This window comes from Suncus etruscus, chromosome 10 (assembly GCF_024139225.1).
Source record: "Suncus etruscus isolate mSunEtr1 chromosome 10, mSunEtr1.pri.cur, whole genome shotgun sequence".
NCBI lineage: Eukaryota > Metazoa > Chordata > Mammalia > Eulipotyphla > Soricidae > Suncus > Suncus etruscus.
Window position 1 is genome coordinate 26955855 of NC_064857.1, and position 72089 is coordinate 27027943.

Sequence of the window (72089 nt, forward strand, 5' to 3'; positions counted from 1 at the left end):
TGCTGCTTAGAGTGATTTTGAATGTATTAAATAATATAGAATGTAGCAACACAATTCACTGTTGTGTGTTTTCTATGATCGAAATAGATGGAAAATATTCATTCTAGCCTCAAAGTAAAGTGATTAAAATATACATGAAATAATTACTCAACTAATGCCACTTGCTGGTAGTCTTAAGTTTTTAGACTACATACAGTCTTGATGGCTACAAGATTGAGTTTTCACAACCATATTATGATGCCAGTGATAGGTGTTTAAAAAGAGTCAAGAATGGATGGCAGTGTTATGAGAGGTAGAATGAAAACATTACACGTTTTAGGTCTGGAAACCTTGACATAATAGAAAAAGAGGTCATCATTATTAGAAAAGGGCTCATAGAAACAAAATCAAGAAAGTCATATGAAAGAGATAGAAATATGACTAGAAATACTTTGCATGGATTTACCATAGAAGTATTTATAACTTTAAAATGAAATCCAGGTTTCATGTTTAAGGAGATAAATTTTAGGGTGTATCTTGTTAATAGGGGATTTTAAGTTAGTTTTATTCCTAATCCATTATTTTAGGGGTTCATTACAATGTCATGTAAAATGTTTAAACTAATATCATTACTTACTTGGATCATTGAATCCTCACCACTAGACCCCCAGGAAAAGGACCCATTTAACCAATATTTATTGACACTTACTAGGTGACACAAAGGCTTAACCTTGCTCATTCATTACCTTACACTATTAATAAACAAAAGATATCGGGTTCGATTCTCACACTTCCTGATATCCAAGACCAATTGTTGCTAATCTCTGCACTGTACTTCCTGTAAAATACTCATCTCTAGTCAAAATGATTAAAAATTTTCTTAAATTTTTTACATTCTAAGTCCAGATTTTTGAAGAATAAACAAAGAGCTCATGGGTCTTTTCTGAGAAGGGATGGACAGGGCTTAAAGTCAGATCTCTCAGAGACCCAGGCAGTAACCTGATTTTGACAGATTCATGTGATAAAGGAGGAAAATGGGTAAAGGAGACTGAGAAATGCTACAACCCATTCTTTAATATTAATTCTTTTAATATAGAACATTAATGACTTTAAAAATAATAATTCCTTCAACCTTTACTTTTATTGGTGATGTCATTGTGCTAGGGTATTGTGATAGTTGAATCTCTCTCTTAATCTTTCTCACTTTCTTGCTCTCTCTCTCTCTCTCTCTCTCTCACACACACACATACATACATACACACACACACCTACCTCATGTGGTGATTTCACGTTTTAGCTGTGTTTTTTTAACTGGGACCACACATTAGATTATAGTGCTTGCCACATGTTGCATACTTTAACAGTGGTATGGTGCTTGCACATTTGCTCTTGTAGGGTTACACTCTAGTTGTGGTGTCATTTTCAAGTGCATCATGGTTGCAGTGATCTCCAGTGTTGGCTTACCAGGGGTTTAATTTATTAGCCATAGTGGTCATAAATCTTTTATGGGGTGCTCACCTGGGGTCACTCTTCTTGATTTTTGGTGCTCACAACTGGACTCCTCCTCAAAGGTATTTTCAGAAATATCTATAGTGGCAAATTTCACAAAAATAAGATCTTGATTGTGATACAAATACTTGTCATTTGTGATTTTGCTGCTAGTGTTTCTCAATAATTTGGATGTTCATTAAAGCTAGAATACATTTGGAGAGGAGAGTCAGAAAACACACACTTATATTTTCCCAGTTTGGAAAATAAATAGGAACTGAGAACTATTAACATTGATTAGGCCAGAGCCAGCGCAAGGCTGTGGGGGTAACTAGATGGGGGATGCTGGTCTCACTCCTGCAGCATCAGTGTCTACCCAATGCAGCAACTCAGAACTACCACTTAAAAAGCACATTGCCAGAAATGTCAGGTTCATGAATGCACTACAAAGGCTATAAATGGAAAATGTGTTTTTCCTATTGACTTGTATAAATAGCTTAGAGATGTTTTCCAAGTGCAAATCCCTAACACTTAAAAAGTTTTACTTCACCCAGTGGGAAGAAAATACTCATTAAAGGAACCACAAACCTCAGCTTCTTGGCAGGAATTTTCAGCTCATTACATGGTAATTAATACTAATCTATATGCTAAAAAAGTTTTTTAAAGAACTTTTTCTTTGTTCCAATTTTATACTGCTGCTTTGTTAGACAGCCAATGAAACGAAAGCAGAAATCTTGATATTTAATGAGGTATGATTAAATAAAAATGTTTATGCCTAAGTTAAAAAGATCTAGGTAATTTAAGTTCTGTATGATGAAGATTTATCTTTTCTTCAATTCTATTTTCTTCGTTGCTGTTATCAGAATGACTGGAGTTCTTACATGTAGTATGATGTTCACACACTTAGCTGTGGATACATATACACTTTGTTTAAGTACCTGGGAATAACAAATGTTAGTGATCTTGGGATAAGATTCAAAATATGGATCATTGAACTCGATGATTGAACTCAAGGGTTGAACTCAAGATTTCATGCCTGCAAGGCAGATACTGCACTAATGAGTCCTCTAAATAATGTTATCATGGAAAAAAATTTAGTAACATGGATAAATAGAAAAACTCTATATCTCCAAACCAGTTAAGATGATGCAAAATGGTGACAGGAAATAGAAAACTCTTTAAACCTATTCTTAAAGATATAGGTTCATCTCAATTAAATAATTTATTCCTGTAATTAAACTATATTTTATTATACTTCATATTTTATCTGGTATCAGGCATGACAACTTCATATGAAAAGTTAAAATATAGTTCTGATTTTTAGTTTTAGTATTTAGACTAATTTAAATTATACAGAATAAATAGAAGTAGCCTATTTATTAAAAATGTAAAATATAAAATGTTTTTGCTTATACTTTTTTATTAGAAAATTACAATAACTTTCAGGTAAGGAAAATATATCTTTTATTTACTTAAGGTCTTACTAAATGATACTATTGATGACTATGTTTAGGAATAGGAGCATGCTTGTGTAGATACTAGAAGAGAAAGCAAATTCAGGAAGAGAGACTAGGGTATACAAAGGCAGAAAGAAAAAAATCATTTTATTTACTCTAGAGCACAATGGAAAGTAAGGTTAAAATGTAATTCAGATTCTACAAAGAAATTGGAAAAAATGGAGATACATAAAATATAGATATAGTAAATGACATAGTCAAATTTCTATTTTATAAGAACCTAAAAGCAATGTGGTATATAGGCAGGTCAGAACAGATGAGATAAAGGACACTGTGGGAAAAGCTGGAGAGATAGTACAGAAGACCAGATACTTGCTTTGCATGTAGCTGACTAAACCTTGATATCACCCTGGCAGTTCGTATGGTCCCTTGGATCTGCCATATTTAGTCTTGAGTTCACAGCAAGGAATATGCTCTGAGAACCACACATATACATACAGAGCACACACATACACACACGACACAGTGGAGGTCAAAATTAAGAGTTTTTGCATATAGTTGCAAAGAGGGAGAGGACAAGTGAATGTTTCCATTATTTCCTCATCTCTATATGTCTTTTATCTTTACTGATTATATCTTTTCACTACAGAAAAATAAACTGTGCTAATGAGTGTAGTTTTTAGCACTTCCATGAATCCTTCTAAAGAATTATTACATCTGATTTAGGCATGGGAATCTTTAAGGACCACTAATTAATTGTATAATTTGTAGTATGAACAGGGCACCTTTTACCCTGAATATTTGTCATGGGGAGTCAACTTAGACCTCATGAGATCGAACATTGACTGTTCAAGCCCAAGCGCCGGATCCCAACTTTAAACTGGCATAGTTCTCTGAACCAGCACTAGGAATTCAAACTCCCCCTGGGGGTGTCCCTAATGCAGCTCTGGCACCAACTTGCACCAGGGTAGATTCTTATGATACCCTGATAAGGAGAAATTAGCAACAACTTGATCTAAGGGCAGTTGCCTCACCTCACCACCTAATGGTGAGATGAAATCAGAAAACAATCCGTCCTAGCATCTGTGCAAAAACCAAGATCACTAATTATAGACCGACTACAACAATCGCATGAGCAGAACTTTTCTTGGGACCATAAAGAAAGACTCTATCCTAGACTTTGTTCTAGGATCTGTGGGAAAAAAACAAACAAACAAGATCTCTAATTACAGAGGACTAACTTTCAAAACCGTGATTGAGCAGAATGTTTCCTGGCATCATAAAGACCTTGGGATTTAACAATGAACATATCTGGAGCCTGTAGTATGCTTCATGACACCCTATATCTCTTAGGCCAAGGCAATTTTCTTTCTAATGTTCCCAATATTTATTTACTGTGCCTACACAAAAATAAAAAATAAAAAACTTGCCATATCAGACTCCATTTTTTCCTTTTTTGTTTCTTTTTCGTTTTTTCTTCTTTTTAATTTTATAGCTTCTATAAAATTCTGCCTCATATTTCTATGTCTTTCTAAAAATTGAGAAAAATAAAAAAGTGGATGGTACCCAGGGGTCAGAGCTTTGGGTGAAAACAAAAAATGTTCAGACCTAAATACCCAAACCAAAGTCAACGGCAATAGTGTCAAGAGATCCAAATGATAACAAGCTATACAAAAAAGGGAACTGTGACACCAGCAGTCAAAGGAACTAAGGATGGAGTTACAGGATGCATGCTCGAAACAATGGTGGAAATTGCTCTAATTCACTTTCACTATGTACCTTAAATATAACTGTAAAAGATTTGTAATTCACACTGATTTAGATAAAAATTAAAAAATGTAGTATGAAGCTAAAAGCTGAATGAAGAGAAATGGAATGGGAGGAACATACAAATTCAGATTTTTAAATACTTTGTTATGTGTCTGGGAACTTCTAGGTGTAAATGTTCATTATGAAGCTAAATTTAAGACCTGACTATTTATTAATAGTATGGCAGGCAGGGTGTTTGTCTTGCATGATACCAAACTGAATTTGATCGCCACTACCCCCAAATGATCCCTAAAGCCTCATCAAGAGCATAGATCCAGAAACAATAGCAGGTGTTTACCCCCACCAAAACAAACAAATAAACAAATAACAAAAAGTAGTAAATGGAAATATGAAATTAAAGAGAAAGGACCAATTCAGAACTAAGAACCTGGGAACTATATCAATAGATGATATTAATTAGAGTGTCATTTCCACTTAAAAGATGAAGAAACAAAGGCTCAAAAGCTCAAAAGGCTGAGATTAGTTATTTGGTAGAAGTCACTGAATGAATGGCAGATGACTGATTTGATTTTAGGACAGTTCGTACTCTTCCTACTAAATTTCAGTCTAGTCTACTATCCTGAGTATCCTGCAGACCACTGCAGGGCAGATCTGATTCTTGTTTATTCTCACATGACTTCTTTTATAATCATGCCAAAACACTTTAATTTCCCCAGGATCACTTCCTGTAGCCCAGAGGCTATTATATCTATACTTTGCATGGAGGTGTGCTTCCATTCACAGTGAGATTTCAATTCTCCAAGGTAGAGAATTATATTTTACAGTACAACTATACAAAGTTCTGAGCTATAGCATAATTTGTAACTCCTTTTTTTTTTTTTGATAATGCTATTGATATATTTTATTTTAGGGTAAATGTATTCTAAAAAGAAAAAAAATTCAGTTTGCAGAGATCTTATTTTGGTGCAATCCCTACATTTTAACATAGTTTTCTTTTTTCTTCTTCTATAATTAAGCAAATATAAAATCATTATAGAAAAACTGGTAAGGAAGAAAACAGGGCATTCAAAACCCTCCTTTTTTATTTGAAAGGACTGAGAAGAGCATGGTATAGTGATGAAAAGCTTATAGGAAACTTCAAAGGATACAAAAGTGGTAGCTTGGACAAACAATAACAAAAATTTTTAAAGGTGATAAAATTATATCACCAGGAGATACACTGGAAAGTTATTTCTAGGGAAATTTCAGGGTTGTTTTTTTTTTTTTTATGGTGGAAAGAGGGGCCAATTTTACTTATTGCTTGCTTGGCAGTGCCTCACATTAGTAATGAAGGCACTCATTCAGAAGTGTTTCCTAAGATGAAAAATATTCAATATTCTTGTTAATCAACACTTATCATTTCTTTGCAATGAGTTTTGAAGTTCTAAATGCATCTAGAGAAAATGGGGAAAGGGGAGTTTTGTTCTAATATATTACCTTCAGGTTAAATATGTTCTGTGTACTCTATCTCAATGGCAGAATAGACTGAATCTCTATGAGTGCATACTATATTGTGCTAGCTACAGAATTTATGAGCAAAATAAGAATATTTTAAAAAAATATTTCTGTTAGCATAAGGAAGAAATAGGAGTCATTTTCTAAAATTAGTGACTTGGTCTTAGTGAAATCATTATTGGTAGTGTCTAACATAAAAATAGTTATTTTTGCATTTTGAGCTACTTGAAGTGTATCTTCTCCTTAAGAGGTATTTATAAAGTGACTTGGGAAAAAATAAGGAGACCTGAGTTCAGTGAAAGGGTTCTAGAAATCTTCTGCAATTTGCTTATGCAAATAGTTTACAATTTATAACTAAATAACCCATAATATGTTCAAACTTCCCAGAAGTGGGAGTTTCTATTCCTGAAAATGATTCATTGGTATGTGTTGTACCATTACCGTTTGTTCTGTAATTTTAGGAGATAAATTAAGGTTTAAGTTTCCCAGAAGATTTTACTGTTATTAATTTATGAGGGGAAATCTTCTCTGTTAAACTTTCCATGCAGATTAAATGAAGGTGAGTCAAAGTTTTTCATTTCTTTGTGGACTACGTCTAGAGGAAATTCAGATTAAAGTTCACTTCCTGATCTTAAATTGAAAATGATATTCTATTTCAATGTGCAAATGAATATTTACATAATATTTTTGTCTATATTTTGTATTTTAGTGAAGTAGGCAGGTCAGACTTTTCTGTATAAAACTGTTTCAACAAATCATAAACTATTGGAGTTTTATTTATTCTAAGTCATCTTACCATACATATGAAGAAATTGAGGCACCAGAGATTGAGAATTTATTCTGGGTAATAGAAAAGTATCTAAAGGGCCCGGAGATATAGCACAGCGGCGTTTGTCTTGCAAGCAGCCAATCCAGGACCAAAGGTGGTTGGTTCAAATCCCGGTGTCCCATATGGTCCCCCGTGTCTGCCAGGAGCTATTTCTGAGCAGACAGCCAGGAGTAACCCCTGAGCACTGCCGGGTGTGGCCCAAAAAACAAAAAAAAAAAAAAGAAAAAAAGAAAGACAGAACGAAAGACACAAAGAAAGAAAGAAAGAAAGAACGACAGAAAGAAAGAAAGAAAGACAGCAAGAAAGAAAGAAAGAAAGAAAGAAAGAGAGAGAGAGAGAAAGAGAGAAAGAGAGAGAGAGAAAGAAAGAAAGAAAGAAAGAGAGAGAGAAAGAAAGAAAGAAAGAAAGAAAGAGAGAGAGAAAGAGAGAAAGAAGGAAAGAAAGAAAGAAAGAAAGAAAGAAAGAAAGAAAGAAAGAAAGAAAGAAAGAAAGAAAGAAAGAAAGAAAGAAAGAAAGAAAGAAAGAAAGAAAGAAAGAAAGAAAGAAAGAAAGAAAGAAGAAAGTATCAAAAAATTGTGTTATCAAACTGATTTAGAGGTCTGCCACTTAATTAAATATCCATGTTCTTTAGGATATTGAGAATTCTCCCTATCCTTTAGATTGACTTTGGCAATAACACTTGGGCTGCCTAGTCACATGGTGTGGATTTTTTTGTTTTGTTTTGTTTTGTTTCTGGACTCAAGAGGTGCTCAAGGATTATTTGTAGCTCTGTGCTCAAAGATTACTCCTACCTCCTTGAGTGAGGAAACTGGCAGTTGTGGAGCTGTTAACTGGTGAAAGGTTTCTACTCCTGTTGCTAATAGATTCTAGAAACTTCGAAGGCCTATATTTTCCCGGATAGTTCTATCCTTTGGCTTTTCTTGCTTGTTCCTTTGACCTGGCCCTCTATTTGACCTTACCCTGGTTCCAAACCCAACATCTCTTTCCACCTCTCTCTCCCTCTTTTGGCCCAGGGGTTTGCCATAAGGTGTCTGGCCTCTCTATCCTCTCTTCTTATTAAACTTGTTTTCAATTAAAAAAAATTAAATTGGTTTCGAAAGAAACATCTTTTCAGAGCCATGTCTTCTCAGCCTCTGGTAGGAGAAAGCCTTATTCTGACAATTTTTTCTAATATTTCTGGTTAACTTCACTTCAAGATTTAGTGAATTTTTTAAAGACCCCTTCTTTTTTCTATGTACTTTACCCATCAAACCCCTTAGTTTTTGAGACATTGAGCATTGGGATGATTCAGAGAGTAAAGACACTAGAACCAGACAGTTTTCCTTTAAATGCATTTCTTTATAGCAATATGAGATGAATGGTGCTTTCTCCACAAATACTACAACCTGTATATATAATGCATGAAGGAGATATCTTTGTAGCTATCATCAAGAATTTTGAGATAATAAAATTCTGAACCCACTACCATTGTTATTGCTAGCCCTTCACCAATTTCTCAGGGTAACCTCCTAATTCCCAGTTCATGTCTATCACAAACTACCTTTTAATTTAAATTATTTGTTTATGTGTTTACAGTAGTGTTTCCTTTATTCTTTTTTATGTATAAAGTTATTTCACATATACACTATTGAAGCATCCAGGGCCCATGAGCAATGTCCAAATGTCTTCACCAATCTACCTACCTCTTCTTTCTTCAGCCCTAAATTTTCTTCATTCATTAACATTCTCATTTATGTAATCAGGCTAAGAATTTGCCCATGTGTGATGCTTTCCATTCCCTTGACTTGCTCTATATACCACAGACTGAGAGGAAACATTCAGTAATTTTTCTCTCTCTGACTTTTCTCCTTGACAAAAATATCCTCCAATTCCCTTCAAGTTTCAGTGAAATGAATCATTTTATTTTTGTTGTTGTTTTGTTTTTTGTTCTTGAGCCACCGGTGGCACTCAGGGGTTACTCCTGGCTATGCACTCAGAAATTGCTCCTAGCTTGGGGATCATAGAGGATGCTTGGGGATCGAACCGCAGTCCGCTCTAGGCTAGCACGGGCAAGGCAGATGCCTTATCCCTCGCCACTGCTCCAGCCTCGAACGGCATGATTTTATCCTTCCTTGTGGCTATGCAATATTTAATTGTGTATATATACCACATCTTCTTTATCCACTTAACTATCATTAGACATTTGGGTTGTTTCCATACCATGTCTTGTATTGTATTAGATGATTTAATGAACATAGGTATACAAATGTATTTCTGAATTAACGCTTTTTGTGTTTTGGTGGTAGATGCCATTAAGTGGAATCTTAGAATCATATGGTAGCTCTATTTTTTTCTATTTTTTTTTATTTTTTTATTTTTTTTATTTTAGATTTTTTTCTATTTTTAAATCGTATTTACTTTAGGGGCCGAAGTGATATTGCAGTGGTAGGGCGTTTTGCCTTGAAGCGGCTGACCCAGGATAGGCCTGGTTCAATCCACAGTGTCCCATATGAAGAGATTTCTGAGTGCATAGCCAGGAGTAACCCTGAGTATCACCGAGTGTGCCCCCCCCCAAAAGGATAAAAACATTTTATTACTTTATTTATTACTTTATTACTTTTATTACTTTATTTAAAGACTATGTATCACATAGATGACACATAATACATTTTACATTTGTAAAGAAAGTTTTACACTGTAACTTTCAAAAACCTGAAATTTCTATTTTACTGAAGTGCCATTTTTGGAGTGTTAAAAAGAATGATATATTCCTATAATTTAGTACTAGCTATTTTGCCAAAAATAAATTTCTGTTAAGGTGTGCAATTATTCCCTTCTATTACTTTATGAGAAACCTTAGCTTCTTAAGAGACCTATAATTTTCCTTTTAATTTCTGATGCGGAGTCTGTCAATAGATCTTAATCTATTTATTACTGACTTAATACAGGTTTCAACTTGCTAGAAAACATTTGTACTTGACAACATTAGAAAAATATACAATATATATGCAATATATATGCAATATATATATTTACACATTCCTAATCTCAAAGCATTTCTAAACAGAACAGCCAAAGCTTCTTATCCAGAGACTAGCACAAACTTGATTAAATGGAACAAAACTGTATATCTAACCCATTATTGACTTTCCTTTAACAGCTGGCATGATGCAGCTTAGCATAGACTACACTTCTCAAGTATATATGTTGTCATAGGCACTAGACACTCCATCTTGTTTTCTATAGAAATTTCAAACTTTCAACTCTTGATTCTGACTTACCCCTAAGAAATGTTTTTAAATGATATTTCTAATAAACTGAGTTTAGTGTTAAGCTGATAGTCCATCACGTATAAGAAGTAAAGAAAAAACAGTTTTACAGTCACGGAGACCAGGGTTTCTCAATGTTTGTCCAATTTTCTTGTTCACCTTGTTGCTCTTTCAATACTCACTTCCGTCTGTGGTCCCCTAGCCTGTGCTATGGCACCCTAAGTTTGTATTTTCACCTGGAGACCTACTGGGTGCCATATGGTCCATGGTTAAGAATGCTAGAAATGGCACAACAGTGTTATCTGTAGTTTTACGAAGAACAGAGCAGTGTGCACCCTGGAACCTAGTCAAGCTACTGATGTCAGCACTGTGCTATATAACTAACTACTACCTTTTCTGCCAATCCACTCTTCTTTATTAATTTTAACAAATTCTTCTACCAACATTTTATAAATATCAAGACTCAGAAAGAGAGTGTGATAGCTTTTCGGGGAACAATTTTGCATCTCCACAGGTAGCTAGCAACTGAATAAGTTTCTTTTTTCTCACAATATCGCTTGTCTTTGAATTTTTGAACTTTGCAAGAGAATATCCAAAGCTGGGCCATGGATTCAGTAACAAACTCTTGTTGAGACTGTATTTAAAAGAATGGCAAAAACTAGGATAGTTTTTATATATAATTTGGCAGAAACCTGCCAGGCAAAACACACATCTACAAAACCAAATCAACACATACACAAGAGGTAAGTGCTCACTATTTTCTATGCTTATTTTGCCCCCACTAGCATGTGGTAAGTCTATTTACAGGACATGTTTATAAAAAAAAAATAAAATTCACTCAGCTTGTGTTTGACAACCTTGGAAAAACAATATTTTTTTATCAAACTCTCACTGACACCATCAATGTGTAGAAGAAAAATAAAAAGAACAAACTCTAAATTTACTCCCAGCTAATACAGAAGACACTTAATGCTTAGCCGTGCCTTCACTTTAACAGTAAAATAAAGACTTGCTGGGTTTTTGCCAGTGCAATTGGCTCCCTCTATAAATCTTCTAATGCCATTATAATACTTTATTTTTCAAGTTTCCTCCTGATCATCTTCTCACTGTGATTTAGAAAAAAAAATCCACAAGCTGCCAAATGATCCTATACAATTACTGGATTTATAGGGTGCTAAAACAGCTTGGGCAAGACCATCAAAGAAAAGGAGCTATTCATTTATTCTGTACTTGTGGGTCTAGAAAAGGAAATGGTCAAAATGGCAACTGTTTATTACCAAATCTAAAGAATTTGAGTAGTTATCCAGGACAATCTGCTGAGTAGGAGGAAATGCACAGGAATATATGCAAGTTTGAGGTGTGGCCCATTGTTTTGATCTCTACAGATGGACTTTCTAAGCCATTTGACCCATTCATTGCAGGACATCCTTAGTTCTGTAGATGAAGAGCTGTTCCTTTATATTCTGAAATTCTCTACTTGAGAGAAGTTCAGAATGAAATGCAGATGTTTAAAATTTTTTAAAATATCAGTGTCTGTGAATACTTATACCAGGCAGAAAGCCAGTGGAAATCACATTTAATTTTATAGTTGTTTTGTTGATGGAGAAATTATAGAGATAAGATATTAAAAATACTTAAAAAGCCCTTGAAAAACAAATTTGAAGCAAAAATTTCTTTTAAAAATAAGGTAAGAAAACTACCATTAGTAATAACTTTGGAGGTATCTAATTATTATTAACAAGAATTGAGGGGTTAGAGAGAGAATACAGGAGATAAGGTATTTGTTTTGCATGTGGCCAATACCTGCTTGATCCCTGGCACCAAATAACCAGAAATAGCCCTTGAGCGCTACTGGGGATATTCCCCAACAACAACAACAAAAAGAATCCAGCATGCTTCAAAGTTGTCTTATTTTATTACTTTTAACATTGAAATGGGAATATTATTATGACTTTCATAAACATAGAGAAGCTAGGTTGTCAGGCATCACTATCATAATGAAATGTACCATTAAAGCCAGCATTTAACCTAAATTATAATAAAAATGAATAAAAATAAGTCTAATGTTATATTATTATATCTGTGTTCAAGTTCTAGTCTGAGAAGATAGTCATTGTTCATTGGTCGTCTTTTGAAAACTGGTTCTTACCATATTTTTCTAATCACTACAGTCTTATAGCTTACCATAATGCTTTGATTATAGGAAATATAAAAAGATGTTTTCTGCAAGATTTGTAAGACTATGTCATTAGTCAATAACAATAATGGTTCTGAAGGAGGGTAGGATTATTCTAACTTATTTTGTCCATCTGTCTTAATGCTCAAGGCCAGTATGAAGAATGGACAGTATTGTAAACCCAGTCACTCTAATGGCAGAGGAAGATGATCCCATTTTATCATTCCAAGTAAGATAACATGAATAAATTTGTGGGATCATAGATTGGAGGGGATATTATGTAGTGATCTATTCCTTACTGTATCTTTTTCTAGGCATTTTATTCAAACGAATCCATGAAGAACTCTGCCTAAGTTTCTCATTCTAAGTCTGCATATTCAAAGTCTGGTTGAATTTTCAAGTTTTCCCAGTGGAATCATTCCAATGTTTCTAATAAGTAGGATGTTAAACTCCCACTTTTAATGTATTGCCCAAAGGAACTAACTTCATGTCTTAGAGGCACTTATTATACCTCGCTGTAACCTTTACATTTCTTCTTGAGCTTTGTAGCTTCTGGTGGAGGAAAGCTGGATCAAAATGCAAAAAAGTCCAGGTGCAGCCTGTGCTCATTCCCAGAACCACTAGTATCTGTAAAAGCCTGTGAGACTGCTTTTCATGTACGTTTTATTATTTAAAAAAGTCCTTTCTTGTGCCAATTCTCAAGCCTAAAATTGAAAGACCTAAACACAATTTTCAAGTAGATGTTCAAAAATTAGCTGAAACATGTCTTTTTGTTTCTTTGTTAAGTCAGTGCTGGCCAAAAAAAAAAAAATGACATTGATTCCAACTGGAAGTGTGTGTGGTATTTAAATCAAAAAGTTGAAAAGCAATTTGATCAAGCTGTGAATAATAAAAGCTCTGATTTATTAAGTACAATAATGTACTTTTTCTCACACTACTGTTTTAAGAATTAAGTGTTAATCATTTCATTTTTATAGACAAGTAAATTGAAGTTCAGGGAAATCAATATTGATACCTGACTAATAAGTGGCCAAAATTGCATTCAGTAGTAGAAACTATCTACGTTCTTCTCTTCATTTCAATATTTATTACTCACTGAAAAATGTCCTCTGAACTATCCCTTGAAGATTTTGTTTCTCAAAGGTCTCCTGATTCTCACTGAATCTTGAAAACAACTAGTGTTGTTTTCTACCTATCTACACAAATACACAGACAATTGTGGTATTTTTTGATGATAACATTCTTCAGCTCAATTTTTGTTGTTTTAATTATCTTTAGAACTATCTTAATTCATTGCTTAGTTCTTCCTTTGTAAAAATTTAGGCACTGTGGAAGTATTTATTGTTTTCCTCAATAATGTTTTGTGGTTAGATATGAATTCATAATTTAAGATACTATTTGATTAGTGGCTTTCTGTGGCTCCATCCATCATGTTTAGATAATTATTGGTATAATCATAAGACTTTAAAATAGATATAGAAATGCATATTCATATGCATTATATGCATCTATTTACATATATTCATATAGTTTTCACTTTCATTTCACTTTGGAAGCTTCTTGATGACTATTGATATTTTTTTAAATATGGAGCCATCTAGCTTTACTTTGGATACTTTGGAAAATATGGAAGTCTGCCCCCATCTCAGTTTTTCTCCTTCCAAAGATGGAAAAGCATTTCAGATTAAAGAAGTTCAGTCTGTGCCTCTCTGCCAAAGAAAACAAATCCAATATCTATCTAATGGGTTTGTTTTGCCAAATTCCAGAAGAAAGACTGTACTAAATGTGTCTTTCACATTAAGCTTTCAAACACCACTAAAATAAAAGTAATGATAAACTTTCCCATTTCTTTGGATCTCATAGCTCTCTCAGGTGATATGTGAAGACATGTCAGAAAACTCTTAAGTGGTCACCTCAGTTGTTGAGGCCTATGTGGTTGCAGAGTCCATTCGTTTCATTCCTCAACCTCACCATCTTTCACTCTCAGGAAATGCTTATTTAAAGGAACAAACTTTGTTGTGGTGCTCTGAAGCTAAAAGAAAGTGACTGACAAATTTAATGTTTTAAATTTACCATGCACGTTTCATCTATGTTGTATTATCAACGTTCTTTGCTTTTGGGGCAGTATTTGCAAGCTGTGGAATTATTATGAAAACATTAAAGCTAAAAGAATAATTTAGGTTTAAAAATCCATATCTCTATCATCAAGTACTACATCTTCAGTAATGTCTTTATTGATTTCTGCTGGAGAAATTGATGGTTATTATATTTGCTCCTATTATATGTTTTATCCTTCCTGTGTCATTAGTTTCTTACACTTCTCTAATTTTTTCCTCTACAGTGATCTATAAAAAAATCAGTTCAACAAGTATATTCTGATAAATGTATGTTGAATGAATTTTAGAGGCAGAAATTGTGGTAGTAGATTGCACATAGGAGTAGTTAATTCGATGTAAAACCAAATTATTTTCTAAAATGTTTCAAAAGTTACAGATTAGGAAAGTATTATTAATTGACAAGAGTATTAATCAATAGGAATAAAGGTAGGTACTAGATTACTGCTGTAATTTCTTTTGTTCATTTTTTGTTGTTGTTTTGTTTTTTGGACACTCAGTGATGCTCAGGGGTTACTCATCGTTATGCACTCAGAAATTGTTCCTGGCTTGGGGGACCATATGGGATGCCATGGGATCTAGCCACTTTTTGTCCTAGGCTAGTGCACTCAGGCAGACACCTTAAGACCTATGCCACTGCTCCAGCCCCTAGAATACTGTTGTAATTTTAAGCGCTTGCTTGGTAAGTGCAAGACTGTGAGTTTAAGCCAAAGTTTTTAGGTCATGCACTGAAGTGATCCTGTTAGCCTTAAGGTCTATATTACCCAATAAGCTTGATAAAGTTGATTAATAATGTGTTAATCTATATGAATAAATGGTGACAAACATATTTTTGTGAGCATTCATATAAATAAAAATTCTATACTTTATTGGCCAACCACATGTTAATTTTTTTTAATTTTAGTTTTGGGTCACACCTGGCAGTGCTCAGGGGTTACTCCTATCTCTCTGCTCAGAATTTGCTCCTGGCAGGCACAGGGGACCATATGAGATGCCAGGATTTGAACCACCGTCCTTCTGCATGCAAGGAAAATGTCTTACCTCCATTCTATCTCTCCGGTCCCACATGTTAATTTTATAAGTTTTTTTTATTTGACTCTTTATTATTTGATTGGGATATTTTTTTAACAATTCAAATTCAAATATACATTAAAAGTATCATACATAATGGCCCTGTAGGATTCAGCAAAATGATGCAACAATAATTTAATATAATATACATAGCCAATACATGTAATACACCATATAAATACAAGGAAAAATAAAGTTTGTATGATCAGAACAATATACACAGATAAAACATTTAACAATATCCAACATCAATTTTTTATTAAAATAAAAACAGCTCTCAATGAAATGGGGTTGAAGGAACTTTCTTAACATAGTTATTTGCCACAACTCCCAGCAAATATCATACTCAGTGGTGAAAAGCTAAATGCTTTCCCCTGATTAGGCACAAGACAAGGTTGCTCACTTAACACTGCTATTCAATATATGTTTCAAAGAATGGTAGAAATTAGGCAACAAAGATATTTAAGGTTTCCTTTCTGGAAAAAATATCAATCTTTCATTATTTTTAGATGACATGTTTCTATACCTCACACCCTAAGGACTATACTTAAAAAGCTCCTAGACTTTTACAAATAATGTAGCAGGCTACAAAATAAACACAAGAAATCCAAGGTTTCTATTTGCAAATGAATAAAAATATTTAAGAGATAAAGAAATCAATGAGATAAGAATAAAAATCCTATTTACAGTTGTGCCTCAAAAATTATTATCTGTGAATCAGATTAACAAAAGAAGTCACAGACTTCTAGAAAAAATGACTATTAAAAGAAACATAAAAGAGGCTTAAAAAATAAAAGTGATGAGGAAGTAGAAAAACACCTCTTGTTTATGGATTGGAAGGAATAACATAAAAAAATAGCAGTCTTGACCAAAATATTATGTAGTTCCAATATTATGCAAAATATTTAATTGCAGTTCCTATAAAACTACCCATGACATTTTTCTTTTTTCTTTTTAATTTTTATTTTGATCATAGTGGCTTACATATCTTTCACATTAGTATTTTAGGTACATATTACATTGAATCAGGGGAATACCCACCACCAAATTTGTCCTCCCCCCTTCCCCGTTCCCTTTCTGCAACCCATATCCCCTACCATCACCCCCCAGGCTGCTAGAGTAGGTGGTCCCCTCTTTGTCTAGCTTACTATCAGTGATCATACATCTGTTTGGTCCTGGTGCCCTCCGTTATTTCTCCCTCTATTTGAGAGGCTAACCTAGATAAAGGAGTTATGTGGTTTTGTTTGAGGGAAAGAAAGGCAATAGAATGGGGTAAAAATTAAGTAAAAATAAAAAATTTAAAAAATTTAAAAAAATATGCTGAAAATGGGTGGAGTCCTTCTAGTGGCTATCAGCCTCAGTTTGAGAGAGGACATGAAAAAGGTAATTGAAACACCATAACAATACAAAAATATATGTCAAATTAAATATCTAGTGAGCCCTACAGCAATAACGAGAAGCACCACACAATAGTTTTGGTTCTGAATTCAAATCATGCCCAACTGCAAAAAGAAAGAGAAAGATAAGATAAAATAATATAAAATAAAAAAGAGACATCAACTTCAATATCTATACCAAAATAAAGACGTCAAAAAACCAATCAATCAATCAATAAATATATATGTGGAAAAATGATTATTTTGTGATTTTTTCTTATTTTTTTTCTTCCCCCCCCCCCTGCGTAGGCACAGTAATTATTGGGGATATTATAGAGGGAATTCCCTTGGCCTAGGAGATACAGGGTTTCTCCATCCCTTAAGTATACTGTCATGGGATCAACTCTAGACTCCTTGCATGATCATTTACTCTCCCCTCAGTGCTTTTGTGGTGAATGGAAGACTTCTGCTTCGTCATGGATGGTAAAATCAGACCTCTGTATCTAGAGATCTTGGTAACTGTGCAGCTCAAGGAATAGAGCTTATGATGAAGGCTTTCTTTGTGGTTCTAGCAGTTCTGCTTCCTCAGTGTCGTTTTAATTCATCTTCTGTAGTTGGTGTTCTTGGTCATTATGTTGCTCCTAGGATGGAGCCTGGGACAGTCTTTCGTTATGTTTCTTGAAGACCCGTTTAGTTGCGGTTGTCTCAGTCAGACCTCTGGAATTGGAGATCTTGTTTGTTGAATAGATTGTAGACCAAAAGCTAGGTTAGAGCTTGTTGTTGTTGTTGTTGTTGTTGTTGTTGTTGGTCCCGGGATGCGTACTGTCTAGTCCTGGTTGTAACAACCAGTCATCTGTATATAGCAATCTTGGTTTTTGCACAGATCGAAAGGTGACAGGTCGTCTGATTTTGTCTTGTCGTTGGCCGGTGAGGAAGGATAACTTGCTCTTAGATCTAGTTGTTCCCATTTCCTCGTTGTCAGGTTATCAATTTAGAACTGGCGTACGTTGGCGTCAGAGCAGTATTATGAATGCCCTGGAGGGGACTTGGTTCCTGGAGCTTTTGTGGAGAACTCTGTTGTTTCTATGTCTGGGATCCAGTAGTCAAGGCTGGACGGTCGGTGCTTATTTCCCTGGAGACTAGGTTGGTTCCCCATGAAATACATTCAGGGTGGGAGATGTCCCTGTGTTGTAAAAAAGTATAAGTTCTTATCCCTAGTAGATAAGAGCTTGTTTTTACAGGTAAAATTTCCCCTATTTTTAATATTGCTTTGCAGGAAGAAGTGGTGCTACATTATATTGCTGGTGGATTTGGGGGTGAAGAGAGAAGAAAACAGACCCATGACAAAAACTAAAAATATATATGCTCAGACATATCTAAAGAAAAAAGAGTTTCTTAAAAGAAAAAAAGGATTAAATAAAAGACATAATTAAAGGAATAAAGTGGGGCCGGGAGGGATAGCATGGAGGCAAGGTGTCTGTCCTTCCTGCAGAAGGACGGTGGCTCACATCCCAGCATCCCACATGATTCCCCCATGCCCACCAGGGGCAACTTCCGAGCACAGAGCCAGGAGCACCCTCCGACTGCCGCCCGCTGTGATGATTGGGATATTTTTATTGCTTTCTGAGAACTTTATGTATACTGAATATTAGTTCCTTAACAGTTTGCAACAGTTTCTATCTTGAAGAATCAGGAACTCAAAACTTCAAAACTCAGATCTGTCATTTAAATAATGAGAGAAATATTATTTGTAGGTGAAAACTGAAAATCAAGCATGCTTTCTCTGTCTTATTGCTAGAAAGTTTAAATTACATGGCTAGTGTTTATGCATATAAAATTAGGTATCTCAGTAGGTTTTGCTACTTTTAATGCATATTTTAAGGCAATATTTATCAATTGTTTTAACATCAACTCACTTGGATGTGAATATGGCATATTCCAATCTCACTGCAGCAACATTTTTTCAAGTGGTCAGTGAAATATTAAGCATCCTCCAATAGTTTAGGGATATCTAAGAGAATATTGCATTTAAATGGTCTGAGATGACTCCCTAAGCCTTACTTTACCACTTGAAAGAAAATTCAAGCCTCAAGTTTGGTACAGAAAACTACATATCAAGTTTTACCTAATATGAAAAAAAAGGAGTAAAAATGTCATTTTCTTATCTGTGTTTTATATCTCTTTATATTTAATTTCATAGTTATTTTTAGCCTACAAAAAGTTAGATATAAAATTTTCTTTCATAGTATTTAATGTTTAATATATATATATAACTTAAAAATCTTTTCAATAGGAAGGAAATAATATATGTAGAGCTTAAAAAGACACAGTAATTTTTTTTTATACTAACCTAAGACTGGGCCCTTAAAATGCCTGCTGCCAATGGCCTTTCTTTTATTAAATAAATTTTTTGTTTGTTTTTTTGTTTTTGTTTTTGGGCCACACCCGGCAGTGCTCAGGGGTCACTCCTGGCTGTCTGCTCAGAAATAGCTCCTGGCAGGCACGGGGGACCATATGGGACACCGGAATTCGAACCAACCACCTTTGGTCCTGGATCGGCTGCTTGCAAGGCAAATGCCGCTGTGCTATCTCTCCAGGCCCTAAATAATTTCTTTATTTAAGCACATGGTTACTAAATTGCTCATGCTTGAGTTTCAGTCATAGAATATACACCACCTTTCACCAGTACATTTTTCCCATCACCAATGTCATTGGATTAAATTTCAAAATGTTCTAAATAGTTTAGTTTTCATACTGTTTCCAGTAATTTATTTAACTTGTAATTCTTGTTATTCTTGGTTATTTCTATATTTCAATGAACTTCCCATTTCCAATCATTAGATTACTACTAGACAGACAATATTAGAATTGTTTCATTCTGAATGGAATACTTACCCCATGTTTTATGACTGTCTTGTATTATAAATATAAGTGCCTTTTCTCTCAAATATTTTTCTTAAGCTTTAAATTGTGTCCTCTTGAGTAGTGCAGACCCAAGAGTAAGCTGTCAGATGTGCTGTTGCAAGTTTTCTTTCTTTCTTTCTTTCTTTCTTTCTTTCTTTCTTTCTTTCTTTCTTTCTTTCTTTCTTTCTTTCTTTCTTTCTTTCTTTCTTTCTTTCTTTCTTTCTTTCTTTCTTTCTTTCTTTCTTTCTTTCTTTCTTTCTTTCTTTCTTTCTTTCTTTCTTTCTTTCTTTCTTTCTTTCTTTCTTTCTTTTCTTTCTTTCTCTCTTTCTTTCTTTCTTTCTTTTCTTTCTTTTCTTTTTTGTTTGATCTGGCCCCTACTATGCATATTTTTATTGTTTATTTCTACAATTTCTTATGGCATTGCATAATAAATTTCATTTAGGAAGAACTTCACAAGCAGTGCTCTGTGGGCTTCTCCTAAGTGGGTTAGATGGTTCCAGTAGGCCAGAAGGGCTAGGGATCAAGGTTACTGCAGTGTGGCTCAGGTTCAACCCAGGCCACCCTCAGGCATCTCAGAATCTTGAGTACATATCTATTATGCTATGAGTGTGTGGATATAATTTCAGGGATACAACTTGTAATAGGGAATCACGTAATACTGATTATTAAGCTGGAGTCCATATTAACCCCTGTACTATTATTGCCCTAGTCCAGGTTTATAACTTTAAAGTTCCTATTGATTTTAATTTTATAAAATAAACAAGTAGATTTTAATATTTCTAACCCTTGTATATAGAACATACATGTTCTAAAATTCACAAACATTCTCTTTTCTTCCTTAGTTCCATTAAAAAAGTTAAAATTGTTTATATGTAAGGGGAATATATTTGATATACACTGTGAAGGGATTTCTATAATCAAGCTAAAAGATGTTACCTTTTTTTCATCTTCACTTATTTTTGTTTTAATAAATTTTACTCAGTAACAGTTAAATGAGATACATAGCTCAAGCTATTTAGAAGGCAATGCGCATCTGTAGTGCTCATTGAGGAGTAGTGCTTTCCAATGTGTAGTGCTCACATTTCTTGAGGTGTGTTATTCTTCCCAAATCTCCATATTTGCCAACCTGAAAATCTCTTCTAGCTCCTCATTTTTTGAGTTGTTATAAGGTGTTTTTTTTATATGGATATGATTAATACCATCATTGAGTATTCTCCCTGAAGGTGTGTAGAGAAGGAAAAGGATGTTTGCGAGTCTGAATCCTCGAGTCACATGTTTGATTTTCCTGGCACCTTTAGGTACTTCCAAAATTCATCATATTGTAGATCAATCAATGAACTTCCCAGTATCGCACCCAGGAAAGTCCAAGAATTGAAAGAACTTGCATGTAGACAATTCAGGTTCCTTTCCAAGCACTGCATGTAGCTCCCCCAAGTATTTCCAGGAGTGATACCTTATGGATCTTCTCTTTGCTGTCTTGTGGCCTGGAATTTTGATCCTCTCCACCATTGTTCTCCAAGGGCTATTCTTCCAAGATGTTACCTTTTTATGTTTTTGTTATAAGCACCTGATATCTAATTAGAAATTTCTAGTTTTCAGTACATTTCAGTCCTGAAAATTCAACCAGGGAAATTTTTAAAAGGCACAATTACACACGCATGTAAAAACACATATGCAGAATTGCACAGGGTTGACTTGGGAAAGATTAAGGCATTCTTTAATATGTCATTTTCCCAAAAGGAGTAATTATTCCAGTAAAATTTCCTTCTCTGTTTTCAAGTAACATTCCATGTGAAAGGTTGGTATATTTATATATACCAATTATAAAAATATGTAACCACTGATGTGCAATAAAAGACATTTCCAGGTTCTTCCAAACATCCTCTTTAAGTTTGATTCCCCAATTATAGATGGGGTTCAGGAAAGTACCTAGGGGTGGTTGGCCATTATTTCTGAGATATAAAGCATTTTAATCTATAAATTTTTATATTGTGACTGATGGCAAAGGGATTTTCCCCTCTCCACTACAACCCCCCCCCCCAAAAAAAAAAAACTCCACAAATCCAAAACCAAACCAATCAACAAAAACTTACACTTGAATGGGGTGGTTCAAACTGAGACATTAAAACAGAATATTTAATGTTTATGAAAAAATAATAATGAAGCACCTAAGTGCACTAGAAGAAATCCTGTTTCTGAAGCCTTCAGGGAAAACTTGAAGTCACATCTAAAATCCAGAGCTGAATAAAAAGAAAGAAAATTCACTAAGAAAGGCACCTGGCCTCAACAATGCTATGGCAGAGTCATAAAAGTAAAGGGAAATTATTTAGCTAGTACCCTGTAAAATTTGTCAGTGCACATGGAAAAACAGAGAAATAGCCAAAGTCTGGCACAAATCAAATGGCCTAAAGACTGCTAAATAAGGGAGAACCAAAAGCAAGAAAGAATCACAGATCAGATTCAGGAAAGCTCTCTTATTCTCATCACTCCAGACACATGCCTCAAATGGTTTCATACACTATTTAAAGTACATGATGTACAAGTCCCAGGAGGAGAAAAGAGGATTAAGGGGCCATTTCCAGAAAGAAAGCTAAATTATTAACTATTATTATTGTTAACTATATTGACTATATTGTTAACTTAAATATTGTAAACTATTAAACTATTAAAGTTTAATTAATATTTAACTAGTAATTGCTGCAAAGTCTAAAGTTTTATATTTAGGCCATGTTTATCTTTTCACAAATAGATGTTTTTTTCATGCATTACATGTTTATCTGAATTCATTCCAGTCTACTACTGAGAACAGAGGACAATTTTAGAATTATAAAACTATTCTGAGAGACACCAACTAGCCAAATTATTTTCTCATAATAAACTTAGCCGAGAAACTTTTGCTTCCAAAATATAAACTGTGAATTAAGATAGATTTGATGCAAAAATTAGCAATCATCACTATTGGACTAGACCTTATTTATCCCTTTTAGGAAAAACAATATTATAGGGAATAACAAAGTGATCCCAAAACAGTGCATGGCACAACTTGATTGGAAGAAATCAATCAAGTTCCTCTTCTTCAGCATTTATAGCATTTCCAAGTTTATGTTATATTAATGCTATGATCCTTTTACCTTAAAATATGCCTCCCATATTTAAGCATTTAAGATTTTATATAAGGAGTAAATGAATTAATTTAAGGGAGGACATGAAAAACATTAAACTTTCCTACATTTTAAAATTAAATTCTCCTACTCTATTTATATATCTATTGCTCTCTTCCCCCAAAATCTTATTTTTTGTTACTTTCTTGACATCCTGAGAATTATACAATCACTTTTAAAAAAGGATTTTTTTCTTACATAAAATAAATAATGACTAAAATTTAGTTTGCGTCCCTTTTAGTACTTAAAAGATTGGTCATTTCTATGTGAAATAGTCTCACATTCTAAATATAAAGGCTTTTTTTGTTGTTTTTTTGGGCCACACCCGGTGATGCTCAGGGGTTTCTCCTGATTATGCATTCACAAATCACTCCTGGCTTGAACATAAATATTTTTAAAATTATTTGTAATTTAATTTTTATTTGTCTTTATGCTATTTAAAGTCCATTGAAGTATGATAGAGTCTTTTAGGATTTTGATGAATCTATTGAAACAAAGTAACTTTTGTGATTGATAAATGCTTCTCAGGGATTCATTATCAGATTACCATGCTATCATGACATTGTCATGACAATGGCTATATTTGAAAAATCTATTGGTTCAAAGTACAATTGTTTAAGAAATTAAAATAGCTGACATTTTATTTATTCTGAGATAATGTGGTTATCAAGAATTTAAATCATTAACAAAGTAAGATATTTTATTTAATGTATTCTTATTTTATTGTCTTATTTATTTGTGGTCCTCTTTTTTTTAAGAAGGTAGAAAATTTATTGAAAAAATAGAGAAGAGGCTACCTGAAAGATAGCACAGTGGTAGGGAGTTTGCCTTGCACTCGGCTGACTTGGGAAGAACCCGGGTTCGATTCCTAGCATCCCCTATAGTTTCCCGTGCCTAACAGGAGCGATTTCTGAGGGCAGGAGTAAAACCTAGAGCTGCCGGATGTGGTCCCAAAATAAAAAGAAAACAAAATAGAGGAGAAAGGAGAAGGAGCTTTTCAGGTGAGAAAGAATTTAGCATAAGACAAATTTCTGGTCCTTTTAAAAAACATTTTATTTAGGTTTTTGGGTCACACCCAGCAAAGCTTAGCAGTTCTCCTGGCTCTTTGCTCAGAAATCATTCCTGACAAGCTCAGGGGACCATGTGGGATGCTAGGGATTAAACCTGGGTCCCTTGGGTCAGCCAGGTGTAAGGCAAATGCCCTACTGCTATACTATTATTTCAGCCCCATCTGGTCCTTTTTTTAAAATAAATTTTTAATTTTGTTTTTTCCAGAAATCATATTCATAGATGAACAGAAATCAATTTATTTTAGCATATCAAGTTTAATGTAAGATAAAAATGTAGTTTTCAGTATTTTATTAATTTCCAGACATATCCTTTACATAGATACCAACAATATATAATTTGGCATGTAGGTAGACTCCTTGATTAGGTATAGGGAGAATTGACAGATTTTTTTTAATGTTTTTCATCCAAAAGGAATAATATTTAAATTCATTTCAAGTAGAAAATTATGTTAAAATTATTAAATGTAATGTAATATTAAATGTGAGGTTTGGTTTGAATCTTATTCTGTAGTGATATAGAATAAGTCATTATTAATTGTATTTTGTTTTATTGTAGAGTAACTGATAGGGTGAATAGAGTACTCTAGAAGGCAAGGTTACATTAAAGGGTAGAATAAGTGAATAAAGTCAAAAATGAAATGGTAGGACAGGTGAGTGACATCTAGACTGTGATTTTAAAATATGGCAACCTCTAAGATAAGTGAAGATGAGGAGATATTTCTTATCTATGAGCATGATCATATTTTGGAATTTCTATTCTACTTCAAGACACTAATGGGCGGTTAAGTTGTTCTGTCATAGAATAATTATCAGTATGATTATTAATGGCATGTTGGATGTTGTATTATATTATTAATATTACTAATAGTTCTAAATAGGATAAATTACAACTGATAATGACTACCTTAACACATTTGACAATATAAAAACATCTCTGATTGACTCATCATAAAGTACACTGTGCCTTATTTATTTAAGAAAAAAATCCTCACTTAATTATATGTTCTTGTATGTTAACTTGTCATATATAAATATAATGAAATTTATATCTGAAATCTAAAATATATTTAGTTTAATTTAAATACATAAAATATATTTTATTCTTTTATTTAAATACGTTAATGTGGGGCCAGAGAGATAGCACAGCGGTAAAGCGTTTGCCTTAGAAGCAGAAGGATGGTGCTGTGAATCCCAGCATCCCATATGGTCCCCCGAGCCTGCCAGGAGTGATTTCTGAGTATAGAGCCAGGAGTAACCCCTGAGCATTGCCGGGTGTGATGCAAAAACAAAAACAAACAAACAAACAAAAAGTGAATACCTTAATGTTTTAAGTACTATCAGTTTGCAGCACAGTTTGAGGTCAAGAAATGATACCTCCATTCTCACCCTCATGATTTCTTTTTACTATTTAGTCACTTGTAATTCCAAAATAAACTAAGATTTTCTGTTATATTTTGTTTTTTGTCCTCTCCCCCTTATTTTCTGTTACATTTTGGTGAAGAATGCTGTAGAGGATTTAGAAGGTAGTTTATTGGATCTATCAATTACTTTAGATAAAATGTTCATTAATTCTTTCAGCCTGTAAACACAGAATATCTGTTGATTCCCATTTTAGTTTCTATCTATCATCTATCATCTATCTATCTATCTATCATCTATCTATCTATCTATCTATCTATCTATCTATCTATCTATCTATCATCTATCGTTATATAATTTTGTTTGGGGGCCACACATGATAGTGTTCAAAGGTTACTCCTGGCTCTGCACTCAGAAGTCACCCCTGGCAGGCTTGGAGGACCATATGGGATATAGGGAATTGAACAAACATCCTACCGCTAAATTTATTTATAGCTATTTAATTTTTTGTGGGATAGGGATGTGGGGTATAGATAGCAAGTCCCAGAAGACTATCTCTGATTCTGTGCCCAGAAATTATCCTTGGTAGTATTCAGGGGACCATACTATGACACAGGAGATAGGACTGCATTAGTCACATGTTATATAAGTACCTTACCACTTATACTATCTCCCTGACATCACGGTATTCAATTATTTTGGATTTTGTTTATTAGTACACACTTGTTTGTGCCTGGGTGTTATGCTCAGCTCAGAGCTTGTGAGCCATCAATACTGACTGTGTGGTATTGAGAATGAAACTCAAGAATTCTGGGAGCACAGCATGCACTTTTTCCTGTTGTGTAATCTCCCCAGACCAGATTTTAAATATTTTCATAGAATTGTAGACAGAATTATTTTACTGTTTTTCTTTCTGCTAATTCATTATTTGAATATATACATGCAATATGTTTTTGTATTTTAATTTTAGTGTGTCACTTCATTAATTTGCTATTTTAAAAACTAGGGTCTATTATTTTTGTATATATTCTGTGATTTGAAAATAGTGATAATTCTGGCTTCTGCGTTTTTTTATTTGTATTCCCTTTGTATAGTATTGATACCATATTACCTTTCTTTGTCTAATTGCTCTAGATTATGTTGTAATTTCCAATATTATGTTGCATAATGCTGGTAAAATTAGGCAGCCACTTACAAAGGAATTCAATTAGAGCATTATCTAACTTTAGATACTAAATAAATTCAAAATGGAACAAAGTATTGGATGTAAGAATCACATATAATATCTAAGAAAAAAATAAATGATAAGCTCCTTGAATCCGGAAGATATCTTGGAGCTTGTGCTCTAATAGCAAGTGGGAGAAGCAAAACCATATAAATGAAAATATATCAAACTAGAATATTTTATAGAAAATCTATCACTAATATATAAAATAGTTCTTCTATGTGGGAGAAAATATATGAAAATCATACATATCTCTACCAATTAAAGAAAGTAATAGAATAGATTGCTCCCAAAAAGAGAAAATATGAGAGTATATATAAGAAAATTGCAACTAGAAATCACTGTATTAAAGAGCATTATAGGTGAATAAAAATTAATGTGATGTTTGAGTGTTTTGTTTATTTTTACTAAGCTATAGTCCAGAAGCTGAGAAGCTGAATGAACTAGTGTGCTGCAAGATAAATTACAGGAAGTCAACAAGAGAGAACATAAGAAGAAAAAAGAAGAAAAAGAAATGAAGACAACATTGGAGAACTGTGGGATAGCAGTAAGAGGAACAACATCTGAATTATAGGAGTCCCCATGGGAAAGGAGAGAGAATAAGAAGAACTATTTGGTTGAAGAAATTATTGCAAATAACTTTCCCAGTCTGAGGATTGAGTCATGTACCCAGATCCAAGGACCTGAAACATTTCCAAACAAAATAAACTCAAATGGAAGAACTCCAAGGCAGATTGCAATTAAAATGACAAAAGCTAAAGAGAGATAAAATCCTGAGAACAGCAATATCAAACAGAAAACACATATAAAGGAACCCACATAAGCCTCATAGAAAACCTAACAAATGAACTCTACAGACTATAAGAACAGTTTGAAATAGCAAAAAAAAAAAAAAAAAAATTGAATGAAAGCAAGACTATCCTAATAATCTTTCAAATTAGGTTATCTGTTAAATTTAAAGGAGTGCCACAGAGCTTTAAAAATAAATGACAGTCAAAAAAGTTTATGGCCATTTGGTTAGCTTTGTGAGAAATACTACATGATACCCTTTTAAAGGAAAAGATATTTTAGTTGGGAGTAGTAAGATAATGAAATCATGAATTGGGAGAAAGGAGGAATGGAAAAATGTAGTTTTTATTTTTAACAATGTTGATGATGCTCATCTATTTTGTGTTTAAAAGGGGTAAACTATGTGGTAATCTCAAAGCAAGACTACTTAGAGTAAGTAAAAACTAAAACAATTGGATTACTACAATCAGTAAATACTGATTACTGCATAAAAGGCTGATATTTGATTACAGGGGGAAATATGACCACAGAAGCAAGGACAAATAGAAAATATAATCCAAGATATGACCCAGTAAGAGGTGTAGACAAGTGTGGTGAGCCTACAACCTCCCCCAGAGGTAATGGCAAGTGGCATATGCCCAATGGCCCAGATGGGATCCACCAATATCTGTTCAATGAGAAGACCAAGTATATCCTCTGAACCTCAGCTCAACATGTAGAAGCACCACATTGCAAAAGACACAGTGGGAAAACAATGAAAAACACCATCATGCTTAGAGAATTAAGATGATAACCCTTCAGACCAAACAAGTTCTGGCCACCGCTATAGTCTCTATGAATAAAGACTTTAGAGAGGAAACCTGGAGGATGTTCAAAGAACTCAAAGGAACCCTGTAACAAACTAAAGGAACCACAAATAAGAATCAAGATGATATGAAAGAAGATATGAGAAAACTTTAAATGGAATTAACAGGACTTTTTGAAAAACTTGGTAGATGAAGTGAAAAATTCACTGGAGAGGCTCACAAAGATTAACATCTGCTGAGGACATAATCAGTGAACTGGAAGATGATCTGCACAATAACTCTATAGAACATAGAGAAAAATATGCATGCAAGACCCACACCTACTTGGTCATGTTAAATATAGATTCAAAATAGTGCTTGCTTCGGCAGCACATATACTAAAATTGGAATGATACAGAGAAGATAAGCCTGGCCCTTGAGCAAGGATGACATACATATAGATTCAAAATAAAAAGCATAACAACAATTTTACAAATAGTTGCCTAAAAACAGAGACATCCATATTTATATAAGAAAACATAAATGATAAGAGACAGAGATAGATATATAATGATCAAGGCAGCTATAATAAGATTAACAAATATATAAGCACACAATAAAAATCAAAACATATTAAGCAACTGATAAAAGAGCTGAGATAAGATATCAACAACACAAGAGAGGTTTGATATTTTAACATACTTTAATATCTCTCTCTCTCTCTCTCTCTGTCTCTCTCTGTTCATTTTGGTTTTTGGGCCACCCCCAGAGGTGCACAGGGGTTACTCCTGGCTCTGCACTTAGAAATCGCTCCTAGCTCAGCCACGTGCAAGGCAAACACCCTATCACTGTGCTACCACTCTGGCCCCTAACATCCTTCTCTCACCACAGGTAGGCCAAAACCAATCAATCATAAGAAAACATTTGTCTTAAATGAATAAATGAAAGGTATATGCTCAATAGATATATACAGTGCTTTTTGCCATCAAAAAATTAAGTATGTGTTGTTCTCTCATGCACATGGCACATTCTTGGAAATAGAACATATGCTGGGACATAAAATAAGTTTCTAGAAAAATTAAACAGATAAAATATTATTTACTATTTCTCAGACAACTCTGTGAAAGCAGAAAGTAATCATAGAAACCTAGGTAAAACTCGAACATTTAGAAACTAACAATGGGTGAGTCAGAGAAAATTAATGAAAAAAATCAAAAGATTCCTGGAAACAAATGAGATGAAACATGAATTACCAGAACATATGGTTCACTGCAAAAGTTATTCTAAGAGGGAAGTTCATAGCAACATAAGAATTCAGGAGCAAGAGAAGACCCAAATAAATATCCCAAGTGCTCTTATAAAGATAGTAATAGGTTGGGACCAGAGTGACAATTCAGCAGGTATGGTATTTGCATTGCACATGGTTAACCAAGATTTGATCTCCTACATTCTTTGTGGTACACTAAGCTATCAGTAATGATTTATGCACTACTGGCCCAGACACAAAAATACTAGTAGTTAAGCACAACAAAAAAAAATTGTAAGGAAGTAGAAAGAGGATAATAAAAACAAAATCAAACAAACAAACTAAAACCACACACACACAAAGAGAAATCAAGGAAAAAGAAACAACAACAAAGACGAATGAATCAAAAGATATCTTCTTGAAAGAATAAACAAAACCTGAACTAGTCTCACACAGAAAATAAAAGATAAAGCTAATAATTAGGTTAATAAATGAAAGGGGCAAAGTTAAAATAGGTACCAGGTACACAGAAATTCAGAAAATCAAATGAAGCTATATTATGCACAAAATTAGAGAACTTAGAAGTTACAAACACATTCTGAGAATCTCATGGCCTCCCAAGACTAAGTCAGTAGGAAGCAAAATATTTGAGCAGACCGATTATTAAAACAAAAATTGAAAGAGCAATCAAGTCTTTCCCCAAACAAAGCCCACACCCAGATGAATACGCTAATGAGTTTTTCCAAACTTCCAAATAGGACTTAATTCCAATCATTCAGTCTTTTCCAGAAAGTTGATGAAACAGAAACTACCCTTAAAATAGAATCCAAACAATTTTCCCTCACATAATTTCTAATCTCAATTCTCTGAGGTCAATATTATGCTTATATCGAAAGCAGACTGAAATTAATAAAAAATAAAATACAAAACAATATCTTTGATGAACAAAGATACAAGAATATGTGTCAAAATATTAACAAACCAAGAATTAAAAAGGCATTTAAGTAAACTGTAAAGCTATTTGATAAAATGTTTATTCAAAACGTAGTAAAGACCCAAATCCATAAAATGTACCAAGGGAAGCAGGCAGCACTGTCAAAGATACTCCTGAGACTTCTTTAAGTCAATTTGATGGTGCTAGCTAAGTAAACGGTCAATTCTTCATATAAAAATTCTCCAAGAATTCTTTGATAGTGACTGCCAAGTACTTCCTCTGGGGAGTTGATCATGGAATCATTTTTTGATTTTATATTATTGCTGCAATTTAGACCAGGTGATATTCACAGGAAAACCTTCACTATTTTGACCTTGCCCCAAGGTGTTGAATTTTAATAATGCGCAACTAAAACAATTCTGGGTTCTGAAAATCTTGGGTTCTCTGAAGGGAATTCTCATTTTTTCAGCATTGTGAAACTGTGGCAGAGTATATGTATAGTGTTTGTGTATGTGTAGTGGTACTTTTGATTTGAGATTGCCACATATGGTGATGGTATAGAACACTGGGATAAGAAAATACTCTGGCTCTATGGTTGGGGAGTTATTCCCAGCATTTCTTGTGAGAAGTTGCAACATCACATCTCACTGTCTACAAGCAAAACATGCACTGTAGGTCCATACCACAAAAAAAATAAATGACCAGTGTACCATGAAAAGAGCACAGCTATTCTACTTTGCTCTATGGCCATACACTACTTCTAGACAATCAGCCAGAAACAACACCAGACTGCAAAGTGCACAATGGGGAAACAACTCAGAACACTGACATACATAGTGAATGACAATGGTAATTTTTGAAGACCCAACTAGTACCAGCCACAGAGATAGCCTCTCTCATATGACTTTAGAGAGGAAATGTATAGGATATTCAACGAACTCAAAGAACCATGTAACAGACATCCAAAGAGATGCAAGGGAATATGAGAGTAGAAATGAGAAAACTGCAAACAATGATAGAACTGAAAAACTTGGTAGGTGAATGAAAAACTCACCGGAAGGCCACACCAGCAGAGTAACAGATGTGGAGGACAGAATCAATGAGCTCGAAATGAGTTGCATAACACCTCAGTACAACAGAAAATGTTGGAAAGAGCCTTAAAATAAATGAATAAAAGATGGAAAAATTCCCCAAATAAGTGAAAACAACAGACAACAGAACTCTGGGATAAATTCAACAGAAACAGCTTAAGAATCTCTGGAGTTCCAAAGCCAGGAAGAAAACTCCCATGAAGAATGAAAAGTCAAGGACATCATTGCTAAGAAGTTCCAAGAGCTGAAGAATGTTTGCACTCACATTTTTGATGTCCAAAAAAAAAAAAACTAGCTAAAAGAAACCAGATAAAATACCCCAAGATTAAGACTATACTTTCAGGGTTCATTTCTATAGTATGTGACTAGAGAAGTTTCTCTGATCGTGTAGAGCATCCACAAGAAAAGCCACAAGAAAGAGAGCATTCTCTCCTGAGCATGAAGCCGGCTCTAGGTGTCACTTCTGTGGCTACCTCTTGCCATTGATGATCATTCTCCCTTTCCTCTAGGAGAGGGTAGAGGGAGAGGATGCAGTCTGAGTGGTAAAAAAAAAAATTTTTTTTTAAATACCCCAAGACACAGCCTAGTCACAATGATGAAAATCACAGATAAAGATAGAATACAGAAAGCAGAAAATCAAAAAGGTTAATTACATACAAGAAATGTCCTTATGATCTACAGCAGATTTATCATGTAATGTTCCAGGCCCAAAGGTAGTGGTGCATTATAATGAAAAAAAAAAAAAGTACTCAAAGAAATGAATGCCTCACCAAGAATATTCTATCCAGCCAGACTTTCACTCAAGTTTGGAAGAAGGATAAAATACTGCATAGATAAACAACAACTCAGAAAATTTACAGACTCAAAATGAAGGATCTACTTTAAGCCAAGACAAACCCAACAAATACAGCAAGCTTCTACAAAAAGATGACACTAGATCCTATGACAGTAATCTCTCACAATGTCAGCGGACTAAATGTACCAATTAAGAGACACGGAGTGGACACAAAAATCAGAAAATTGAATTCAACATTTTGCTGCCTGAATAAAAACACATTTGAATAGAACAAACAAACAAAGTCAAAGGTTATAGGACAATCATTTAAGCAAATAACTCCTTTAAAAAGACTGGGGTAGTCATACTAATATCAGATGACACAGAATTCAGGCTTTAAAAGGTTATAGTAGGCATAGACAAGTATTTCTTAATAATCAAAGAATGTGTACATCTGGGGGAAATTACAATCTAAATATTATGCACCCATTGTGGGGCCAGTAAAATACTCTAAAAACTTCTAAAGCACTTGAATAAAGACACTGATTGTGCAATAGTAGTAGGCTTTAGCACTGCTCTGTTGCCTCTTAATAGATCAAGCTTAAAATCAATTGGAATACACTGGCTTTGAAGTAGAAAGTGGAGAAGAGGGAAATGTATATATACACATCTACATATACATATCTTCCACCTCTCCCAAAAGCTGAATACACATTGTTCTCCAGTACACTTGGGGCAATTACCAAAATAGATCACACGCTGGGCCATAAAATATACTTCAAGAGGATAAATGAAGAGGATAGAAGTTGTATCAGCTATCTTCTCAGACAATGTGTCACTGAAAAATAAAAGTGAGTTACAAACAGTAATGGAGAAATAAATTTAGCACTCTTGAAATTGAGCAGCTCTCTACTGAACAATAAATGTGTCAGAGAGGTAATCAAAAAGAAATCAAAAGATTCCTGAAAACAAATGAATATGAGGCTATGAATTATTAGAACTTGTTGAACACATTCAAAACAGCATTAAGAAGAAAGTTTATAGGTTTGCAAGTTTGAATCAGAAGGAAAAGGGGCCTCTAAAGAAAATATTTTGGTACAGTCTGTTTGCTAACTAAATTATAAAATTACCAACAAAATGAACAAAATGTTGGAAGGCAGAAGTAAAAAATATTAGAGCTTAAATTAATGAACTGGGCACCCCCAAAACAATCCAAAAGCAAGGGTTCCTTCTTTAAAAAAAATAATATATAAACCATTAGCAAGACTCAAGAGGAGAGAGAAAGAAACGTAGTGAACTGAATCAGAAATGAAAAGGGGAAGGATACTGAAGAAATTCAAAAGTTACTATAAGATAATTTTGAGAAAATTTATGCCACAAAATGAGAGAAACGGAAAGAAATGGATAAATTCTTAAATTCATATAGCCTTCCAAGTTTGAATCAAGATGATCTGAAATATCTGAACAGATTCATCCTTATTAAGGAACTGACATAGCAATCGAAAGGCTTCCCCAAAATAAAAGCCCAGGACCAGATGGATTCTCTAGTGAATTTTTTCAAAATTTTAAGAGGCCCTACTGCCAATCCTTTTTAGATTCTTCCAGGAAATTGAAGAAACAGAAATACTCCCAAATAGTTTCTGTGAAGCTAACCTCACACTGATTCCAAAAGCAGACAGAGACACTACAAAAATTATATCTCTTCTTTGGGGAAATATATGTTCATTTCTTCTTTCATATTTGGATGGGATTAGATTTCTTTTTTTTTTTTTTTTTTTTTGCTGAGTTGTACCAGTCTTGCATATCTTAGATATTGACCCCTATCAGACAGGTATTGGGTAAATAATTTCTATCATTCTGTGGGTAGGTTTTGTATCCTAGTTACCATTTCCTTTGAGGTACAGAAGCTTCTAAGTTTTATGTAGTTTTTTGATACCATTTGCTTGCTCAGTGATGTAAATTTCTTGAAGAAGCTTGGATCTTCAATGTCATATTCTACCTACATTTTCCTTTCTGTTTCTTATGTTGAGGTTTAATATCAAGGTCTTTCCACCATTTTCATTTGACCTTTGGGCATGGCAATAAATATAGTTCTGAGTTTGCTTTTTTGCATGTAGCTGAAGAGTTTCTCCCATCACCACTTGTTGGAGAGGATTTCCTTGCTTCACTTTGTAATTTTTGATGCTTTATCAAAGATTAATTGATTATATACCTGGAGCTAAGTTTCAGAATATTCAAGTAGTTTTCTTTGATCAAATGGATCTATCTTTATGTTAGTACCATGCTATTTTAATGACTAATGCTTTATAGTAGTACAGGTTAATGTTAGGGAAAGTGATGCCTCCATCATCTTTTCCTCAAGGATTTCTTTAGCTATTCATGAACATTTATTGTTCCGTACAAATTTCAGAGTGCTTAATTCACCTCTTTGAATATTGTCATGAGTATTCTTATAGGATACACATTCAATCTGTACCATGTTTTGGAAAGTATTGCCACTTTAATACTGTTAATCATTCCTATCAATGAGCAGAGTATGAGTTTTTCCTTTCTTGTTCCATCTTTTATTTCCTGAAGAAATGTTTTGCAGTTTTCTTTGCATAGGTCTTTCACCTCTTTAGTTAAGTTGTCTCTGGGTATTGATTTTTCAAGGCACAGTTGTGAATTGGATTATTTTTTTTTTGTTTTGTTTTTTGGGCCACACCCGGTGACGCTCAGGGGTTACTCCTGGCTATGTGCTCAGAAGTTGCTCCTGGCTTGGGGGACCATATGGAACACCGGGGGATCAAACCGCTGTCCATCCAAGGCTAGTGCAGGCAAGGCAGGCACCTTACCTTTAGCGCCACCGCCCGGCCCCACTGGATTATTTTTTAAATATATATATAAAAGTCATGGGTTTATGTGTTGATTTTGTAGTAACAATACCATGCAAGTCTATTGTTTCTAGACATTTCCTTTAAAAAGAAATGCATATGGGGCCAAAGCAATGGCACAGCAGCGGTAGGGTGCTTGCCTTTCATGCTATCCCCCGGCGCCCCATATGGTCCCCCAAGCCAGGAGCGATTTCTGAGTGCATAGTCAGAAGTAAACCCCTGAGTGTCACCGGGTGTGGCCCCCAAAATAAAAACAAAACAAAACAAAATACATATGGCCAAAAGGCACATGAAGAAATGCTTCACATCACTAATCTAATTATCAGAGAGATGAAAATCATCTCTTAACACAGGGACAGGCACACATCACAAAGAACAAGAACAACTAGTGCTGGTGAGGATATAAAGGGAAAGGGTCTCTCATTCACAGTTAATAAGAATGCTGACTGGTACAGTTCTTTAAAATAATATAGATCATCTCTAAAAACTAGGAATTGAGCTTCTATATGATCTAATAATGCCATCACTAGGGATATAATCTAAGAACAAAAAAACACCATGAACAAAAGCCCTCCACATCCCTATGTTCATCACAGCACTATTTACAATTGAAAGAATCTGGCAACAACCCAAGTGCCTGGGAACAGCTGAATGGCTAAAAGAACTGTGGTATATTTACATGCTAGAATACTGCACAGCTGTTAAGCAAAAGAAAGTCATGAAACTTACTTACATAGATTGATAAGGAAAATACTATGCTGAGTGAAATGAGTCAGAGGAAGAGTGATAGACAGAATAATCCTAATCATTTGTGGCATATAAGGAAAATAAAAAGACAACATGATAATAATATGCAGAGGCAATTAGAATGAGAACCTGGAGGGCCAGTCCATAAAAAAGTTTTCCATAGAGTTGAGAGTGAAGTTAGGGTAGAAGAGGGTCCATTATGAGAATGATATTTGGAATTGATCACTCTGAACAAGAAATAGATACTGATGGGTTTAAAAGTGATCTACATGGTACCCCTTTATTACCAACAGTGCAAACCATAGTGTCTAAAAGGAAAATAAAACCTCACATACTTACATACCTAAATGGATAAAAGGAGAGGGAGAGGTATAATTTTTGCCCCAGAGGTAAGTTGGGGGTATGAATGGTGTGAGGGACACGGGAGACTTTGCTGGTGGAAAATGCCCTTTGGTTAATGAGTAAAATTCAAACATGAACAATTTGTAACCACAGCGTTTAAATAAAGTAATTGTAAATAAACGTAACAGCACCTCTGGAGCCAGAGCAATAGCAGAGTGGTAGGGCGTTTGCCTTGTAAAAGGTCAACTCAGAACCAACCCAGGTTCAATCCTGGCATCCCATATGTTTCCTTGAGCCCACCAGGAGCAATTTCTGAGTATAGAGTTAGGAGTAACCCCTGAGCACTGCTGGATGTGGCCCATCTCAAATAGTTTCTCCTTCTCCTCCTTCTTTTCTTCTTTCTTCTTCTTCTTCTTCTTCTTCTTCTTCTTCTTCTTCTTCTTCTTCTTCTTCTTCTTCTTCTTCTTCTTCTTCTTCTTCTTCTTCTTCTTCTTCTTCTTCTTCTTCTTCCTCCTCCTCCTCCTCTTTCTCCTTCCTCCTTTCTTCCCTCATTCTCCCTTCCTCTTTTTTTCTCCCCTCCTCTTCATTCTCCTCCTCTCCTCATCCCTTTCTTCTCCTCTTCCTTTTCTTCATTAAATAACAGTGAATCAGAGTTAAAAAATTAGTTGATAGTTGAGTTTTATCATACAGAGTCCCAATATCTATCTCTTCACCACTGTTCATATCCCACCTTCAATATCCAGTTATCCTCCCATTGTATCACCTTTATCCCCAACCTATCAATATGAAAGACATTTCTCTTTGTGTGTCTTTCTGTCTCTCTTTCTCTTTATCCTTTTAGGTATGAGGTTTGCAAATCTTACTGAAAGTGTCCCATACATATTTGTTTCCAAGTTCTGGCTATGAACATAGGAGTGCAGAGGGCATTTTTGTATTGTATTTTTGTGTTCCTAGGGTATATACATAGTAGTGGTATTGCTGGATCACATGGAAGCTTAAATTTCTAGGGTTCTTTTTTTTTTTTTTTGAGTAATATCCATATTAAAGAACCAACTATTGCTTTCACAAACCTTTTGGATTTTTTTATTATTTACATTTAATTAATCTCTGCTCTAATGTTTATTATTTACTTTTTACTGCCTTCTTTTAGCACATTTTTTAAAATCATTTTTCAATTTAACAAGATATGCAGTCAAGTTCTTTATGTGGGTTCATTATCCTTCCTGATTAATGCTTTACAAACTTTAACGTTACTCTTAATACCGTCTGTCTGTCTCTCAGAATTTCTGATAGCTCTTGTCCTAATTCTTATGTGTTTCTAGTATCTTCTCTCTGACCCACTTGTTCAATAGTGAGCTGTTTAATTCCCTGGTGCTAAAGTCATTTTTCTAATCCTCTTTGTAGTTCATTTTTGTTTTTAATCATCAGGTCTGAGAAGATAGTTGATAAATTTCTATTCTCTTGATAATTTGGGGTTATGTTTTGTGGCCCAGCATTTTCAGAGAATGTCCCAGGTGCATTGGAGAATAATATGTATTCATGTATTCAGCATTTGGGGGATAAAAAGCCATATATATAAACCCCATTTATTTTATCCCCCTTTCCCCTGCCTATATTTTATTTATATCACTTACTACCAGTGTTATGATAGTTGTTAGTGTACTTATTTCTCTAACTACACTCACTACTCTTTGTGGTAAGCTTCATATCATGGGACAGTCCTTCCAGCCCTCATCTCTATTGTCTCTGGGTATTATCACAATAATTTCTTTTATTTTTCTTAAATCTCATAGATGAGTGAGACAATTTGTGTCCATTTCTCTCCTTCTGACTTTTTCACTCAGTATAATAGTTTTCACATCCATCCATGTAGAAGAAAATTTCATGACTTAATTTTTCTTGATGACTGCATAGTATTCCATTGTGTATGTGTTCCACGGCTTCTTTAACCACTCATTTGTTGTTGGGCATCTAGGTTGTTTCCAGATTCTGGTAATTATAAATAAAACTGCAACGAATATAGGCATGCAGAAGGAATTTTTGTATTGTGTTTTTGTTTCTTAGTGTATATGCCTAGAAGTGGGATAGTTGGATTATATGGAATTTCAATTTCTAGGTTTTTTTGAGAAATGAATAAATTCTTTAATTTACTCACCATGAGAGTTACAGTTATAAAATTGTTCATAATTGAGTTTTGCTCATAAAATGTACAGCACTATTCAATAGTTCATTTTTCCTACCACCAGTATCTCTAGTTTCTCCCCTGCCCTCCTCCCTACACCTACCTTTTATTCCTCCATCCCTCTATGGCAGATATTTTCTACTCAGACCCTCACTTCCCTTTTTTTTTAGACAGCATGGCTTGTAATATTGTTATTGAAGAGGCATCATAAATATAACTTTATCTTTTTGTTATCACCCAATTATTGTCCAAAGAGTGATCATTTCCAACTATCCTTGTCATAGTGGTCCTTTCTCTGCCCTAGCTGCACCTCCCAGTATATGTAGGATGGTTCCTACCAGGGACTGGTAGCTATGAGAGGCAGGTTGGATGTCCCCACTTACGCTAAAAAAGTACTGTTGATATCAACCCAAATATTGGCGTATTGGTCAGATTATTGTCTGCAGATTTACAGAGGAGTGATAAAGTAGGGCCATAGTCAAAGTGATGATTGTGGGAGATGATACAGTTGATGTGGCTTTGGCAGGGTGGGGACTTGGCCTGCACTCTTTTTCTGAGATTTCTAGCTTTCAACTGAGAGGCTGGTGTACTCATGATTTATTGCGGCTTGGATTTCATCTCTTTTAAGAACAGAGTGCATCTTTCTAGATGGCCAGGTGCAGAGATGGTGATTCCTTTCTTTTATTCAGTACATCCAGGATACTATTTTTAGTGGAAACTAATATATTTTTCTTACTTTTTTTTCTTTCTCTACTTTTATTTATTTATTTATTTTTATTTTTATTTTGATCATATTGGCTTACATATCTTTCAAAGTAGTATTTTAGGTACATATTAACATTGAATCAGGAATTTTTCTTACTTTTGTTTATATCTTATTTAAAATATATTTAACATTCAAACAATGATTTCTGTAGAAGTTGATACTTAGATTAACAATCATTATTATTGAAACAAAGTATACTAAAATATGATCGATTTCTAAAATAAAGTATCTTAAAATAATTTTTCTGAACTAGTAGCTATCTCTTCAAATAAACATAAATAACATTATTTTAATATGTTAAACCCTTTCCTAGACCAAAAGAATGGAAGTGAAAGACATTTCCTTTCCTGAAATAAAGTAACACTGTGTGAAAATACATGCAAGTTGTTTCCCAGTGAATTTTTCAGGTATTTTAAAACCATCCAATAACTATAAAATATGTTTCTAATTTAAGCTACAGAACCAAAGTAAATTTATCTACTTCTTCAAAACAAAGAAATCTATACTACTTCCCCTTTCCAAAATTCTTAAATTGCTTTAAAAGTTAAGATGATCTCTTAGAGAGTCTATGTGCTTCAGACATTGTAAAAGAGATGATACGAGGTCAGAGAGAGTATAATAGATATAAAAGATCAGACCTTGCAACTGGCTGAACTACATTAGGTCCTAGGAAGTCCAAGCATCAACAAAAGTAATCCCTGGCCATGGAGTCTAGAGCAAATTCTAAACTCTATTAGTTGTGGCCTCCCCAAAATAATAAAAACAGGGAGAGAGAGGGAGGGAGAGGGAGAGAAAGGGAAAGGGAGAAAGAGATGGAGAGGGAGAGAGAAAGAGAGAGAGATTGAATACTGGAGAGAGATTCTAGAATATTTTGACCTTTAATTGGATGAAAAAGCATTATGGTAATGAAAATTAAATTCACTCAAAATATAGAGGCCTTCAGAGTACTTTTTTCTGTTTGAAAGATCAGAGTAAATGAATCTAAAATATGAAATAAAAATTAAAGTTGTTTTATTCTCATAGCTTATAACATTTTATTGGAGATCCGAGTTATAAAAATTACTACTAAAATCAAAATAGTCAGCACATATGGAAAATGATCATACATAGCCTCCTGATTTTAACAGATAAGTAGAAAGTCATTGTACTTCAATTATTTCATTTCAGAGTTTTTTAGTTAGCACAATTTCAGGAAGTTTGAAATACTGGGAGGTCATACAGCTATTACAAATAAAGGGATAGTACTAAGAAAGAAAGATCCCTTTGGGTCAAGAGGTTAAAGAAAGAGATTTTTTTTAAATGCAGAACTTTATTATAAAAAGAAAGAAAAGGTGGTGTACCAAATAATCTGTCTTACAAACCTATAAACCTATAGCACAAGAATGAAAACGAAAAGTAAGTGAAATAAGCAGGAGTTTAGAGTAACAAATGAGTCTCAATTTGGTGGCCTCTCACAGTCTTGCTGGTGAATACCATACCTGATCTCATGCTCCTTGTTACAGACTCAGGGCAAAATCCCTCAAGATACCTTTACCTAAATACAATAAGTAACTGAACTAACTAGGGAATTAAGAAACAATTACCTAGAATGTTTACTCCTAACAGTGAACATACTCAGTCATTGCAGCACTAATATTTGACCATTGTTAAGAAGGCTTTACCCACACACACATAAATCACCTGTAAGCCTACTAAATAAGGGTGTAAAATTGCCTGCCCTGTTGATTTCTAATTCAGAGTGACCATATTCTCCTCTGTTCCATGGTATATTTGCACTATCATTAGACATTTTTCAAAATCCAATCTGGCATGGTTCCTCCAGAAAACTTCCAGATTTGTGACCTCAGAAGTCTAAAGACTGCCAGGCAATGACAACTTCAATCTCTTAGTTGTTTCCTATTCCCCTTCAATCTTGTCACAAACTTCCGGTCATCATCAAGGACCACTTGAACTTAATGCCAGAATGTCAAACATTTCAACTATGAATATGCCATTTTAAAATCAAGCTCATTCAAATATAGGGCCACAACTAGCGAGGCCACATGTCTAACTAATCCTTCTAAGTATAGGCACTTTGCCTATGTCTAGGTCCCCACAAAGCACCAGAAAAAATTAGAAATGGAGAAACTCAGCCACACAGAATGGGATATGGGCTAAATACGTGAAAACTCTTCAAATATTACAGAGGATGATATAGCAACAGTCAAAGACAAGCAACCTAGAGAATATTTCAATGCAAGTACTAATGATATTTAGTGAAATGAGATACATAAAAGATAACTAAAAAATAAAGAAAAAAGTACGAGATAAATCTTAAAAGTCCAAACTAAAGGGGCTGGAGAGATAGCATGGAGGTAAGGCGTTTGCCTTTCATGCAAGAGGTCATCGGTTCGAATCCCAGCGTCCCATATGGTCCCCCGTGCCTGCCAGGAGCAATTTCTGAGCATGGAGCCAGGAGTAACCCCTGAGCACTGCCGGGAGTGACCCAAAAACCACAAAAAAAAAAAAAAAAAGTCCAAACTAAAGAATATAGTAGCTTATTTTATTGAAAACAGTTTGAAGATTTAACCAACAAAATTAAGAATACAGCTTTCATCTCACCAGAAATGCCACACCTTGGCATTCCAAGGCTATGATAACTCAGCATAGACTGAGAGTCATAATTTGAGGCATGAGGAAAGAATGTGAAGACCAGAGGCAGAGCTAGTTGACCTCCTGACCAAAGGGACTCAGCTCACCCACAGGTAGATGCCATGCTCATAGGCATAGCCTTCTAAACAAGCAATTGCTTATAGGGCTGCAAGATAATCTCTCGCCTACATAAACTTCTATGAGACCTCCTTATTAATTTGGAAGAATTATGGTGACATAGGAAAGAAACACCTTAAGAGTACAAAAGCAACCATAATAAATCAGTGAAAAAGGTCACTAAACCTTGTGCATAAAGATTGCAGTTCTGAAGATATAATCAATGGAAACTCCCTATAAGCTCTCTAAAATAGAGTTCAGAGTAGACATTCTTAGACTGTTCAAAAATCTCAAAGAAACAATGGAGCATACTGGCAATAAAACAGGAAGATGTGAGAACAAAAATGAGAAAAATACAAACAGGAGTGTAAGAACTGAAAAACTTGATAAATAAAAAAAATTCATTGGAAGCCCTTAAAAGTAGAGTTAGCAACTACTGAGGACAGAATCAGTGAACTGGAAGATGAAGTGCAGAAACCTTCAGACAACAAAAGAAGATAAGAAAAAAAACTTATAAATGCACAGATGACAAGAGAACATCAGAATAAAGTCAACAAAAAACAAAATAAGAATTATTGCTTTCCCAGAGAGACAACCCCCCTATGTTCTAGAAAAACAACCCCCTTGAAGAAGCAACAAAGACATAATTACTTAGAATTACCAGAACATCATATGTTTCCATATCTTATACATCCAAAGAGTACCAACTAAAAGAGATCCAAATAAAAACACTCCAAGGACCATTCTAATGACAATGATGAAAACCAAAGAGATATACTGAAAGTAGCATAATCACGAAGGAAATTACATACAAAGGAGCACTCATAAAAATTAAAACATATTTTCTGATGTTGAAGGAACAATACCCAACCTCACAGATAAACAATAACTCAAGAGCTTCATAGACTCTAATGACCTTTAAAAGAAGAACTAAAGGGGCTAATTTAAGTCAAGACAAAGCCCCACAAATACACAAACATCCATAAAAAATGAGGCACAAAACTTCATGGCAAGAATATCTCAATGTCAATGGACTAACTGCCAATAAAGAATCTACACAGGATGGCAGATGATGGATTGGAAAATTAAACCCAACATTCTGCTGCATTGAAGAAAGACATTTTAACAGAACAAAACAGACTCAAAGCTAAAGGTTAGAATAAAAGTCTTCAATCAAACAACTCCATCACAAAGGCCTGGTTGGCCATTCTAATATCAGACAACATAGACTTCAGGTTTAAAAAGTTTATAATACAATGATGATTAAGAGACATTCACACATTGAATAACTCACACTATTAAGCAAGAAAAACGCATACAAACTGTTAATACACTTGAAGAAAGACATTGATAGCAACAAAATAGTAGAAAATTTCAACACCACTATGTCAAGTTTCAATAGATAAACCAAAGTTAAGTAAGAAAATAAATGTAAAATGTATATAATATTGATACACATGACATACAAATAAAATAATTACTTAATGAGGTTATGTATTAGAAATGTTCAACACACAAAGGACCTTATTTAACAGAGGTCTAGTTTAATGAAATTAATTAGTGGTTATAAAACTAAATACTTTGAATGAAGAAATGGGAAGGGTTTAATACATATATATTAAAATATCTCTTTATCCCCTGTAAATCATATACATATTCTCTAGTGCACATGAAAATTTTCCAGAATATGCCATGTACTTGACACAGAAATACCTCCAGAAAGGCAAGATTATAAAATTATACCAAATACCTTTCAGATCACTAAATACTGAAAATATATGTTAATCACAAACAGAAACATAGAAATAAAATAAACCTGGAAAATAAAAGTACTCACTACTGAACAATCAATAGGTCAGAGAGGAAATAAAAAAATTCCTGGAAACAAATGAAGAGATGAGCTATCAGAACCTGTGAGACACAGCAAAGGTAGTGTTAACAGGAAAGTTTATAACTTTGCAAGAATTCATCACAAAGGAAATATAGACAACTCGACTTCACAGCTTATGAAATTGACAAATGACAAAAAATTAGTCAGAAAAGCAATTAAGTGGAAAGGAATAATAAAATTTAGAGCAAATATTACTAAACTGAAAAATCAAAAACTATCTAAAGAACAAAAAAGCAAGAGTGGGTTATTTGAAAACTACAAACAAGATTAATAAAACACTAGCAAGACTCACAAAGAAAAAGAGAGAACCATAATGAAGCAAATCAGAAACAAATAAGGGGAAACCACACCAGATACCATATCAAAGGGTCATCAGTGATTACTTTCAAAAACTGTTCCACAAAATGAGAGAACATAGAAGAAATAGGTTAATTTGTAGACTTCTATAACATCCCAAGGTTAAAGCAGTATAAGTTGGAATACATCAAAAGATCTATCACTCTTGATGAAATTGAAATGGTAATCAAAATCTTTCCCAAAACAAAGTACAGGCTTAGATGAATTAATTAGTTGGTTCTTTCAAACATGTAGTGAGGACTTGCTTTCAATATTTTTCAAGATCTTTCAGAAAATTGAAAAAAACAAAAACACTGTCAAATAGTTTCTCTGAAGCAAATATCATCCTGATACCAAAAACAGAAATAGCACAATAAAGGAGAAAAATAGTGAGATATTTCTCAAACCACAGAAACTTTTATGCATCACAAAGAACAAGAACAACTAGTGTTTGTAGGGATGCAGAGAGAAAGGGACTCTCATTTACTGCTAGTAGGAATGTTGACTGGTAGAAAAACAATACAGATATTCCTCAAAAAATAAAAATTGAGCTTCCATATGATTCAGTAATACCACTCTAGCGTTATAACCTAGGAGCCCAAAACCACAATGCAGAAAAACATCTGCACTCCTATGTTCACTGAAACACTATTCAAAATATCCAGAAACTGGAAACAACCTAAATGCCTGAGAATAGCTGAATGGATTATCATACACTATACAATAGAGTACTGAGACTGTTAGGAAAATAATGCAATCACAAAATTTGCTTATACATGAATGGATATGGAGATTATTATGCTAATTAAAATGAGTCAGAGTGTTTCCAGTTCTCTCTGATCCGAGAGGCCAGCTCGTCCCAGTTTTGTTTGTTTGTTTGTTTTTGGGCCACACCCGGCAGTGCTCAGAAATCTGCTATCTGCTCAGAAATAGCTCCTGGCAGGCACGGGGGACCATATGGGACGCTGGGATTCGAACCAACCACCTTAGGTCCTGGATTGGCTGCTTGCAAGGCTAACACCGCTGTGCTATTTCTCTGGGCCCTCGTTCCAGTTCTTAACTCGTTAGGCACCAAGACCGACCTCCTGCCCCAACAGACTACCATCCAGCTTCTCAATGAAAGACACCCTCTAGATCTCCCATCTCGCGTCTTGGCAAGAAAGTACAACCAACATGCCTGCTGACTCAAGCGGTGTGGCCCTTCTCATCCCCATCAAATCGTAGACTGTTGCATGATACTGGAAGCAGCTTCAGCAAAACCCCCAGCTCAAGGACACTACAGGACCCCGAAATGCCACAAATCATATCTCAATCTGAGACCAAGGTCTATGATACAAAAAAGTACCTCAGCTTTCACTCCCCACAAGAAAAGCTCAGAAGACCTAATTGGGAGGTCTATATTGCCAATGTAAGCTTAATACCTTTATAATAATGCACCTTAAGATATGTATTTCTAAACATACAGATAGCCTCCCCCATCACTTCTTTTCTTCAAATACCTTTTTTTTTTTTTTTTTTTTTTTTTGGTGCACCGTTCCCAGAGGTACTGCAATACTGGGTCGATGGGCGGAGCGGATGGAGCAAGTTCCTCTTCCGACTCTCAGCTCCAAAAATCCATTTAATATATAGTCCTCGGATAGAGGACGTATCAGATATTAAACTGATAAGAACAGATACTACACTTGATCTTAGCCAAAAGGCCAAGAAGCGATCCTTTTGGTTTTTTTAATTTACTTTTTTATCTCAGTTTTATCTATTTGTTCTATTTTTTTAATATATATACATATTTTCTCTATCCTCACCAGTTTTAGTGCTGCTTGGTACAATAACCAAGGAAACGTCTTGCCTGGGATAAAAGCTCAGACCACACCACAGATACTGTGTGTGTAGCCTGTTATCCTTACCCAGAATAGCAGCAGCAATACAAAAGGACACCGTACGTTTTTGCATAGGCACAGTAAATAAGGGGAAATCATACACACAGAAACAAGATCTTCTAAGGAACAGTAAATAAGGGGAAATCATGGACTCAGACACAAGATCTTATCTTCTAAGGATAAGAACTCACACTTTTTTATACAAGGGTGCCTCCCATCCTGGACATATGTCATGTGGATACAACTCAGTCTCCACGAGATTGGACAGTGTTAGTTCCTTCTCAAACCCCAGATCCCAGACGTAGAACTGAAACAACTCCCTGCAACAACACCAGGAACTAAGCTCCGTTGGAAGATTTACTTGTGCCAGTGTTAATATGACAAGGACAGCGAGGAAATGACAACTTGACCTAAGACCATGAGGTCTTATCACATCGCCTAACACTAAGTGGAAATCAGAAGATGTATCGTTCTTTGAACTATGAAAAATAAGAGCACTAACTACAGAAAACTGACTTTGACAACCGTGACTGGGTAGAACTTACCTTGAGACCATTAAGGAAAATCCTACCCTAGGCTGTAGCCCAGGACTCTTACAAAAATCAAAATTTCTTAGTACTGAGGCCCAATTTTGACAACAGAGACTGAGCAGAACCTTTGGAACCATAATTTCCTAGACTTAGGCTTAAAGAACGAGCAAAAAATTGGAGCACAGAAAACTGAACACATCAACAATGATGGAACAGAACCTCTAGAACCATAAGGACTCTATCCTAGGCCTTGTCCTAAGTCCTGCGCAAATACCAAGATTGCTAGCTACAGTGGCCTGATTTTCTCATCCTCAGCCAAGAGGAAAGTTTCCTGACACCACAAACAACAACAACAACAACAACAACAACAAAAAAACACCCTGGGATATGGCAATGAGTATGTATGGAGTCAATGGTTGTTTCCATGACAATATGCTTCAAGAGTGGAGAAACCCTGAATCTCTTAGGCCACGAGAATTTCCTTCCTTCCTTTCCCAATACTTACTGTGCCTATGCAAAAAAAAAAAAAAAAAATGTGGGGAGAACACCAAACCCTGCCACTCCAGCATTTCCTTTTTCTTGTTTTGTTTGTTCTGTTTTGTTCTGTTTGGTTTTGATATTATTTTCCTTCTCCTATTTCTTCCACTTTTTTTCTTCTCTTTCACTCTTGTGGATATTATTTGGTAATATTTTTTTAGTAGTTGATACCAAATTTTTCTTCTCTTTTCCTTAACCTTTTTATCTCCAACAGAATAGCATAATTTGAATTATTAAGCCTCATAAATTGAGGGGTGAAATGATGATACCAGGACCAGTCATATGAACATGTAGTGCAAATAATAAATGACCAGACTGGAACACCAAACCCAAAGTCAGAGGCAGAATAGATACCCAATCTACAACAAGCTGTAAAGTGGAGACCAGTTACACTAGTATTCTGGGGGATAAAAGAAGGAGATATGGGAGACATCTGGGAACAGGAGGGGAGGGAGGACAACATTGGTGGTGGGAATGCCTTCATTCATTGTCACTATGTACTGTAAATAATTCTATGTAATGCACTTCAGTCACAATAAAAAAAATGAAAAAAGAAAAAAAATGAGTCAGAGAAAGAGAGATTTACATAGATGATGACATTCATTTTTGGAATAAGAAGGAAGACATTATGGTAATAATATCCAGAGAAAATAGAGATGAGAGCCAGAAGGACCTGTCCATGGTAGAAAACTTGCCACAAATAAAGGGAGAGTGCAATTAGGGCAGAGAAAGGACCACTATGACAATGATAGTTGGAAATGGGTGTTGAAAGGAGATAGAGAAATATTCACAATAACCCTTCAGTAACAATATTGCAAATGTGTATAAAAGGATAAAAGCAATTAAGATTATGTATGTGTGGAGAGATACAGTGAAAAAAATCATCCCCCTATAGAGGTTGTAATTGGGGAGGACATAGAAGATGGGGAAGGGAAATTGGGGACATTGGTGGCAGGAAATGTATACTGGTGAAGGGATGAGTGTTGGACACTATGTGCAGTGACTGATACATAGTAGATGTTACATCTTACCTAGTAGATGATATGCAGAATCTGAAATCAAAGTGGGGTCAACTGCATGCAAAACAAGAATCTTAATCCTTATATGCTCTTGTCTATTGCAATATACTTATGATGGACATTGCTGATCTAGCATAGGCTTTGACAAATATTTTTACCTAAGTACCCAAACACTTTGGTTTCTGAAAATATGTTTGTTCAGTCAAGCTGGCTTATAATTTCAAAAAATGTTTAAAGTAAAAGGACAAACATTAAACGAACAATTCTGATGAAATGGAAGTTTGAAGGAAAAATATCAGGCAGACTGTTAATAGCTAATTTGACTAAAGTTTATTTATTCATATTTTATATTCATTGAGAATGGTCTATGTACTAGACACTACATCTGTACAGTATTAAGCAAATATCAATTACTATCTTTAAGAAGTTTTTTGGTTGACCACAATGTAATAAATATTTGCAAAAAGGTAATTGTGAAGTTGTGAATATAATAATAATAATAATAATAAAAGTATTAATCACTGGATAGTTATGGAGATAGTTTATAATAGAAACTCAACTAAGTACTTTTTAATGAGAGGTTCAGTATTTTAGAAAATATATTGTCTTGATTATGTTTTTAATTGATTCAATGTTGTACGTTGAAAAACCATACAGGATCTGGGAGACAGATGATAGTATCGTGGATAATGGCTGATCCAGGTTCAATCTAAGCACCTTGTATAGCCCCCTGGGTCCCACCAGTAGTGATCCCTGACTGCAGAGTCAAGAGAAAACCCTGAGCATCATTGTGTGCTGCCCATAATTAAATAAAAAATTTAAAAGAAAAGTTTAAGTCATGCAGTTTTCTAGTGAATGCATTGGGAGATACCATATTAAGTGAAGTTTCTCAGAAGGATGGGACAAACAGAATGATCTCTGTCTTATACCAGAAAGAAAGAAACAGTAGAGAAATAGCAGATGCCCAAAGGCAACTGGAAGTAAGAATTGGTCTTTATTTGGAAGCTAGTATCACCACAAGGTGGATGAGGAGGAGGTTAGGAGAGATACTGGAACACTGGTTGAGGAAAATCTACTTTTCCCTCAAAGAATATTTTATACATAAAATCTTACCATTAACAGTCTTGTTAATCACACAGTGCCTCCAACAAAAAATATAAAAAACTAATATAAAACAACCCCCCACAGATTCAGAATATTCTTACACAGTAACGTTGGAAAGCTTACAATGCTGAATTTGGTGGAGTTAATTTTCCTCAAAAATATTTTAGTTTGGCTGGTCCGATGGCAGTGGCATATCAAAGAACTTATTCAATGCTAGGCTCACATAAGTTGGAATATAACCTTACTGCCCAATTTGACTGGCTTTAAAAAAAAATAAAAAGAAAAAAAAAAGAAAAAAATATTTTAGTTTGAAGAAAGACAAATTAATTCATAGAAACAAAAGCAGCTGGATAAATATTTTTGTGAAATTCTTCATTTATCAGGTTAATCTATTAATTAAAATATGACTAGATACAAACCCTGTATTATTACAGCCCTACTTTGACAGGGCAAAGAATAGTCCATTAATCATCGACTGTTATGACAGAATGTTATATTGGAAGGAGTGAAGACTTTGGAATCAGGAGTTTGTATTCTTTGGGACTCTGGGCAAGTTAGTGAACTTTAGTATTCTTATTTATGCATCTAAGAAAACACAGTGATTCAATCCACTTAGGAGGTTAAGTGGTTAAGTGATTATATATAAAACTCTTTTTTTGTTGTTGATGGTTTTTGGGTCACACCCAATGATGCTCAGTGGTTACTCCTGGCTATGCACTCAGAAATCACTCCTGGCTTGGGGGACCATATGGGATGCTGGGGGATCAAACTGTGGTCTCTCCTAGCTAGGATATAGGTAGGACTTGCAAAGCAGACACCCTACCGCTTGCGCCACCGCTACAGCCCCATATATATAACATTCTTAACAATGTGATAGTGAGTAGTAGAAGAGTAAAAAGCATTGCAACTTGAGAACATATCTTTAAGACTGTCCATTATCTTGGAATCTGAAAGGCTTTGTTTTGGTTTGTCTTGATATGTTGTGTTTTTGCATTTGGAGAGCCAGGTTTTTTTTGTTGATTTATTTATTATTTCTTTCCCCAGTTTTAGGAAGCTCTCTCCTATTATTTATTTTAATTAATCTGTTTCCATGTCTTTCTCACCCTTCTAGTTTACCTATGCAGTTTATGTCTTTATACAGTTGGATGGTTCTTGCAGTTATTCTTGAATTAATTTTTTCCACCTCTGTTTCTTTCACCTTATTAGCTTACTATGTAGTATTTGTCTTTTTACAGTTGGATGATTCTTGCAAATATTGTTGTTTTTACATCTTATTTTGGTGTTTTTTCAACAGAATATATTAATATTAACAGAATATATTAATACTATTTGCATACTGTTTGCTTAGTTCCCCATTTGGTCTATACTAATATATTGCTTTCACTGAGCTTTCATATCCTGATTTTTTCAAACATTAGTTTCTAATATTTGTTCATTGATTTTGTTTATGCACTTAAAATAATTTCTTCTGTTTTTACAATTTAAGAAACCTTTTCTGATTCTCTTTTGCCAATATCATGTTCCTTTCTTTCTATTTGTTCTTTAATTCTCTCTAGTACAGCTATATAGATTTTTTTTGAAAGGAAGATATAATCAAAATATTTTTGAACTTGGATTTTGGAGAGTGAGTCTCTTTTTGTGATATCATGTTTCCTCTATTCTGTAGTTGTTTGCCATAATTTTTGGACTGCCAATGTTTTACTTCAAGTTACCTTCTAATGTATTAAAACTATCTGGATTAGTAATTTAGAGAATTATATTAGTATTACTTTTCTAACAGATGACTTATTTAATTAGATTTTACTTTTTTATACATCACATTTCTGGGTCTTTCTGATTTTTGTTGAAAATAAATTTTTCTATCAGTAGTTGTGTCACTACTATAAACTGGGATTGTTTGCTGTTTGTGTCATCACAAATGTCCTTTCAGAGATTTTATCTAGGATTGGGCGATTTGTTTGCTGTAACTGAATAAAATTTTGGAGGAGGAAGAATATTCTATTGAGCAAGTGTTGTGTCCTCCTTGCCTAAGTGCCTGCTTGTAAAGGATTTAAGTTTGTTTATTAGGGTCTCACCTGGATTGAAGAGTTACACAATTTTTTGTTGCTGTTTTTGTTGTCCAGCCACCTGGACTTGTTCAATCATAAGTATGCCTACCTCAGGAAATTCACAGTCTCTCTCTATCTTTAACCTTCTTCCTATGAAATATTTAATCTCCTGTATGTATTACTGAGGTGCAGATAGTGTCTCTATTTCACCCTGACTTTGATGACTCCTTCAATATGCAGGTTCTTCTAATTAATTAGTTGCCTTTAGCGGTAGCAAAGCAAGGACTCTTTTCTATTAACATTTTTATCCCAAACAATTTCTTTTTGATTTATTCAGGTTTTAAATAATAGACACTTTATGTTTCAATAAAGTTTTATATAAATACATCTCAAATTACGGAATTATTTTTACACTCATAACTACATTTTTAAATATTTTTAGATAGTAGTTTGAATCATTGATTGTATTATTAGGCTGTTGTGGGATAGTATGCAGTCATTTTTAGATGTGTACCTCTAAATAGCAAGATATTAAATAAAGTCTGCTGTATAGTTGTTTTCTGAATATTACTAAATATTTTATTTTAAAACATGTCTAGAGCAGAAGTGAATTTATAAGTTAATTTTTTGAAAAATATTATTTAGAAATTTAAAAAGTGACTAATTTTTAAGTTGTTTCGATAGTTTCATTTTACAAAGGACAGTAAGACTGTAATAACAGACAAAATGTTAACAATTATTGTTATCTTTTTATGAGCAAGCCACATTATAAACAAGTATTTTATTTGAGCCTTATTAAATAAGAAATATTACCTCTCATCATGCTTTTTCCATGTTGTAGATTGAGAAGCAATAGAGGTTTTAGAAAATCATTATGAATCCCAAGGCAACAGAATAGACAATCAACTGGAATAGAATTTGAAGTTCAATTTGAAAGCACAATGCCTCAATTTTAGTGTTTGTAAATGGAAAAGAAACAAATTTTGGATTTTAGGTGTGTATATTAGTCTCTAACTTCCACATATTCAGCCATCAAGTTATATTATTTAAAGTTTTTAACAACTCAGAATTAGAACAAATATTTGTAAATATTTGCTTTAGAAAATAAACTTTAGATACTCAATATTAACCCAAAGTAGTGTTGCTTGAGGGCAATTGCATTTAGTATATACTATATAATATTAAGCTATCCAATCTAATCAACACACTTGTCATTTGTAAAAAAAATAAAATTATAGGGAATATAGTTCTACTGTTCTATCATTCAACATAGACATTTTTTATAGGTTATAAAATCAGTAATGTGGTATGGCAAGAAATATTTGCACACCTGGAATATTCTCTAACTGACTAAAATATGAAAAATTTCAAAAAAAAGTTACTTGCTTATGAGATATTTGAAGTACTAAAAATTAATGGTATATATATGACGAATTTGTTTTATTAAGTGGTAGAAAGAGTATGTACCATATAAATTTTATACCATGTAAATAATTTTTTACACAAAAATATACTTCAAGAAGAGAAATACATAACATTATTTGACTAAAATTTTATTTTATACTATTATCATTTTACAGAGTCCTACAAATATTGAGACAAATTTTTTAAACTTTTTATTATAGGCAAAATGAATTACAAATCTTTCACAGTGAAATTTAAGGCACATAATGACAATAAATGAGGGGCAATCCCACCACCAGTATTGTCCTCCTCCATCCCTATTCCTAGCATGCATCCTATATCTCTCTCCTTAACTCCCCCCCTTCCCCCCCCCCGCCCCAAATGCTAGTGTAACTGGTTCTCACTTGTGCATCTTGTTGTAGATTGGGTATGGATTCTGTTGTCCTTGACTTTGGGTTTGATGTTCAACTGATCATTTTTTATTTCCACTCAGTGATCATACAACTGTCTGATTTTGGTACCATCCATTTTCCCCCTCAATTTATGATGCTGAATAAATGATTCAAGTCATGTGGTTCTTTTGGAGATAAAAAGGAAAAAAAGTGGGAGCAGTCTGTCTAGGTGTTATAAATATCAATTTAGAAGAAAAAGGGAAAAAAGAAGAAAAAGGAAACAAAACAAAGCAACAACAACAACAACAACAACAAAACAAAGGGTAGAGAAACCTGGTATTTCTTAGGCCAAAAGAATTCCCATTTTAATTTCTTCAATACTTACTGTGCCTTTGCAAAAAAAAATTAAATGAGACAATTTTTATTTATTTATTTTGGAGGGGTCACACCCGACAGCACTCAGGGATTCCTCCTAGCTCTATGCTCAGAAATTACTCCTGGCATGCCCAGGGGACCATATGGGATGCTGAGATTCAAACCACCATCCTTCTGCATGCAAGGCAAATGCTCTACCTTCAAAAAATGAAATTAAATGAGATAATTTTTAAAATAGCATGATGGACCCAAGGAATTGTACCGTGAAAAGGAAGGGTAGAAGTCATATGAATCCTAGAATAATAGAGAAAAACTCTGGGAAGCCTTGATGAGCAGGAGTAAGGTAAGTGATCTCAACTCAGAAGAGCATTTTAAAAAGGCATCAAATAACAGAAAGTTGATATTGCATCATACTTGTAGCACATATATGCAGAGATATTGTCAGCTTCACCCATATACAGAGACAGAGTTGGAGATAAAAATAGGAAAGCAGAAGCCAGAACGTGGAAGTTTCTATGTGTATGACTTTACAATTATTTATTTAATCTTGCATGTGATGTGATTCCAAGCAGAGGCGTTTCACAATTAGACTGCATTTATGAGACCATTCAGAAAGCAGTATAGAGAGCCTAGTACCTGGCAGCACATATGAAGGCTGGTGAGATAGGTACTCTCTACTCAGGTGAGTAAAGGATATCCTTGAGAGAACTCAGACACAGTGTGGCCACAAGAATCTTCTTAGGGCATGTAGACATGTGTATTGTAGCCTTGTAGTAAGTATGCAATTTATTCACAATCCTGCATAATTATAAAATGTCTTTGGTAAAAATTACAGTAAAAATATCTAAGACTAAAGACTAAAAGAATAATTTGAGTGCAGAAAGATATTTCGTGCATGGTTGGGAAGATATAATATTTGAACACTTTAATACTCACCAAAATAATGTATTAATTCAAAGTAGTCTATATATATAACTTCTTAGGAGTTTTCAAATGAATATGATTAGAAAAATTTAAGATGTACATGAAGGAAAAAATAAACACTATCTTAAAAAGTTTGAAATATGAATTGCAAAAATGTTAATAAAGATGTAATTTAGAAAGCCTACATACAGATACTCTTTTTTTATTTTGGTTTTCGGGTCACTCCCAGCAGCACTCAGAGGTTACTCCTGACTCTATGCTCAGAAATCTCTCCTGGCAGGCTTGGGGACCATACGGGATGCTGGGATTCGAACCATAGTTTTTCTGCATGCAAGGCAAACGCCTTATCTCCATGCTATCTCTCCGGCCCCAACAGATACTTTTATAAATGGAAATTTTGGTAAAATATTGTAAAATAGTTGGATTTTTTAAAATAAGTAACATTCTGGCAATTTGGTATAAAGATAATAAAACCAGTATTTGTTGATAGATGAATAGATAAATAGAAGAGAGATAGATTATTCCATTAAACTACTATTTTGTATTTATCAACTTCTCTGCGTTTTGGGTTTTTTTTTTTTTGGTGGGTGCACATGGTTGCACTCAAGGGTTACTCCTGGCTCTGTACTCAGTAATCACTCCTGGCAGACTTGGGGAACCATATGGAATGTCAAGGATTAAACTCATGTCAGCCACCTGCAAGACAAATACCTTATCTGCTGCACTATTTCTCAGGTCCCTCAATTTACCTGTTGATGGACACTTATATTGTTTCTGATCTTTCACATAACAAATAACACTAAAATATAAGGTATTTATCAATATCTGCCAGAGTGAACAAAGACAAACAATAATTATGTAAAATTACAAAATTTTATTTTAGATATGTATATTTAAAAAAGTATAGAAGAGAGTTATAAGGTGTAACTTCTCTCCCCATCTTCAGTTGTTTTCTCTGAGGCAGTTATATGAATGTTAAGGACTTCCTTAAGAAAAATGTGACTTAGTATTGTTGAATTGTAAAAAAATTTTGATTTATGATATATTAATAGAGGGCAATATTTTTATGACAGTATTTTTTTCTATAAAAAAAAACATAAAATGTTAGATTTCTAGGGCTTCAAACCAAAACTTTTATGATGGTTCTCAGTAACCAAAGGAGGCAAACAGCAGACCATGATAAATTGCTAACGGAAGATATGGTGATTGGTTGAGCAATATTTTGCAGATACAAAAATGATAATGGAAAGGTTTATATTATAGCATAATGGTGTTGTGCAGAGAAAAAAGTAAATCAAATAACTGCCTGTAATTTGAAGTCATTTTTTCTAAATTGTCTTATTAAATAATATATCCATATTTTAATATTATCCTTATAGATTTTGAGGATATAGGTTATTTAGTCTTTTACTAGCTATTTATGTCTTATAAATATTTTTGCACTAAATTAGGGAGTGAAAAGAAATTAGGTAGAAAAGAGTACTGATCAGAGTTAAAAATCCCAGTTCAGGGCCCGGAGAGATAGCACAGCGGCGTTTGCCTTGCAAGCAGCTGATCCAGGACCAAAGGTGGTTGGTTCGAATCCCGGTGTCCCATATGGTCCCCCGTGCCTGCCAGGAGCTAGTTCTGAGCAGACAGCCAGGAGTAACCCCTGAGCAAAGCCAGGTGTGGCCCAAATACCAAAAAAAAAAAAAAAAAATCCCAGTTCAAGTGCTGGATGAATGAGGTGAAATGATGCAACTCATTGATTCTACTAACAAAACTTTAGTGACAAGGGAGGTTGTGAGTTTAATGTATGACAGGAAGACATTAATAAGAAAACTTGCATCTTGATGTAGATTGTAAAATGGGTAGATACCAAGTCTTAGATTCATTGCAGGTTGTAGAAAGGAAAGATGATAGAGATTTTAAATTCTTTTTACCCATATGATATGTTTTCCAAGTTGGAGGTAGGTAGATTCAGGTGGCAACTTCATGGTCTGTGGCATAAAAAAATGGAGGCCTACAAGAAGTAACCATTTGCTGATTTTGAGGTCTCATGAATTTAAGAAATGATTGAGAAATCATATGAAATATAAATTTTGTTTGTTCTCACAAGACAGTTTAAGTTATTTTTATTTTAATTATTTTAGTTTTTTTAGAATACATATATATACACTATTTCACAAATGACGCTGAGGACTAAGAAGAGTAAAAAAGAACAAAGTTTTTCACATTTTATTGGTTTATTATTAATTGTAGGCACCTATTGAAACACATATTAGATTATTTTTTACATATAATTTTGTTTTACTGAATCAGCATCATAGTTAATAAAAATGTTGTCTCCTCTTTCCAAATTATTAAATGAGATTTCAATTAAGAAATAGAAAAATGAGTACCCAGTCAAGGAAAGGAGAAAATATAGATCCGCCAAGCATAACGATTCATTTCATACCAGAGATTTGAAAGGACATTACTTGTTTTAACTTTTAAGTGCACACAGTTATGTTTTTCATTAATCATATTTCCTGTTAAGATATTTCCATTGCTCTAGTTAGAACATTGGGCCTTCCTTCAACTTGTAAAAGCAACTAGGCTCCAGAGCAAGTGTTAGAAACAGACATTTAGATATTCAAAAGCATAATTTTCTTTTGCTTTATGTCATAGTAAATAGAAATGAACTGATTCTATTATAGAATTTTTCTTAATGTGGTTGCTTCAGACAAATCTTCTTTGAAACAGAACTAGGTCAAATATGAAAACGAACCAATTTGTCATAAAATTATATTTTGCCTATAAGTTTAGAAAATTAACCTTAGTCTAAATTTATATAATTTTGACTTTACATAACTACAAATATAGTTTTACTAAATTGGAGTCTAATGCCTTTACCAAGAGTAAAAAATTACAAACGTGTCACTGGCATGAAGTTTGTATTTGAACCTTGGACTTGTTAGGATAAACTTTAAAAGTCTGAGATATTTTCCAGTTCTATTACACATCTTTGTCCAACCATCTATTGGCAGACAATTCGTTTGGAATAAACATTGGTATGGATATATCTTTTTGTGTTAATGTTTTCACATTATTTGGAAAGATATTCCAGGGTGAGATTACTGGGTCAAATGGAAGCTCTATCTTTAGCTTGAGAAGGTCTATAGAGTTTCCAAACAGACTTCACAAATTTACAATTATTTTAGTAATATTTAGGCATTTTTAAGTGTTTGGTAGAGTCCTACAGACTCCAGTAAGTTGTGTTGTTAGAGTCATTGCGGAATTTTATCTAAACTCCTAAAAGTATTTCTGCTTTTTGTTTATTATGAACTGACTGTATCAGGAGCACAATTTCTAGTGTTATCTGAAGCCACACACACTAGATCACACAGAAATATAAACTGTTTCCATTTTTATACATTTTAAATATTTAGAAATAGATATACACTTACTGAGTGCCAAGTTTAAAAGAATAACATTTATTGAGGTATAATTTATAGGTAGAGTTTAAGGTGTTTTGATCCTCTTTTTGTAACTATAGATAAAATGCATCTTTAAATAAGGTCATATAAAAGGAATCATGTAATGGACTGGAAAGATCTTATAGTGCAGGGATCCTCAAGTTTTTTACACAGGGGTCCTGTTAATTATCCTCAGACTGTTGGTGGGTAGACTTATGATTTGAAAAAAACTATAAACAATTTTAATGCACACTGAACATACCTTATTTTGAAGTAAACAAAATCAAAACAGGAATAAATACAATATTTATAATGAAAAATAAGTAAAGATAAATCAATAAACTTACTTGTATTTCAAGTATGGACCTGCTCTTGACTAATAAGATGGCGAATGTCTGGTTCCATATTTGTCACTGTTTTTCCTATCAAGTGCAGTCTGATCAGTATCCATCAATGCAGCCTTACCAGTCAACATCATTTTAGCTAACCTTAACAATGTGCATATTATTTTTGGAACTCTGGTTTTACCTCAAGCTCACAGGTATGGTGAAGGAACCTACACAATTACAGAGCAGGTTCTTCCACCATCTTTTCCATTCATTCTACCTTATGAGAACTGCACTGTGATTCGTGAAGAACATATGTGATATCTGTCAGATGACCCATTCGATCAGATTCCACTGCAGAAAATAGAAGGAGCATATGCCTTTTTCTTCTGACTCTAATGTAATCGTATGCTTGCATATGGCTGAATTTGCAGTGCTCTGATATCACAACTGTGAACCAGGCCTTACATAGTACACAACATACAATATCATACACAATTGACTAGTAATCAGAAATCAATGCACTGTCAATTAAATCAGGTTTTCTATTCCTCGACTGTCCATAAAGCCAGATTAAATTTTCATGGGACCCTACACAGATTATCAGTTTGGGTCCCCAGGTGATAACATCGAGCACTGACCATTTGAATTAACACTTAGCACTTACAATTATCATTACAACTGAGCACTATTTGCATTATTACTATGATGAAACTCCCTTAGAAACCACCCTCAACTAAAAAAAACAAATTCAAAAACAAAACCAAAAGAACACCTAAAACTAAAAAACTCTCCTAACTTTAAAAAGGGGTCTCCTATCTGCAAAATAAAGAAACAAAAGACTTCCTAACCAGAAATAAAAGGCACCCCTTAACTGCAAAAAGGCCCTACTAAATTACAAAATAAAAAAATAATAGACGTCGCAACTTCAAAAGATAATTCTAACATTTTTGGGGGTGGAGACACAACCGGCAATGTTCAGTGATTACTCCTGGCTCTTCACTCAGATATTCATGGCAGGCTCAGAGGATCATATGGAATGTCGGGATCAAACCTGGATTGGCCCCATGCAAGGGGAAAACTCTATTCACTGTACTATCTTTCTGGCCCACTAACGTGTTCTTACCTTGGTCCTCCGTCAGTAGCAGGTTCTGTAGAGTCAAGCTCATGACTTATCAGATCAAACCCATCTGAGAAGAGGAGTTGAGAGACAGAGAAGGAGGAAATTGGACGATGCAGGGGAATTGGAGGGTGCAAGGCTCATATTCCATACATGTGCGTTGTGGGCCTGGAATGAATCAGCTACTCAGCAGGTCAGACAATGGCAACAAAAACACCCAGTGGGCAGGAAAATATCCTCAGATGGCCACATGTAGCTTTCTGGCTATAGTATGCTTCCTCTGGTATAGTGTAGAGCTCTTGCTTTGCACATAGATGACTTAGATTTAATACCAGCACCATATATACACCTTTTCAGAGAGTGATCCCTGAGTACATGGCAAAGACTCTGCCCTTTGCATCACCAGATTTGCCTCAAAATGAAAAAAAAGGGAATCATGCAGCATCTATTTTTTTTTTGCTTAGTGTAAAAAGTTTTAGTATAACCTTGTTGAATAGTTTTGTTATAGATCATCCCAGTCATTAGATAGTTAAGTTGTTTTCAAGTTTTGGTTTGTATTAGTTTTCATTGTCTTGTGATGTAATGCCACACAATTAGTAGCTTAACACACAAATTTATTATTTCATGGACTCCAGGGATGACAATAGATACAGATCAGTCTTTTTTATATCTGCAATAAATGAATCAGTCAATCATCCTCTGGTTTATAATTTGGAAGCATGATCAGAGAAGAATTTACATTCCATACTTAGTCAAAATTGTGGCAAACTATTATTTCCTAAAGGCTGTTGATGATGGATGTGTTAGCTTGTCCCTTAGAACCAGTAGTGAAATAGGAATCTCAGCTCTGGCTGAGGCTTGTAGAGACCATTAGAAATAGAGGGGTGAGTGCCCCCTCCATCAAAGGACATCTGACTGCTGAGAAAACACAGGTTTCTCTTGCCCAGAGACACAAAATCAGAGGAGCAAAGCTGCTTCTCTTCACTCTGTGGCTGTGCTTATCCCCTAATCAATGTACACCAGCACAACACGTAGAAAAAGACAGGGAAGTTTCACAGAGCATCACCATGCTTAAAGAATGAAGATGATGAATCTGAAGACCCAAAAAGTAACAGCCACCTACATAGCTTCTCTGAGACTGACTTAGAGAGGAAATTTGGAGGATGTTCAAGGAACTCAAAGAAATCTATTGAATGAATTGAATGAACCACAAATACGAATCAAGAGGACATTAAAGTAGAAATAAAAAAAAAACCTCCAAACTAAAATATCAGGACTAAAAGAATTTATAGAAGAAATGAAAACCTCATTGGAAAGCCATATTACAGAGTAACAGCTACTGAAGATAGAATCAGTGAGCTGGAATATGGGATACATAACAGCTCCATACAATAGAAGAGGCTGGGGGAAAAATTCTTAAAATATACAATGGAAAAATCCTCTAAGAATGTGAACAGATAAAAAGAAAGGTCTACAATGAACTCAATAGGAACAAAATAAGAATCATTTGAGTCCCAGAGGCCCAGTGTTACCCCACCCCCATTCTTCTTGTAAAATTACCTACAAGAATGTGAACAGATAAAAATAAAGGTCTACAATGAACTCAATAGGAACAAAATAAGAATCATTTGAGTCCCAGAGGCCCAGTGTTACCCCACCCCCATTCTTCTTGTAAAAGTACCTACAAGAAAGACCCTCCCATTTCTGGGAGGGGTCTTGGGGAGGTTACAAAAGGTTTTGCCTGAGGGGCAAGAAAGAGATTTGCCTGGATGGAGAATGGAGAAGTAGCAAGAGGAGGAGATGGCTGAGGAACAAGGTACAATGCAGGGCTGAATAGGAATCCAGCATAAATGGTTATTATAGGCCACACATGTTGGCCAGGGTCAATGAAACTATATTTCCTGAAGCCTGTCTGTGGATGAGTTTTCTACCCACCACTATCCTGAACCCAGATACCCACTGGTTGGAAGAGTTGGAGCCACGTGGTCCTGGGCTGGAGGAGAAAGACCTCCATCACCATCCACCTCCATTCAAACCCATCCCATGAAAAATCAACAGTCAAGGGCATGAGTGCATAAAAACTCCCAAAGCTAATGAATACATGCAACCAAACATTACATGCCCAAATAGTACTGGCTAACAGTGATTAATTAAAAGAACTATATGAATATTTCTCAAAAAACTTGAAATTGAGCTTCCTTATGATCCAGCAATACCACTCATGGAATAGACCTAGGAACAAAAACCACACTACAAAAATGCCCTCTGCATGCCTATGTTCATTACAGTGCTATTTTCAATAGCCAGAATCTGGAGATAACCAAGAGGATGGACAACAGATGAGTGGCTAAAGGAACCATGGTAGATATACATAATGGAATTCTATGTAACTGTTAGGAAAATGAAGTCATCATGAAATTATCCTATTACATGGATGAACATAGAAACTTTTTTTCTGAGTGAAACAAGGCAGAGAAAGAGAAATAGAGAAAAATCTCACTCATCTGTGTCACTTAAGAAAATTAAATACAATATGGTAACAATACCCAGAGACAATAGAGATTAGGGCCTGAAAGGTCCATCCCACTATATGAAGCTTACCACAAAGTCTGATAATTGCAGTTATTATATATAACAATTATTATGACAATGATAGTGAGTGAAAGAAATATAATGCTTGTCTTGAGACAGGCAGGGGGTGGGAGAAATGGGAGATGAGATATTGGTGGTGGCCATTGGTGAAGGGGCATGCACTTTTCATGATAAACCCAACTACAATCATACTTGTAACCATTTTGCTTAAATAAAGATATTATAAAAATACAGATTTTCAATTATAAAATAAATGTTTTAGGAAGGCAGGAATCAACACAATGATTAGATTAAATATTCTATATTTTTGCATTGAAAGAAGCTTAGAGAATAGATCTTAAAAGTTCTTTTCATGGTACTCTGCCTTATTAACGATCTTCACCCTCAGTTCTTAACCCATTAGGTATCATGACCAACCTCCTGCCCCAATAAGCCATAACCCAGCTCCCAAGTGAAGGGACACCCACTCAGCCCCACAACTCTTCTCCTGGCAAGAAACTAAAACCAACACTCCTGCTGACTCATGCTCTGTGGCCCTTCTTCTCATCCCCCCAAACATGCACTGTTGCTTGATACCAGACTCAGCTCCAGAAGGACTCCCAGTGAAAGAACTCTACCCGAACCCTTTCTGCCGCAAAGCATTTCTCAAACTCAACAAGACCAGTGTGTGTGAGGAAATGTGCCCTGGATTCCACCCTCCGTCTCCAAGATTATCCCAAAAGACAATGGGGAAGCCTATTTTTCCCTTATGAGTTTAAGACCTCTATAATACTAACTCTTATCCTATTTATCTCTAAATGTAAGGTGGTCTCCTGCATCACTTTGTTCCCTTGATTACTTTTTTAAAAACTCATATATATATATATATATATATATATATATATATATATATATATATATATATATATATATATATATATATGTTTTCGTCTTGTTTTTGCTTTCTTCTTTTTCTTAACTTCACCTGTTTTGGTTCTGCTTGGTAAAAAAAAATCTATAAGAAAAAGTCTTGTTTGAGATAAAAGCTCAGGTCAAAACTAGGGCACAGAGATGATGGCGCCTGACACTCACCCCAAAATGCACCAGCAATATAATATAGAACCATTTCTTTTTGCAAGGGCATACTAAAAAAAGGGGAAATTTTATGTATGGAAACAAGCTCTTATATACTAGGGATAAGAACTCATACATTTTACAATACAGGGGCACTTCCCACCTTGAACATATGTCATGTGGTCTCAACTTAGACTCCATGTAATTAGACAGCAACCTTCCAACCCTTAACCCTAGATCTCAGACATAGAACCAACAAAGTTCTCTGCAACAGCTCTAGGTATCAAACTCTCTCTGGGACATTCTTAATACTGCTCTGACAGCAACATGCAACAGTTTTTGCTATTGCATCATGACAATGAGGAAATGGCAACCACCTGATCTAAGAGCAGGTTGTCTTACTGCATCACCTAACGATAAGATGAAATCAGAAGACATGTCATTCTTTGATCAGTGCAAAAGCCAAGATCACTAACTACAGAAGACTGAGTGTGACAACCATGACTAGGCAGAACTTATTCTGGGACCAATAAAAATGACCCTGTTTAGGCTTTGGCTTATGATCAATACAACAACCAAGATCTCTAATCCAGAGGTCTGACTGAGACAACTGCAATTGAGCAGAACTCTGGAAACATAATGAAAGACTTTATCCTAGGCTTCATCCTAGGATTGGTGCAAAAGCCAAGACAAACAACCATGGAAGACTGATTAAAACAACAGTGATGATACAGAACTTCTAGATCTGTAAAAAAGATTCCATCCTAGACTCCATCCTGTGACCTGTGCAAATACCAAGATTTCTAGTTACAGAGGCCTGATCTTATCTATGACTGAGCGAAAAGTTTCCAGATACCACAAAAGGACCTAGGGGAGAGTAAAAGAACAGGTACGGAGCCTTGAGTTATTCCCATGACAGTATACTTCAAAGGTGGAGAAACTCTTCTATCTATTAGGCCAAGGGAATTCCCTTTCTAATTTCCACAATATTTACTGTACCTAGGCAAAAAAAATGTGGCACAGAATAATTTTTAGTTGTTATTATTGTTTGCTTGTTTTCATTTTTGTTTGTTTTTGTTTTCTTTATTTTGTTTTGTTTTGGTGCTCTGTTTTGTTTTTATTTTGGGACTGTGGGTATTGTTTGGTTGTTGTCTTTATTGCTGTGGTGCTTTTCGGGTTTTTGCTTGATTTTTTTTTTGTATTGTTGTCATGTTTTTTTTTTCTTTTTTCCCTTTCTTCTCTTAAATCGATATTTATAGCCACTAGAAGAATTCCTCTCATTTTTTGCTTGTTTGATAGTTGTCCCACCCTTTTTTCTTCCCTTCAAACAGAACCACATAACTTGAACCATCTTGTTCCACTCACAAATTGAGGGGGAAGTAATGGAGGACACCAAGACCAAACAGTCTTATGAACATTGAGAAGAAATAAAAAATCAGTTTTAGGTACCAAATTCAAAACTAACGACAGCAGAATCGATACCCAATCTACAACAAGCTAGACACAGAGGGGACCACTTATTTTAGCAACCCCAGGGGACAAAGGAGAGGGATGTAGGATGCATGCTGAGAACATTGGTGGTGGGAATGCCCTTGATTTAATTTCACTATGTACCTAAAATATTACTGTGAATGATTTGTAATCTACTTTTGTCAAAATAAAAATTATTAAAAAATTTTTATCATGGGATCCAAAGAGTATTGTGCTAAAAGTACTTGTTTGTACACAGTCAATCTCCATTATTTCCCTGATACCATATATGTTTCCATGAGCACTATTAGAAGTAACCCCTGAACATAAAGTCAGGAACAAGCCTGAGTACTGCTGGACGTGGCCCAAAAGTTTAGCCTCTCCAAAAGATCTTATCATAATAAAATAAATGCTGAAACATGGTACAATGACAAGTACTAACCAGAATTGTACTGAGCATTTTTTAATTGAATTTTGTAAACATAAAGTTAATATAATATTATATGTTAATTGTAGCCCAGCAAAAACTCAGATCATGAATATATAAAAAATATATTTTTAGTGTATATAGGGTAAGTTTTTAGGAAAACTAATTTCTTTCTACCTGCACCTATTTATTGGACTATTTTTCTTATGTTTGGAAGATAAAAAATTGTATTTATACCAAAATAATCAGGCAATATATGAAAAAAGAGAAAGGTAGAAACTGAGTTGGACAACAAAGGAAGAAGGAGGTGCCAGAAGTTCGGATTGGGTATATTTGTAAGATACAACTCTCATAGTGCTGTTTTCCTCAGCAACAAGTGCTTTTATTCTTTGTGAAAGAAATATATTTATGGCCTTTATTTCAAAAGTATACAGGTTTATTTCTCATAGACATAATATTTGCCTGCTTTTTAAATTTCTTTTTTATTTTGAGCTGTCTCACTGAACTGTTAAAAGAACTTTAAGATTTATCTCATCTCCTTCCCTTGACCATTCAACCTCCATCACCAGGGGTAGATGCAAAAATTTCTTTCCATAGGTCCTATGTTTCTTCTTTCAGAAAAAACAGTTTCCTCTTCCAGATACTTTTTTTTTTAATTGCTTAAGGCAAGAGCTGAAGGATGTGAGTGGGCCAACATTCTCAGTCAGCAGATGGTTGGTATGGGAAAAATCCAGTCCAGACATAATAATGATGTGTTTTCTGTGAGAAATTGTTATTTCGAGTGAAGAGAACAGTTCAGTTAGCCTCAAAAATTGAGTCTCTATAGAACCAGAAAGGAATTATACAGGTGAAGAAAGAAAAAAATTTGGGTGGTCCAGCTAAGTTTTTTGGAAAAAAATTATGGAGTCTTACATAATACAGTGTAATCACAGAATCAAGCAGACTCCTTTCCCAAGGTTTATGGTTTAGAAATGATTGGTCTCTTTTACACTAAAAGGACTATTCGAAGACATGAACATTAGGGAATGAAGAGGACAAGAATGGCCTTAGAATCCATTCTCTACAAAACCACTTGATTTTCTGTAAATGTTATATACAAGGTTTTGGAAGATATATGCTTTTTGTTTTATTAGAATAAGCATTAGACCCAAGAGTAGAAATTTTAGTATGTATTATAAGAGCATGCTTAAATTTTTTTATAAATTGTCAAGCTACATTTAGGCGTGGTTGTATCATTTAAAATTTTTATCCAAATATATATTTCTAGTTGTTTCATACTCTCACATCGTCTGCAAATGTAGTTTCTACTGTTAACCATTCAGTTGATGCATAATGGTATCTCATCTCGGTTTTACTTTGCATTTCCTTTTTTATAGTTTATTTTGGGGGGGACCACATCCAGTGATGCTCAGGGGTTACTCCTAGCTATGCGCTCAGAAATTGCTCCAGGCTTGGGGGACCATATGGGATGCCTGGGGATCAAACCGTGATCTGTCCTAGGTCAGCCACATGCAAGAAAAACACTGCTCCAGTCCCTACTTTGCATTTTCTTAATTAATAATGATTTTGATGACTTTTAATGTATTTGACAACCATTCAAATAATACTGTTTTTGGAATATTTAGTAAAATCTCTGGATCTTGTATTTCTATGTTTCATGTACATGTTTTGATACAAATAATATAACATAAAATATTTTCTCTTAGTCTGTTGCTTTCAAAGTACAGAAGATTTTCATTTAAATATATTTTATAATTTTCTCTTATATTTTGTACTTTTTGCATGATAAGTAAGTAATCTATGCATATCTCAATCTCACATAAATTTTGTCTAAATGTTCATTTACAAGACTCAAATATTTTGAATTTAGAAAGTAATATTAATTTCTGCAAGATATTAAGTTTTGTTATTTATTATGGATATTTAGTTGTGCATGATTATTTATATAAGACTTATTTTTTTAACTTAATTATCATGGTTACTGTGACAAAAATCAATTGGTCTATATCCATAAACTTTGTTATTTACAATTGATCTACATATCTTCATGATAATGAATCATTTTTCCTGGTTATCATAACAACAATATTTTCAAACCAAATGCTTAAAATTATTCAATTTAAAAAGTGGAAGATTTATGCTATCTTAAGAGTAACCAGAGAATAGATGCAGACAGGGGAGAAAGCAAGGAGAGTGCAGACGAGAAATTGGGAATATTGTTGGCTTGAAATGTGCTTTAGTAAAAGGATGGATGTTGGATATTGTATGATTAAAACTCAATTATAAACAACTTTGTAACTGTTTATTTCATGATAATTCAATTATATAATTTATATATTAAAGTAATCATACTCCGGAGATAGTGAAATGGCAAAAAAAAAAAGCTTTAATAATTTTTTGTAAAAAAAAAAAAAGTTCTATTAACCCGAAGGAAAGATTCACTTACCTGACATCTGACAAAGACCTAATATTCTGGATTTCTGAAGCTCACAAAACTTAACCGCAAAAAAAAATCAACCCCACCAAAAAACTGTAAGAGGAGCTGAAAAGACACTTCTTCAAAGAAGGCATAATGATTACTTAAAAATATATAAAAATATTTTCATAGCTTATCAACAGGTAAATGCATTTCAAAACAGTAGTGAGATATCAGCTCACATTATGAAATTGTCATAAAACATACATAGTATAACAGGGGCTATAGAGATAATACATTGGGTTCTTTGTTCACATGTTTCTGACCCTGATTTGACTCTTAGCACCACAATATTTTCACGTACAATACTAGGAGTTACTGAACAAAGAGCCAGGAGTGAGCCCAGAGCATTACCATGGTGTGTCCTAATTCCTCACCCCCAAACCAAAGTGTAGAAGCCACCAGTGCTGATAGGAATGTGAGGGGAAAAGGAACCCACATTATACTATCGGTAGAAATGTTATTTGGTTTAAGCTATATGGAAAATATTAAGAATTGAGTTTCCTTATGACCCAGTATTTTTATTTCTTCATTTTCTTTCAAGAGCCCACTAATATTAGCCAAAGGTTATACGTACTCTTATGTTCATTCATGACAATGTTCACAATATCAAAAAAATCTGAAAAGAGCCCAAGTGTTAAAGAATGGGAGAGAGGCTGAAGAAACTGGCACACAAGTGTAATGGATTACTAAATAGCCAGGACAAATATAGCTATGACAAAAGAAAAAATCTTGTAACTCACTACTAGGTGGATAGAACTAAAGATTATTATCAGGCTGAGTGAACTGAGGGGTAAGAAGAGGGGAAAGAATGGCCTCTATCATATAAAGAATATAAACATTTTTTCATTAATTTTTATTTTGACCAAAGTAGATTACAAATCTTTTACAGTAACATTTTAGGGACATAGTAACATTGAATTAGGGGCATTACTACCACCAGTGTTGTCCTCCCTCCACCCCTGTTCCCAGCATACACCCCTTATCCCCTCCTTTGACCCCCATGCTACTAGTTTAAGTGATCCCCTCTGTGTCTAGCTTGTTGTCGATTGGGTTTTGATTGTGTTGTTGGCTTTGGATTTGGTGTTTAAGTATAGTCATTCTTTTTTAAGAGAACGAAAACCAGACAATGGTAACAAACCCTACAGAAGTGAGTTTGCTAAGTAGGAGGGGTTGAAGGGACTTAGAGATAGTGTCAGAAGAATGCTGACACTTCGGTGGTAGGCGTCATATGGAATATTATATGTCTGAAACAATATTAATAATGACTTATGTCATTACTAAGTTACCATGCTTAAATATTTGAAATATAAAAAAAATGAAAAAAAAATTATGAAAGGGAAACTGGAGCTATAGCACAGCAGTAAGGTATTTGTCTTGCAAGTGGCCAACACAGGACAGACCCTGGTTTGAATCTCAACATCCCATATGGTCCTCAGAGCCTGCCAGAAGTGACTTCCTAGCGAGAGAGGAAGTAACCCCTGAGAGCCTCTGAGTGTGACCCAAAAACCAATATATATGAAAGAGGAAAAACTATATTGGATCTTTTTTTATATGATGAAGTTTGAAGAATCTGCTGTCTTATTTTCTTCTCTTTACTTTTAATTAAACATCATGGTTACTCCTGACTATGCTTAGAAGTCACTCCTGGCAGGCTCGGGGGATCATATGAGATGTCGGGATTTGAAATGGGGTCTGTCCTGCATTGGTGTGTGCAAGCAAACGCCTTACTACTGTGCTATCACTCTGACCCATCTAATATTATTTCAATAAATAATTAGTAAAAGTTCTGATTATAATTTGATTCTAATTATATTAACTCCATAGACTAATTTGTAAAATGACATGTAAGCAATATATATTCAGATTCAAATCTGTACATCTCTCTGTTTTTATAGGCTTTCTTTAATATTTCTTAAAATATTTTATAGTGTATGAGCTTCTCATAGTTTTTAAAATTTTTATGTGAGCTACATGGTTTATAAAACTCTTGATGTTTGGGTTTCATTCTAGCACCACACCATCCTCCAGAGTATTTAATTTCTTCCACTATGGTCCTGCTCCACCCTCTTTCATATCTCCTTTTTTTAAATCTATCTTTAAATATATGGAGTTATGAATACTCTAATAAATGACTTTTTTAGAAATGTTCAATTATTTGTGTGTAAAATAGTAACAAATATTATTTATTTATTTTTATAAAATCTTTATTTGAGAGCCATGATTACAAGCATGATTGTAGTTGGATTTTAGTCATAAACAAAAGAGATTTGTAACAAGTTTGTATCCTATGAATTAATTTTTGTAGCATCATAATTTTTTCAAAAGTTATAATTTACTAATAAAATCATGTTTCGCACCAGCAGGTGTTTCCCTCAAACAAAAATAACATTTTTAATGAAACTAATTTTAATATAAATTTTAGATTTTATGTTCACCAGTATATGAATTTTGATGATTGTATCTATTAAAATATTTACTTTTCAATCTACTTGGTCATATTCATTGAAATAGTTCTTTATTATTATTATTCTTTGATAGTTCTAGACTATCTCAAAAGATGTGTTATTGCTGTAGTTGAAAGATTAATGATAGTTTGGAAGTGCCTAATTTGTATTTCTTTTAATAAAATTGTTATTGAAGTTATTCTACCTTTCATTTTTTAAAGTTTCACTTGTTCTATGAAGATCTGGCTTCATTAAGCTCACCATTTTCTTTGAATCCACGAATATTTTATAATATCCATGTCTGCTAATTGTATGATTGTATCTCTATCTCTCTTTTTGTTTGTCTTGTTTTGGGTCACAAAAGTTATTGTATAAGACTTGCTCTAGACTCTAGCCTACTAGGGTTGGCTGTGTGAAAGGCAAATTCCCTATAGCCTGTAACATTAGTCTGGTCCTATTTCTTTTATTTTTCTCCTTTAAATGACAATTTTCTTTCTTGAACTGCCTACTATTTTATTTCATAGGATACAAGAAACTATAGTTTTATAAGTTTAAATATTGTTTGTTTCAAACATTATTTTTAAAATTTTTATGAGTTTTGGTTAGATAAGTTGTACATATATAGAACATTTGGATAATCTTGAGTCTAGAGCTCTGCTAAAATTGATGTATTTTATATTTAGTTTTGGCCCCCTGTAAGCTTTTTTTTTAATAATTTTTATGTTGACCATATTTAGCTAACATATCTTTCACAGTAGTATTTTAGGTACATATTAACATTGCATCAGGGGAATTCCCATCACCAAATTTTTCCCCCCTCCACCCCCATTCCTATCTTGCATTCCAAATCCCCCACCCTCACCCCCTGGGCTGCTAGAATAAGTGGTCCGCTCTGTATCTAGCTTACTACTTACTGATCATATATCTGTTTGGTCCTGGTACCCTCCCTTATTTCCTCCTCTATTTGAGAGGCAGAACTAGATAGTTCAAGTTATGTGGTTTTGTTTGAAGAAAAGAAAAGCAATAAAATGGGGTAAAAATCAGATAAGCCGAAAATGGGCAGAGACCTTCTAGAGGCTCTCAACCTCAGTTTGAGAGAGGACAGAAAAAAAGGAATTGAAACACCACAACAATACAAAAATAAATATAAAATAAAATATCCAGTGAGCACTACAGCAATAAAGACAAGCACCACGTAATAGTCTCAGCCCTGAAATAAAACTATGCCAGAGCTCAAAAAAAAAAAAAAAAAAAAGAAAAAAGAAAGAAAAGAAAAGAAAATTGGAGACATCAACTTCAATATCTACACCAAAACAAAGAAGTCAAAAAATAAATAAATAATAAATAGATATATAGATAAAAATTATTTTGTGCTTTTTTTTTTTTTCCTGCATAAGCACAGTAAATATTGAGGGCTTTAGAGAGGGAATTCCCTGGGTCTAGGAAACATAGGGTTTCTCCACCCTTAATGTATACTGTCATGGGATTAACTATAGACTCCTTGCATGTTCATTTACTCTCCCCTTGGTGCTTTTGTGGTGTATGGAAGACTTCTAGTTCATCAGGGGTGGTACAATCAGACTTCAGTATCTAGAGATCTTGGTGTCTGCATAAGTCAAGGAATAGAGCTTATGATGAAGTCTTTGTGGTTCTAGCAGTTCTATTCTTTTAGTGTCATTTTAATTCATCTTCTGTAATTGGTGGTCTTGGTCAGCCCACCTGTAAGCCTTGCTTTTGTGGTTAATGACTATACATTGTCCTGCATGTAACTCACATACAAAATCTCCTCTCTAAATGACAGAAAACTGAATTATAATCGGATTTGTGTATGCTCTGCAAATTACTTGGTTTATAAAATTTTGGTAATATTTTTTCAGCCCATACTGTTACTCTTCCAACTTCAGGATTTCACTATAAGTAGGAAGGGGTTGGCAATATGCCTAAGAATTACATGAACACCTTGCAGAATTCTATTTTTGAGTAGTTCTTTTCTCTAGTAATAAAAGCCACAAATTCCATCTTCTTGACACTTTCAGTACTATCTTCTCAACTCAAAATTCTCTGCTTGGCTTTCTTATTTGTGTTATAATTCAGAAAATAACTCTAAGTAAAACAGCTGGGACACTCATATGATTCATTTGGTCCCCTTCACTCAGACCTCACAGTTTGGGGCTATTTATTGCACAATATATGAGAATAAAGCTTTAGAAAATGGTAGAAGGGACCCTACTACTTAATAGATGAAAGTATATGGCTTTTACAATACTAAAACTCATGTTATTATTTTTAACTTTCCTCTCAATTT

At 34.3% G+C, this 72089-nt stretch overlaps 2 non-coding genes and 1 pseudogene across 2 annotated transcripts; 2 read left to right on the forward strand and 1 right to left on the reverse strand.

Annotated features, from left to right (window-relative positions):
- Positions 1–28669: 28669 nt before the first annotated feature.
- Positions 28670–28786, forward strand: LOC126021721 (uncharacterized; annotated as a pseudogene).
- A 3107-nt stretch (positions 28787–31893) lies between these two features.
- On the forward strand, positions 31894–32110 carry LOC126021371 (small nucleolar RNA U3). The gene has a single exon (XR_007499899.1). It is a non-coding gene; the product is annotated as a small nucleolar RNA U3 (small nucleolar RNA).
- A 13637-nt stretch (positions 32111–45747) lies between these two features.
- Positions 45748–45938, reverse strand: LOC126021337 (U2 spliceosomal RNA). Its single transcript, XR_007499882.1, has one exon. It is a non-coding gene; the product is annotated as a U2 spliceosomal RNA (small nuclear RNA).
- Between the last annotated feature and the right edge of the window lie 26151 nt (positions 45939–72089).